The sequence below is a fragment of the Streptopelia decaocto genome (genome assembly GCF_964273445.1).
Source record: "Streptopelia decaocto genome assembly, chromosome: 4".
Lineage (NCBI taxonomy): Eukaryota > Metazoa > Chordata > Aves > Columbiformes > Columbidae > Streptopelia > Streptopelia decaocto.
In genome coordinates, this window is record NC_138658.1 from 13,485,523 (window position 1) to 13,557,611 (window position 72,089).

At 38.4% G+C, this 72,089-nt stretch overlaps 1 protein-coding gene across 1 annotated transcript; it reads right to left on the reverse strand.

Moving 5' to 3' along the window:
* Window positions 1–6,573: 6,573 nt before the first annotated feature.
* ANKRD50 (ankyrin repeat domain containing 50) lies at window positions 6,574–49,541 on the reverse strand. The gene is made up of 5 exons (XM_082051622.1): window positions 49,369–49,541; window positions 46,975–48,232; window positions 23,889–24,118; window positions 11,595–15,142; window positions 6,574–9,572 (listed from the first exon to the last, which is right to left on the reverse strand). Exons 2-4 carry the CDS (start codon window positions 47,451–47,453, stop codon window positions 11,598–11,600), a joined length of 4,254 nt encoding a protein of 1,417 aa, XP_081907748.1. The 5' UTR covers window positions 47,454–48,232; window positions 49,369–49,541; the 3' UTR covers window positions 6,574–9,572; window positions 11,595–11,597.
* Between the last annotated feature and the right edge of the window lie 22,548 nt (window positions 49,542–72,089).

Here is a 72,089-nt window from a genome sequence, read left to right on the forward strand (position 1 = left end):
TTGGTCTGTACCACTGTAGCAACAGTGTGTTGTTCTCTTTGTCCAGCTCCAAGCTCAGCAGCATTTCTGTCCCTAAATAGAATGCCTAAGTGAAGAAGAGAGCAGGTTTAATTGAGAGTGTTTTTGCTGTGCGAGGAATGGTGTCCACACACTAGCGGTCCTGCTGGAGTGGGAAAGCTGGAGAAGCCAGGGAATACTTTGACCATGGTGTTATCCAAGTTGTGGAAACTTTTCTAATTTCTAAAGGAGATTAGGAGTGTGGGGAACATCAACTTTAAACCAGCTTGACAGCACTTGGCAACTTCTAGCCATTGTCCGTGTGATCTATGAAAATCAGAGTAAAGTGAAAACAGATTGAAAAGGCAAACAGTGATTATTTCTGCAGGGTAAGAGCTTGATCCTGGGAATACGGCTTGACAAACTAGGAGCTCAGGAAATACAGGAGGGAGTAAATCTGCTAGATTAAATTTCCTCTTCTCCCAGTTACTATCGTCCTGCATGGCTGCGCTGATGAGAAGCGTGAGGGAAATAGTCTCCTGCACCTGTGTTCCCCACCGTGCACAGAACTCTTATTGTGTCGTGCTGAGAAGAACATGAGAATTTGTGAATCAGTGCTTGAAATTGAGTGCACTCCAGCAGCTTAGCCTGGTGTGAGCTTGGTCAGCTTTGTCCTTCTGCTAGAGCCACAAAGCCTTTGGACTGAGCGTACCAGTAACACTCCCAAGTACATATCGGTAATACTTCCAGATGTATCAGTAATACTGAACTGTAGCTGATTCCTATCATTAAATAAAGGTTTTTGTCCTGTTCTTCAGCTACAAACAGCTCTTACAACAAGGCAAAATTTCAGAATGGGACACCATTTCTTACACAGTGCTATGGACACTTTTTTTTTTTTTCTGTATTTATACTCACACTTTCAATTTTGGAAACACTCATTTTTGAGAGTATGCATTCCTTATTACTGACATTTGATGGCTTTGACTAGTAGTTGAAGAGATGGTGAATGAATATTCAAGTTTGTTCATGCTGTTAACCAGTAACAAGGAAACAATAACTCTGCTGTTTTCACTCTTGGGATTGTCTTGTCTCTAAGCAAAAAGACCTACTAGCTTCCCTACAAGGATCTGGGAGGGTGTTATGTTTTTTCTTACTTGTTGCAAAACAGATTTTCAGCAGATGTGAGGATGTCCTTTTGTCTCAAGTAATATCTTTATTTTCTGCATTGTATAATGACAATATCAAGTGCTCTACTTGATATTGCTTGATATTCCATAACAAGATTTCTTTGACATATAGAGCCCTAGTATAAACTTATTTAGGGATTACAGTTTGTGTTAGGTGCTGATGGCTCAGTGGTCCTACAATGTGCTTTTTCCATCTCAGCCACTCATTCTTGGCTGATTTGATTAATATCAACCAACATATAAAATATTACAGACAAAGACACTGTCTCTAGGTTTGGAAATCCTTGAACCACAAATTGCTGGAGAGCATTCAGAGGAAAAATCGTTAAAAGTTTACCCTGTTCTTATAGTCTTCTCTTCATACCTGATATTGGTCATTACTAATGATAGATTGTCAGGCCAGATACATTTCTGAATGTGTCCTGAAATGGCCGTTCTTAAATTCATCACCTCATCTTGGCAAAGGGGAAAAACTTACCCGTTATAAAAATAGGCTTCATGTAAAGGAGCTGCCCGTGTGAGCCAAAAAGCACTGTAACTATCAATTTATGTGAAGATTTTGCTCCCTTTCCTTCAAATGAAGGGAACTGCACTCTTGAAGCACTCTATGTAAATCAGTGTCTCCGCTCAAGGCGGGGGTCTCTACCCCTTGTAAATAAGAACGCCTTAAAATAATTTTGTTTGTTAATTTCACATGTTAAAGGGTAATTAGCAAAATAATTTCAAAACCAACTTGATCCAGTCCTCTTGTGGGAAATCTCAACAGAAGACAGGTAGACTGAATTAACTACGGTGTTACCAGGGCAAACATTACAACAGAGCCAAAGGCACTTTGCCTTGTCCCTGGTCTGCAATGAACACATCCTGCGGACAAATGAGGACTCTTGCTTTTAATTATGTTCCCAGCAATAACATCATGGTATGCGCTAGCAATAAAGTTTTTTAGATGTGGCAATCAGTAAATAGTGTTCTGAGGACTTCTGAGATGACAAGAACCTTTCGCCTCCCGCCCATGTTTTCTCTCATGCAACCAAATCTTGTATGTCAATGGCTCTTACCCTTTTTGCTCCGGCCTTTCAGAAAAACTTTAACAGGAAAGACTCATAGACAGTTTAGTCCTATTCAGCTTCTGAAAAATGTCTATGCTTTGAACATTGTGCCTGTAGAAGATCTTGTGTCTCACAAGCATTAATACCTTCAAATGAACAGTCTGCAGAAATAGACAGTCGTGTTAGTTTGTCAGAAGACAGAGAGCTAACCAAGGCACAAGGGAGACATTAAATGCTACCAGAGATAGAAACATCCACGTTGCTTTGTCTTCCATTCAATTCCGAGCATTACATCAAGAGAAAACTGGCAGCAGAACATGAAGGCAGTGATGCATGCTCAGTACTGCTTCTCACAAAGTTTTAAAATCTCCGGGGTCCTTCCATATCTGTCAGTCAGGTTATACTGCAAATGCAGAAAAAGCCACGAAAAAAAGCAGGAGAGGAGTTAACGGCAGACAAGGGGTTATTCAAGGTGGCAGAACTGCCTGGTGCTGGGGCAGACCCAGGGGCTTTTCCTGACTTGGTTTCTGGCCTGTTCAGTGACTGAGAGGGCAAAGATCTCCTTATGTCAATGCTCCTCTAGTCTTCTCTGTAGTGTTTTGGGATCTGCTGGTAAAAAGGAACACCTCCTAGAAGAGCGATATAGCGAACAGCAATGTGATTATTACATTACTATTATTAAAGCAATCTCAAGCACTGTACCGTTGCATTTTGTCCAGGTATACTGCTGAATAAGACTGGATTGTTTTCTAATTGGGGAAAATACAACGGTAAACTGAATAGCCAGTATAATGGAAGAAGACAGAATAAATCCAGAAATAAATCCAGAATAAAGACAGAAAAAGGTCCACTCTGTCTTTATCATTTATGGATAAAGCTTTGAATTTTAAACAGTCTCCCTATGAGGTTGCTTAACATTTGCCAAGACATAGCAAGTACACAACAGCTGTACTCACAGCCTTAACTTGTAATGGCAAGAAGATTGTATTACTTACCTGTTGTTGAGTTTTGTGTTTTGTTTAGTTTTGTTTTTTAAATTCTCTTTCCCCCTTGGAGGTGAAGGCTGAAAACAAGTTACATGAAATAAGTTGAATGGAAAAAACAAAACAAAACCCACAAAATGAGCAAACAAACAGAAAACGAAAAACCAAACACCCCTCCCGCCCCCACACCAAACCAAAACACCACAAAAAAGATCCAACATGTTGTTCTGTCTCCCAGACTCTTCTCTCTGCAATCTTGGTATTTTTGAAGTACCAGTGCCACCAAGAAATCCATAATGTCACTGGGAACTGAGAGGTGGTTCTGCTGGCAAGCCCCTTTAATAAAACACCAACCATCTTGCAAAGGATTCTTCACAAACTCCCTGTCCTCTCTAGCAGTTCCAAATAAAATAGGCTGCCTTTCTCAGTACAGACCTGGCGATGTACATGATCACTGACATTCTGGCAACAAAAAAAATGGAAAGTCTTTAACGACATGGTCAAATGAAAATATTATGATACCCTGGTTAAGCCTTGCTATTACACCCCTTACTTGCTAACTTGACCAACACTTTCCTGTATGGTACTTTATTCCCTTTTTGGGAATAGTTTTGCTTGCAGAAAAAAAGAATATGTCAGCCTATGTACAGGTGCTATTTCCCAACAGGAACTGTTTACAATCTGTCCTGGGCCTGCAATGGACAAAAGTGAATTAGAAATACAACTGTATCTTTAAATCAAATCATAATTCAGCTGCCAGGCATTGACTGAAGAAGCTGCAATAGACACCTGGAACAGCAGCTTTCAAACTTTTTACATTATTTTTTGCTCTCAAACCAACTTGTGATTCAAAAATGTCTAGCCTTAAAGCCATTACCTTGTTTAGCTGAAATTTAGAGTTGCGGTTTTCAGGCTTTTTGATTTGCAAATGCTCTCTGAGAGCATTTGGCAAGGAGGGGCAGACACCCTTATGAATTCAAGTCATCTGATAATAGATTTGCTTTTTTTTTTTTTGGCTACCTTTTTATGAAGCCCTTAAAATTCATTCATGAATCATTATGGTTTTGCAGACCACAGCTGGAAAACCACTGTTGAAGTGGCTGCAGCTTGTCTGCATTATGCAAGTCAGACTTCTCATCTTAACTCAGCAAACTATCATTTAAAAAATAAAAATAATGTACAAATAGTAAACATAGTGAGGTGTGGGTTTCTGGAACTTGGTTTGTTTAGCACAGGGCAGCAGCAAGTAAAACAGAAGACCCTCTGTAGCAGACTAATGCAATAAGAACAACTCTGAACACCGTTGTGGAATTGAAAGACAAATATTTTAGTCCCCACAAACAGGATAGGCAGACAAGCTATGTACCGTTTCTTTATAAAACCATTTTCTTCAAAAAGTTTCTCACGAAGAAGAATATATTTTCTCCTCTGAAAAAGCTGACTGTGTTCTGAATAAATGTGGTCCTTCAGCAAAGATGGACTCTTACCTGACATGCACATCTGCCTGACAGGCTGAGTAGTGCTGGGCTGCCCACCCTCTGGCTACAGACCCAACGCACCAACGCCCCCCTGCCAGGGATCCTGCAGGGATTCGGACATAAGCCTGAAACTGTGCTTCAACTGAAAGAAAGTGTTAAACCAGAGATAAAAGCCTGAAACCTTCCAGATTCAAAGAAGCAGCAATTATCTTTCTGATTAGCTCTGTTTGGCATAGCCATTTCCTCCATCAGCCTTCCCATCTCCCAGTTTTTCAAGGGTACACAAGAGCGATGGCTGAAAACTGCTGCAGCACCAGCAGTCCCCTGTGCAAACACTGCAACAAGCCACAAAAAGGAACCTACAGAACACACTGGGGAGTTCAAGGTGAACTAATGAGGCACAGAGATGAAAAAAACATCCCAAAACAAACCACGAAATCATCTACCGTGTTCTTAAACTCGTAAGAAATAGTTCCAAAAGGATGCACAACAAATTCCTGAAGACTCAAGATTTTATCACTGGTGTCCATTAGAAGTTAATTTTTTCTAGTTTAAAACCTACCTGTAATTGCAGTTCTGTGACTTGGCCAGTCTAATTCAAACTTGCAAGAACAGAAGTGAGAACAGTAGGTCTCTCCAGGACACCAGCAAATTAGAGTTTTATTCTAAAGGTCAATTTGTTTGTATTATCTACATATAAATTTGGCAACTTATTTAATAAAATGATTTGCCAAGTAGCTTTCTCAGTTCCATACCCTGTTTCTGTGACTCTGTGCCATATAAAATAAGCATTTAGATCACTGCCAAATTTTCATTGCTGTCTCTCAAAGGGCCTCCAACTGAAAAGCTTTAGCTGACTGTGCCAACCAGTCACAGTCACATGCATCTGATACACGAGTCAAATAGTAGTAAAGATCTCACAGGTTTGAAGCATTATCAAGTGTGACTGTTTATATTTCATATAATAAGAGATTAAAAACAGGTGTTGAATAATTTTATTTAACTATTATTGCACTGATTATCTGAAGAAAATGTGTTTCTCTGGAACATAATAAAACTTCTCAAAGATTAATTCAGTAAAAATACTTCTCTGCCACAATGAAAAATAGCTGCTGAACCAACGCATTTTATACTTTTGTTATTTCAGACAAAGAACCTCACAAAACAGGGTCAATAGTTATTCTGAGAAACCAGAGAAATACGGAGAACACAAGTCATCAGTTAGCAACAATTTTGTTCTTAATTCTTGTAATATGTCACCAGCTGACCCCTGAGCACCCACAGCTGGAATCAGCCTGAACCAGAACATGTGGAGCTAAACCTGACCCAGCTCTTGCAGAAGGCACAGCCAACCTCCTCCCCCACTCTCAGTAAGCGTCTGCAGAGAGACTGAGATTGGTATATAATACCTAAAGCAGAGTGAGAAAAGATCACAGGGGAAAATGGGGTAATTGCTATGACTGGAAAACTTCACTCTCCTGCCTTTCAAGAAAAATGAAAATACTACAGATAAAGGCTGATCACAGAGATAATTAATCAATACCATTTGAAGTGGTAAAGAACTTAAAGCAACTGAAATATGTATTTGCCCTCCTGGTATATACAGTATATAATGGTCATTTTAAACAAAAGAACATGCAGTGATCTTTCTCCTGCAAATGCTCTGGGTTAACTTAGAATAATGTGAAAAAGGTCAGCTGACTGATAAGCAGAGTCATAGGAATTAATGTTGACAGTCTGAGTTTTGCTAGCCCAAAGTACCCACTGCATCTATACATTGTGTTTCATTAAGTACTACACAAATGTTAATCAAGTGTAACAACCTTCTCCTGAGATGTCCCAGGAAATAAGGCAGTAAAATTAAAACAGTTAGATGTCTGCTGAAAAGCAAATATATTTATTATGCACTTTCATATACACAGGGATTTTTGCTTAATATAATACAAGGAATAAAATAAAAATTTTACAATGTGAAATTCATTCAATGTACATTAAAGGCTATTTACAACCTACTCCAGGAAAAACAGTCTATCTGCAAACCAAGTTAACTGAGGAGTTCAGATGGGGAATATTAAGCATAACAGACATTTGCATAGCAGAGTAACTGATGAGGGAAAATACCTTTTTATTTTTAAATAAATGGTAATGTTTTCAATACTGATCACAGAGAAGACAAAAATGTATCAATTGTGCCTCTATATGTCTTAATGCATTTCTCTTTTGAAGAGTTTTTCCACATGCATACAGTAATGATATCAGTGTCCACAAAAGAGCCTTTTCTCTAGCTCTCCCATCAAGAATTTTAGGTGTCTTGTGGAGATGACCTTGGAAGGACCAGTGAAATGGGATGAAGAAAAACAGGATTCATGTTTTATTCAGGAATTTTAGGTTTTGAGAACTGCTATATTGCCAGAAGAAACTGTGCTGAGTCACAGTGATGCAACTCCATTCACCGCTACTTGATTGTACAGACGTGAAAGAGCAAACAACAGGGGGAACAGCAATTTTCTTTGTATGCAAAACCCTCACAAATGATGGTATATAAAAACCACACATAACAGCAACATGGAATTACACAGACCTTCTGAGAAAGCAGATGTTTTAGAGCAATCCATGCTCTGTTCCAAGTTGATATTCAAAATCTGTAAGAATTGTGATTCTGAAAACATTTTCAGCAGGTCTACTTCTGCTGATTTGGACACAAGGTTTCCCCACCAACCATTTCAAATGTAAATATTATTCACACAAAAACCATCAGGCTACCTATAAGTTGTGGCCCCTTGTGAAACTGGCCATATTCTTATGTCCTCTGTCCACAAGGTGCAATTAATAACACCACAATAAAATTAAATAAATATAATCCCAATGACAGTCAAGGTCAGTAGAAAAATGTCAGCATTCAGGGATCCCTTTCTAGAGAACAAAACATACATCTAATAACTAAGAAAAGCTGTACTCTTGCACAGTATTGCAAGTGTACTGTACTTGAGGTTCGGAACAAGTTTGCTGAGAACATTTTGGTACTCTCTCTTCACTGAGCCACTAACTCTTAAGGCCATTCTGCCAGACTCCTGTTACGTTTATTTTATAATTGTCCCACAGGGACAAGAAATTCAATACATGAAACATTCAGAATAATCAATATTGCCATGTGTCAACTTTTAACATCTAATTTTACTACATGCTGAATGCCTGACTATAAAAGATTATTTTTACATTTAGTAACAAGTGAATAAGAATGAAGGTGTGAGATATTAAAAAAAAAAAAAAGAATCTAACTTGAAAAATGCTCTGATGACTGTTAATCATAATAACAAGACACTGAGCCCTTTAGTGCCTCAGAATATGCACTACATATACATCCAGGGGCCATTTATCAAAGTTGAAAGATAGCCATACATCTAATTAATCCTCTATTAAAAATAACCTCAGCTTTCTATCATCTTATTTGTGGAATGATCAGAGTTAGAGTATGAAAAAGATGAATCCCAAGCCTTTAGAAGAAATACATACAAAAATAGGCTTATTTTCTAAAGAGCAAGGCTGTGTAATGGTGAATAGTAGAATATAGCTTGCATTCTTAGGAGAAAATAACCACTTGTTTCATTCTATCCCTCATAGACCTGTGCAAGTAAGATGTGCCCATTTAAAGGAAAAATTCGTACTGTTCACTTTCATGACAATGGCCTTGATTTTGCTCTCCTTTATATAAGCTGCAGAGTGGGGAGCCCGCTTTCAATTATCTGTAGATGCACTATCCAAGGCTGCTGATTAACCATGCTCCAGGTACAGAGAGACTCATGCTGGCTCTACCTAATCCATCTGAAGCAGTCACCACACCCATACAAGTTTGTGCTTTAAAGAGTTATTGTCTCAGGACAGGACTAACCCAGTAATCTTTGTACTTCCCAGACAATGGTATTACTAACTATTTGCTTTTGCATTGTACTCTCACTGTATATTCCCTCAGCCTAATTAACAGAGTGTCTGTATTTTCTGTGGTTTGTTTTACCGACATTCTCAATACAGTCCTTTACCTTAGAAAAAAGAAAGAGCTGTTTCTAACATATAAAGATATACATGAAAGCAGGATCAGACCTTTTACTTTAGCACCTCAAAGATACCCATATTCATTTACCTCATTACCATAACAATAACAGAGGCTATTTAAGAACAGGTGTCCAAGACCTATTGCTATCAGTGGTCACAGTCTGCCATCCAGATTTGGTGCTGTAGTAGCAGAGAGTCGATTTTGTCTCTTAAAAATCCCAAAGATACTGCAGAAGGTTGTAGTATGACTCCTTTGCTACCACGGAACAGCTATTACACAGACAGAACACACAAGTGCAGTATTTATAAAATACTGTTACAAGACTTGTATTTCTTGAGAGAATTTTTTGAAGTACACAGGGAACTGACCATACATTACAACAATGCAAAAGTGACAAACCGTTTGCTTATTTTCTTCAGCCACAGGAAAATAAATACAAAAAGCACTGCCTTTCCATACACAGTTCACTGTGGCACATGCACCTCTACCAAGCATTCTGTTATAGGAAATCAGAATTCCTTGTTCTTACGATTTTCAGCTGTTGTCAGGGAAATACAGCATTTATCTTTTTGCAATTAAAAAAAAGTGCTCATTCTGTGTATTAAATACAAAGTACACAAAATAAACTTTTGAAGCACAGAGGGTTATACTGAGAAGGCAGCCTGAAAATGTAGGCACATTACAGTAATTAAGGTAACTGTACTGTAGTAATCACATTCTTGAATTTCTAGGTGGACTAAACAAGCATTGTATGCTTTCATCCCAGCCAGCTGATAAATCATTCGGAGCAGAAGCACTTCTGTTCACAGCATCATGGAATTGGCCTAAAAGTACAAAATAAAAACATTAAGTTTTGAAATATTCCGCAATACGTACAGTGTTGTCAGAAAGAGACCTATATAAATTCTAATTAAAAGCACACAACAACATAGCAATGACAGAAGTTATTTCTTGCCTAACTCAAATGCCATGATTAGATTCCCTGTGCTCTCTACCGTCCACAGCAGGTACAAGGTCCCCACAGCAGGACAGCTTTCTGAACAGAGCTCAGAAGCAGCAGCTGGGGAAGGAAAACCATTGCTCAGGTGCTCCACTGGAGTATTTCTGATGTGATTCTCCACAGGTGACTAACTTATTCACTGGTCAGGGAAATTACTGTTTTTGTGCTTGAGACCTGGCACAAAAGGAGGTAAATTATAGCCTGCGCCAAGCAATTCATAATCCACACGAAATTGTTTGAAACTTCCATATTTATAATGAAGCTACAAAAAAATAATTGTAGAAAAAGCTAAAGGAACCATTCAGTTATCCATCACCTCATGTGTTTAGCCATTTGCATAAACAAGTACTCCACAGAGGAAACCCCTGAATTTTCAATAAAGCACTATTTATTCCAGATAAAGCAAAGCCCAATTAGAATTTTAAAATTATATGAGAAATGTTAACTTTTTTTTTTTCGTTTTATACACACTTTCTTTGTATTTTAAAACCAACAAAGAGGGAAAGGTCATCAAAATTAGTCTTTTGATGACAAGTCAGGTCAAATCAATGCATCCTAGGTTGGAATCACACAATTTATTTACAGTAACATGTAACATGAAAGCAAGCACTGAACATCAAGTGCAGGTAGAGAAGAGTTAGGGAAGAAAATTATTAATTATACATTTTAATCCATTTTACAGAGGCAGGAAAAAAGATTACAGACATTTAAATCCTCTCTTGGACATGATGTAGAACCCAAGGAAACATCTTGGAGTCCTGCACAACACCTTAATTCACAACAGACCTCAGCTACATCCAGAGAGAGATGCATTACATTAAAGTGAAATCCATTTCCAGGTTATTTCAGGAAAAAAATCTTGTCTATGTGTTTTTGACAGCTGAAAATCTCCCGTTTGTGGATTCTGCACCACCTGCAATTGTCCTAGAAACCTGCAGTCTTTGATGACTTGCAGCAGAACTGAGTCAGCTAGTAAGAACATTCTTGTTCTCAGGAGCAGCAGTCTGGTCTGTCAAAAAATGCATCATTTACACAAACAAAAAATATGGTTTCAGAAATAAGTAAATAAGCAATAAGAGATATGCATACATTTCATAAAGATGCTGCTTCTTTGAAATTCAAATATAAAACATTAATTATTAACACATTCCCAATATCCTAAAAAAGATAGACCTCATCAAGAAGAGGGAGAAAAAGAAGGCTGTTTTAGCTGACTCACTGACAATTTAAGTCTGAAAAAGCTACATAAAACTGCTTTTTCAGCTTAAATTCAATATGGGAGAGAAAGGGAGAAAACTAAAAGAACTCCACTTATTAAGAACTAGAGAACGGTCAGAAAATTGGTACCATAACATGGACTGTAATTGTGCTCTGAGGAATGCTCTCTCTTTTATAAGAGGGTTACCTTCACAGTAACAGAATATAAATTTAAGGCTTTAGTGTAGTATTTTACCTTTTACATTTGTAGATAAATATGCCAAAAGCATATTTGTAAAAAATGAAATAATTACGGCATCTGAAAGTATCACACATTAAAATTCAAGTTGTCCTTACATTCGAAAGGAAAATTCAAAATCAATGCTATATGAAACTTGTAGTTACATATCAAAGACAGTGGGATAAAATTTGAGCAATCAGGATTCAACAGAAAATATGACAGTGATCCAATTTCTCTAAGATTGATGCTTTTTAAGCAACATCAAAAATATCTGCCATTCATGACATTCATGATTTGCGTTAAGAAAACAATTCCAATGATAAACTAAAATGAAGCGTATTTTTAGTGTACATAAAATACACATGATGAAATACATGCATCTGCTTCATTTGTGACTGGATAGGTTACCTTTTATAACGGTGTTTCCTTCTTGTAATTGAAACTGGGGTCGCTACCTTCAATCTGAAGTTTTAAGGCTTGCTTAAGGCTGAGTTCTGTCTCTGCGGGAGGATAGCCTTCCAGGACTTCCTGATGCCCTCTGTCCTGCACTGCTCGTGGGACCGAAACCCTGCCGAGAAAAACCTGATTGCTCTGAAGATGGTAGTTTGGATTTGTCATAATTCCATTTCTCTTCTTCTGTTCTCCACTCTGTTGGTGAATTAGGAACTGTTGCTGAGATCGACCAACTTCTTGCTGAGCTGGTGGGACCAAAATCTTGCACTGTGGCTCTGCCGGCATTGATTTAAGTGGCACATTTGTCCCAGATTTGGCAATAGGTACTCGCTTATCAAACTGAGTCATTTCATACTCTAACACTTTTGGTTGGGAGGAACTACTTTGTTTTATTTTTTTTCCAGCTGACCCAGATTTGCTGGAGTTGTCTGTTTTCCCTCCTTTATGAGCTTTAGTTGATTTCAAACTAGGTTTTACTTGGCTCCATTCAAATTCACTACTTGGTGAGTTATGATTTTGACTTAGGGAATGAGTTGTGGAAGAAGGAGAAATAATAGACTGCCTACTTCTGCTGCGTGGCAGGGAATGCTGCTGTATTTGCTCTGTGAATGACAGGCTGTGGAAACTATCAATGGGCACTGTCTGAGCAGTTGCAGTTGATGACGTGGTGCGGAGAGAAGAATTTTTGGAACTTTTCAGGGAATTATTTGATAAAGATGACTTCTGACGGTCAACTGTAGAATCTGGTGACTCTGAAGGAGAACTGAAGGCATGAGCAGGCCCATTAGATAAGCCACGCATACTAGGCTGCATATCCCCACCAGTACTCCCTGAACTATTTGACTTCATTGTTAACGACTGCATTTTAGAGGAAACTGACTGTAAGGGTTTTTGTTCCATTGTGTGGACTGGAGATGGAGTGCAACCATTCAGAGTAGACGCACCATATTTTTCCAGTAATTTAATAATCTGAGAGTGTCCATTTTTAGCTGCAACACGCATAGCAGTGCGCCCAAACTGGTCGGCATGATTTGGATCAGCACCATGCTCTAGTAATATTTGGACAACGTCAATGTGCCCTTCTTGGGCTGCAATGCAGAGTCCAGTAGCACCTTGATTACATGTGTGGTCAACCAGAGCTCCATGCTCAATTAGAAGCTGCACTACCTTCACATGACCTTGCCATGCAGCAGACTGCAAAGCAGATCTCTTCTCATTATCTGCAGCATTCACATCGGCATGGTATGTAATCAGCACCTGTACCATCTCCAAATGGCCCTGCCAGCAGGAAACATGGAGTGCTGTTCTTCCTTCAGCATCACTTGCTTCTACATTTGCACCATTTTCTAAAAAATACTCAGCCATTGTAAGCTGGTTTTCTAACGCTAAGATATAAAGTGTTGGCCGGCCATCAGCATCTTTGTAATTTACATCTGCTCCATGACTGAGCAGTAGTTCAACTATATCTCTGTGACCTTCTAAAGCAGCAACCCGGAGAGCATTTCTCCCATCATAGCCTCGCTGATCAATGTTGGATTTATTTTCCAGTAATATCTGCACACAATCATAGTGACCTTCTTGTGCAGCTAATATGAAAGGTATACGTCCATCATTATCAATTTCATTTGTTCTAGCACCTTGTTCTATAAGAGCTTCACATATCAACCTGTGACCTTCAAAAGCTGCCATATGCAAAGGTGTCCAGCCTGCATCATCTCTGTGATTTTCATCTAGCCCCCTGTCCAGCAGAGTCCGTACTACTTCGACATTGCCTTGCGCAGAGGCTATGCTCAGAACTGTTCTCCCTTCACTATCAATGCTATCAACAGCTGCGCCCCAAAATAAGAGAGTATTTACAACTGAAGCATGGCCCATGGAGGCTGCTGCCAGAAGTGGTGTACGACCATTGTTGTCTGTGTGATCAACATCAGCTCCTCCTTCTAGAAGTAGATCAACCACATCTACATGTCCTTCATAAGCAGCTACCAGCAGTGGAGTCATGCCATCTTTATCACAATGGTCAACCTCAGCACCACGGTCAATTAGAAGACTAACCACTGAGGCATGTCCCTTACTTGCTGGCACACAAAGTGCAGCGACAGACAGCGCAGTCCTTCCATCCACATCCTCATGGTTTACCTCTGCACCATGGTCCAGCAGGTGCTCTACGATCTCTTTATGCCCCATGTATGCAGCTGCAATCAGAGCTGTTCTGCCCTCATTATCAGCTTTATTAACTTCAGCACCATGTTGAAGTAGATTCAGTACAATATCTTCATGTCCTCCCCAAGCTGCTGCCCTCAGTGCAGTTCGACTGTCAGCATCTGCACAGTCCACTTTGACTCCGGCGTAAAGGAGTGCAGAAACCACCTCTGTGTGCCCACCCCACGCTGCAGATCGTAATGCTGTCCAGCCATCATGATCAGTGTGATTAACATTAGCCCCACATCCAATCAAGCAATTGACAACCTTGGTATGTCCCTGCCGAGCAGCTAAGGTAAGTGCTGTTTGCCCGTGAGTATCTTCTATCTCTAAATCTGCTCCCCTTGAAACCAGTAAATTAACAACATCGAGATTGCCGCTGTATCCTGCGTTGGCCAAGAGCGTTCTCCCATTGGAATCACACTGGTTTACTGATGCTCCGTTGTCTAATAAGGTGCGAATGGAATCTTCTCTCTCCAAAGCCTGTCGAACAATGCAGGATGTGCGGTCATCTTCACTGTTGACGTGAGCACCAGCTTTTACCAGCAGCTGCAATACTTCTTGTTCTTTAGGAATTAAGGTTGTCAGGGAGTCTTTGACAGGTGTGCCATTCCATATCATCCATAAAGCCAGCTCAGAAGTCTCTAACTGTAAATTTGACTTAATTAGATGCAATGCAAACTCTTGAGCTTCTAATGGTGTTAAGTCCTTTGCTCGGCAAGTGTAACTCATTGCCAGCATTCTGTGTCCCTCTGCTGCATTACACAAGTATTTCTGTGTACAGTGCTTTACATCTAGCAACCATTCTGCAAAACTGTAATGAAACAAGATTTTTGTATTTCCAAGTCCATCAATAAGGACTTTTGCCAGGACATCCAATTTGCGTTGAAAGTCTTCCATTGACAGCGTCATATTTTTGGTCCATACTGCATGATACAGTTCCGTTGTGGTTAACGGCCTACAGGCTGCAAGAATTACATTAAGAATAGGCTGGACCTTTGCAAATTGTTTTCTCACAAAAAGTCTCTGGCAGAGCCAAAGGTATAGGCCATTCAATGTTCCCGGAATATCGCGGATCTCCCGTAACATAATAAAATTCTCCACAACTCCATCTAGGACACGTTCCAGATACAAAAAGCAACCGCTGCTTTTGATGTGAAGCTGATTCAGCATTTCTGCAGTTTCTTTTGTAAGATGTTGTCTCAGTGCTTCTTCCTGATCTAAACGATGCAGAATATATTGTTGCACATCTTTCACAATATAAGCCTTCCGTAGATCATCCAGACTTATTTTTCGAAAACCTATCAAAAAGGAAGAAAGTTATTACTATTTCTGATCAAGTCTTGCTTAACTCAATGTTTTTAAAAAAAAAAGAGACAGACATTTCTGGGTAGGGAACACCTGCAATAATATATTTTGTGTATACAAATAATGAATGTAAATTAATAATAATAGTAGAGAACTTTGATAATATACACCTTTTTATCATCATCTACTATAAGAAGAAACAGATGTTAATAACAAAGAAAATTTTTAAAATCCTTTTGAATCAGGCATTGTTTATCTACCTTGGACAACAACTGAGCAAAACCACCCGAGCTGCAACCAAAATAAGATTAAGTATTATTATATTATTAAAGGAATAATCCCTTCTCCAATGTGGTTAAACATGGAATTTCAAATAATTTTCAGCTATTTAGATTAAGACAGCTATTATGTTAATGTCATTACAGAAGAGGTTATTCATGCCTGGTGCATATGCATGATGAAATGTACATAAATCACTTTAACCTGATCACCTTAGTTTCTTTTAAAAGCTGTTATGATACAGAAGAGAGACACTCAAAAATAGGTTTAATTATCTTTCCACTTCTGTTCACTGAAAATTACCTAGTTTTTCAAGTCAGGACTGAGTTTTAGATAAACACTTCAGTTCTTTGGTAGGAGGTTCACTGAACAAGAAAACAGGTTTTCTCAGTCCCATTGTTTTTCCAACCTGTTTACTCTTTAGAGGAAAAAGGGAAATTATTTCATACCTGCATACTCTGTATTTGTGCTCCCTATACATGTACACACGCCCCCCCCCCCCCCCCCCCTAGAGCAAAGAACACTGTTCTTAGCAGCATGTGATTACCAGCCCCTAGGGCAGTGTCAGTAGCCAATAAGACTCTCGGGAATGAGGCAGAATGAACATACAAATGATGCTACAGTTGTGTGGACTACATGGCTATCCTGGTCATCCAAAACATTTGCTGTGGTAGTGCCAAGTTAAGCACTTGATGAACATCCACCTTCTTTGACTAATTGTTTGAACACTACCTTTCCAGAAGCTATGGGAATACCACAGAGGTCACAGATACAGCAGCTTAAGCTACTGTGTTTTAGGCCAGAACTGCACCTCACTTCTCCAAGGACAGACTGTAATCTCTTCCTTCAGTGTAGCAGATTGCACGCATTTCCGTATAGTCAGCTCATCAGTCATAAAAAAAACCCAACTTTGCTTTTCAAACTGCAGCAGTTACTAACCTCCAAACTGTATTGAAAGAAAAGCAATGACAGAGCAACACATTCGGTGCAATTTTGGCCCCATCTCCATGGAACAAATAATTTTAAGTGAGACTCTGAAGAATGTTATTTTCAGATCTATGATTTTATTGCATTTATGTACTCTGTGGGTCAGACTGCTCACTCTGTGAGCTTGTTCTGACTAAAAACTCAGCCTGGTAACAGAGCTGCATTTTTTGTTCTTAAGCATCCTCAGCAGAGGTTCTAAAGTGACATTAAGCTCACTTTGTTAGTCTACATGAGCATTGTACAAACACAACAGATTAGAACTGAGAGGCAAACTATGGCAGCGTTACAAAAATATTTTGCCTCCTATATTAATTATGGTAGCATTACAAATCTAACAGGACTAAATCAAGAGAACATCTAAATCAGAAGCATGCTCCTCCCCAAAATAAAATCACTTTGGCACAGCCACTTCTCAGGCTAAGGCCACACTACTAAGATTGTCTACTTGCAGATTTTTGAATGAGAAGGCAGGGAGTAAGAAAATAATTATTTGGGGGAAATCTTTCTCCATTCCATAGAAACTTTTTTTTTTTCTTTCGAAAGAAACACAGAACCATCTTTATCCACCATAATTTGTCACTACTTCAAGTAATGTCCTAAACTGACCTGCAGCATGGCATAATTAATAAATTCATAACTTAATGTGTATTTGATTAAAATGTTCTTTATGCAACTTTGTAAAGCCCTTAATCCTTGCACATATGCCAAATAAGAAACTTTGCTGAGTAAGAACAGACAGTGCCCTGTGATTCTGCAGATGTCAAGCTTTCATTTCAAGTGAAAGGCTGTTTCTACGTTATGATCCTTCAGAAGCTACAGAAGTGAAAACAAAAGCATTAAAACCAGAGCATTTCTTGGTGCATGCATGCAGTCCTATGCATATGCAGAATTGTCATCAGACACAAGTGCCCCTTTGGTTGTCTCATGTATGCAAGGAACAGCTCTGTTTGGCTCAACGCAGGGCAAATGCAACCACTGCATTCACCCACCTTCCAGTTCTTTGAACTTCTCTGCTTCTCCTAATCAGATATGTACTTGTCACTTGGCTGAATGAGAACAGGCATAGAGCTCTGCAAACTCCTCCTTAATGTGTCTCGTCAGAAATGACTGTCCTCACAACATCCTCAGTCTCTCCCATTAATCCCATGTCCACATCCTTCCTTCCAATATATATCTGCCTACATGAGTTATTTTTGTTTTAAATAAATCGTGTTTTGTTTTTTTTTCCAATTTTCGCAGTAGTTGATTTCATTTTCCCCATCAAGAAAACCTCTGCTTGATTTGCATAACAGCAATCCTGAGATTTCAGCTGAAGTTCAGTGTTGACCAACTAATGACTACACTTCAGCTCCCCTGACTCCCAGCCTTAACATGAAAACTTGCAAAGTGGTAATAACTGTGTAAGCATCTCAGTCCCTGTATGTGTGCTTCAAAAGCAAAAAAACCTCTTGCTTATTTTGCAATGTTCTTTGAATATCAATTTTCATTTTGCTTCCCAAAATGGGAGGGAAAGTGAACAAAACCATTTTGGATATAAATTTAATTAAATAAATAAATATGTATGTGTGTAAACAAAAACAAAAATAAACCCAAACCAACAACAAAACACCACCAACCAACCAACCACAAATAAGCCACCCACACACAAAACAAACAAAAACCTCCAAACCCTCCAAAAAAGTAAACAGGAAGTGTTTGTGGTTTGGCTTCCCCCTCCCCAACCCTTAAAGTACAGCTGTATCATTACCTTGTTCCATATTAGGGTTAAAAATATTGCCCTACTCTGTACTCACCTGAGACATACAAAATTACTAAGTACTTCAGCCAAGTGAATAAATTTCAGAAGACTTAGAGCACTGAATATTCCAGAAGTCAGTAACTGAAACTATTTGGGTGGCTGTATGTTCATGAAAGCTAAAACTGGTTTCTTTTCTTTTGGAATATTTCCAGATATTCCTTCTTAATGAAATCGTATCTGCAGACAAGTTCGTATAGAAACAAGCACACTACAGTCATACAGATCTTCACATATCCCAAGGCAGATCTGCTGTTTAAGGGCTGGGATTAACAAGCTTTCATTGTAACAAACTTTTAAACAGAAATACATTGCTAATTTTAACCACTGCACCATGCCATACTATGATAAGCAAATAATAAAGAAAAGCCTTCTAGAGAGAATCTTTCCAAAAAAAAAAAAAAAAAACCAAAAAAAATCTCAAATTCTTGCTGCTAGCTTGATGGAGTAAAACAAAGACATGTTTTTTTTGCCAAGACATCTATCTGGGCATATAAAATGAGGTCTTTTTACATTTCTAAACAAAGATCCTGCAAACTTGCTTTTCAACTCTACCAGATACAATAAGTCACTTTTATGGAGAAGCAGCATCAAAACATTAAGAGAAAGCTCATTTTGTTTCAGATGCATTCCTATGAACTATTTGTAGCTCAGCAAAACAGGAGTGCAACAGACAGAGCTTGCAGTCCTACGACCCTGCTTTTTGCATTGTTAAAATTTTTCCTACAACATGTAACTTTCAACCCAATGGGAGCTCCAATATGGATTTTCCTGACTTATTAAATTCTTGGCAGTTCTGTAAACAATTCAGTTCCAAATGTACTTCTTGGCAAAATCTGGGGTCATTCAAATAATAAAAGAAGTGTCTTGGCTGCATAAATACTTTTACAGTATGTCAACCTTTTCAAACTTTAAATAATAAAAAATAAGCTATTAACTAGCATGTTCCAGTAAATACTTAAAAAATCCTTCTACTTTCATATCTTTAAATACATTTACATAAGTAAATTACAGAAGTTTTAAATACTTTTTAACATATTTCATTTAACTGAATTGTTAACTTTAAAGGAACCTAAATAATTAAAAGCATGGCAATGTTTTGGCATTAATAATTTAACTGCTGACCCAAGCATATGTTAAACTAGGTATTTCTATGGCCATTTATGCACACCTGCTCAAAAGGAATAACATATCCAGCTGAGTAAAATGCACCTGAAGACTCAAACAGCACACTTAGCTTTTAGTGCATTTGCAGTATACCATGCATTACAAATTTCACTGCACCTGCTACAGATGTTAAGAGACAGTGAGGCTGAAACCTGCTTCTTTCAGTGGTCCAAGTCATTGCACAGAAGTTCATTTAATTAGGCTTACAGGTAACAGCCCATTTAAAATAATTTAGTCTTCTGTCTTTATTTACAAAGCAAGTAAGTTCAAAATGCACACACAACTTTTTGCTAAGAAATATGAAATTCAAAGTGGTAATCAGAAGAAAGTGCTAACGAGTAGAAAGAAAACAGTGATTAAAAACTCCCATTTTATTTCCCAAGCCTTTTAAATACTTTTTTTCCCCCAAACCAATAAACAAACATTTTCAAAGCTTTACTATTATAGAAGTAAATTTTACAACTATATAAATTTATAAATATTATCTTTTATAGTAAAAATCCAGCTCCCACAAAAACTTTAACATGAAACCACCCAAATACAACCTATGATGAAAAATTAGAGGACAAGTTAGATTTTCTTTTTTGAAGCAATCTCTCCTAAAGTGGTGTCACACCATTTATATTCTGGAACGGCAGCTGGTGAGAAAAGGTTTGGTTCCAGATCAGGCAACTGATTTGATTTGAGGATTCAGCAATACAACTACCTGAGTAGATTCAATTACCAAACTGTATCAGCTTTGTGGGTGCAGAGAAGTTGGGTTGTAATTTCTTACTAGACTTCTCTTAAGTTTTTACATTTTTGCTTAGTTTTTAGTTTTAGGAAAGGCTACAAGAAAAACAACCCTCCACATTTATTCAGACCAGAACCAGCAAATAGAAAAATATGAGAAAGGCTTATACTCCCATGATTTCTCATCCAGAATAAATTTGGATAAATATCAGCTCTAAATAATAACTGGCTGTCTGGAGCTGAAAAATACATAAAAGGAAGAGTAAAAAATGAATGACAGATTGTCTGCTTTTGCCTATGGATAAGTGCGTGAACAGAGCTTAAGCTGCCTCTGAGGCTACACTGAACCCTTTCATGTACATTTTTGATTCTTTTGATTGTAGTTTCCAATATCTTTCCAGTATCTAACATTAACTTCATGAAGACTATGGCTCCCTGAGATGTGACATCCGCATGGGTTGCACCATACTGGTGCACTCATGCCTCACACATGAGAAGGAATTCTTTGGATGAACAAAGTGTTTAATTAAGGTCAGTGTTTAATCAAGCCAGATGTCACAGATATTTATGTGTGTAGCAAAAAAAGAAAAAAAATACGTGCCTATTAAAAAGCCTCTTCAAACCAATAAATAGAGCATTTGTACAGAAGCACTTTTGTCTATTTACCTGCATACCGTTAATGAGAAAGTATCTGCTTTTCACTCAAATGTATCTAAATAAAAACGCCTGATTTTAAAAAGCCCAAAGTTTTTAAACTAACAAGATGCATCTTTAAAAAAGGAATTTAGTTTTGTAAGGACAACTGCTATGCTTTCAAGATTTAGCATCATTTTTAAAAGAAGCATCTTTATTAGCTAATTAGCTGAAGCATCAAAAAAAGTGTCTTCAGTGCCACTTTCAGTTTAAAGGACTTTTAAATTATTTAAAAATACAAGGAAACATTTTTTAATACTATAATACAAAGATTGGAGAGACTGTATTTGATGGAGCTGCTTGACTGTCCATACTTGTAGCCAAATGATAGCAAATTATGATGTGGGAGATAATGTGGATAATTATTGGCACAAGAAAGAGAATTGTTAAATTTAGGGAAAAAGTCCATAAGAAAAACAAACAGGTATGATGTGGTAGTTGGTGACAGAGCACATACAAGTGAAGACAGGAGGACATGCATTATCTGTTCCCCTCCTTTTTTATTCAATTGGCTGGCTTTTTTGCTCACTGTGGAGGGTGACCACAGACTCATGCAGGCATCATTTTATGTTTGGTTCATATTTTTGAGGTTGTCTTTGCAGCCACAAGAGGCAAAACCTTTTATTTTTTTTTTTTAATTTTAATTAATGAAAGCTGAGTATCTGAGTAATGGGAAAAATATGGAGCACATTGCGCTACTACAGAATCTGGGAATACACAAGGGCCTGGAACACAAGCTGCAGTAGATGCAGGCACAACTATTCAACTTTCAAAACTAAGTCAGCAACAAAAGTGAAGTAACAGAGGGGACCAAATTGAACACCCCTCCTCCTTTTCTCATTTTTAGAGTGGTAGGGATGATGTATTCACCACTGGCAGTGGCAAAATGACAGTGGGTAAGAAGGACTGGACGCTTTCTTCAATGTCATCGCTATTTCTGGCTAAAAAGACAAAAGACAAACTCTCGTCTGCACTGGACACCCAAAAAAGAGCATCATCAGGATGAGGCCACTGCAGCTATCTGGCTCCAAATCAATAACACTTTCTGAAAAATAGGTTTAGCTCTCATTTCAGGAGATTTCTGGAGAAGTTTTCACTGCATGAAAATTTTAAGTGAAACCTAATACAAACTTATTCTAAGCAAATTAATATTGGCTAGTACATATTTTTTATCATACTCTAAAATTTTTAGCAGAAAAAACCCTACAGATGGGACTCATTTTCCTAAAATAATCCTAAAAGGATTCCAGTGTAACTTACTAAGTTACAGTGAAACCGACTTATTGGTTCCAAATTAAAGAAATACATCTGAAGAAAATGTACAGTGATGATATCATCATTATGGTTGCAAACTATTTGCTGGAAACTAGAAGTATAAGTAATTCTGTATAGCAGTGTCCTAGAATGCAGCATACATTATACACCATTTATTTCTTCAGTCACAAGTGTGAAAAACACTCATCTTTGATCTTGAATTCTGCCTGTCCACCAATTAAATAGCTTTATAAATTGGCTCAGTTAAAAGTAAACATTCAAATACCACAGGGAAGAAGAAGAGTTTGACCCAGTAGCAGTGTTAATGACAGTCTATTCTTTTCAGGTCAGAACCAGGTGGGGTGGGGGGAATGGAATAAAGGATCAACATTATCTTAAGATTTACAACACAAAGTTGCAATGTATCTGAAGTTCAGCCACGCTCCTCACATCGTCACTATACCTCTCACAAACTTGAATATTGGCTGTAAACAGGAAAATCATCCAATGGTGTATTAAGTGGGCAACTGTCACATTTGCTGTAATGTTACAGTTTTCTTTGGTAGTAGAAAAAGCACCACTTCCTCCAAATAGATCCTAAATTTTTGCTCCATTTGTGTTGAACTATTTTGGGATTCATTTTTTCTTTGCTGTACCTTTTCCACAGTGAAGATATGATTATAATATCACAAGGCAACTTCCTTTATGCTATTTATCAAGTCATCCTCTGTGGAAATGAGAAATTAACTCGTTCGAATTAAATTTATTTTAAGGGCATATCCATTAGTTCTGCTGATTTTTCCTGTCAGGAATACCATCTGGAAACATACTTAGAAGACAACAGCAATTTTTTAAGACTAGTCTGAAACATTATAAGATTCAATGGAAAGGAAATAAAACAGCTCTGAAGTTCTGTCTGTTTTTTTGGCAACGACAACGCATCTAATCAGCCAAGCTTTGACAAAACTATTCCCATATGAACATCCAAAGGAGCTCTGTGAAGCTACCCCAAAGTTTCCTCTAGTTCTCACATACTCCAAAATACCAATGTTCACGTTTGCCACTGATTAATACAGTACTTCATTCCAAAATGCAATTATCCCATTGACCTTTTGCCACTGTGGAAACGAACAAGCCTATGGGTCTGTGTTCTACACCGCATTTTTGTCCTAATTGTTGCCTTAATACACACAGGCTTTATACATAGGTCTGGAATCCAGTCTAGATATTGCCCCTTATTAAATTTCAGAGAACGTCCAGTAACAATGTAATTATAGTGAAGAAATGTTCTCATGACACAGTAAAGCCTGGATGAAGAAGCTGTGAAGAATTTTTTTACTGTGCAGCATTTGCCAAAAGTATACTCCAAGAATCCACATCTACATTGTGAAGTTCCACCTTCAAAGGTTATTCCCTGCTTTCTGAAAATAAGGGGAGAGTTTTTAACTGGAGATGAAAAAAAACACCAACAAACAACTTTTGAAGTTGTAAGGAATGAATGCATGCTGCTGACATGCTTATGTACTTACATATCACCTACACTGATGCAAAGCTTTTTAAAACTAGCAAAGCAAGAGAAAAACTCAGAGCAGCCCCATTCTTTGCAGATGTACTGCAAAGGCATAATTTACCAACAACATACTTGGCCAATTTAAGCTTTCTATAGTCCTCAGTAAAGCAAAATGTGTGATTTTTAGAAATACCATTTTTGTGATTGTCATTTTTTAGAACTAAGCATGCTTCAGTGCTTTCAATGATCACCGAGGGTTTTGTAAATGCTATATCCTAGTTACAGACACAGGTAACAAGCACCTCCTATGCTCTGTACTTACCTGTAAACATTTTTGTAACAGCTTTACTCTGCTTGCGGGCAGAACACAGGAGGAGCAGCCAGGGAGGGAAGAACTCAAAATGGCCAGCTAAAAGCTCTGCTATTGTTCCAGATAAACTTGTAGAAGTCTGTTCACCCTCAGAAACATTACAGCCCTCATCAATGGAATCTATGAGCAGGAAGAGGCTCTGCTGAGGGGGCTTCATTCCCAACAGAGGGAGTAGAATGCACCTGTAAGGAACATGAAACCAGGTCAGTATTTTAAATACATTTAACAATACATTGACAATCGCAGTCGTTCAAGTTGAAGCTATGATCAACTTGAATTGCAAAGTTAATTTTTTTAAATAGTTACTACAGAAAATACTGTGGTAGGCTGAATTAACAAAAAGAGTTTGAACATTCACTGATGTAACTCTTGCTTAGGCAATATTACTTTTTAATGAACTTAATATTTATAACATCATTTTAAAAGTATTGTTATGTTGTTCAAAGCTCATTAGAAGACTTGGAAAAATGCAGCTTCACTAAGAAAGCAGCTACCTGGCCTAAAGTTTAAGAACTTCATCACTGTTGTCTCTGCCACAGCTGTTATTATTGCCTACCAGAAACTAAAAGCAAACAATAGTTGGTCATGAAACAAAAGTCTAAATAAAAGACCCATGAAATATCACAGCTCAAATAGTTCATGTCTGAATGAATATCAATTTTGCAAAGAACAGAATTTCCACCGTAACTCCACAAATAAAATGGAAATTAATTTAGAAGCAGACTCAGGCATTTGGTAGTAACTTTGATGTATCAGGTTTTATTCATACTGAAGTTGCCAAGTTACCATTACTACAAAAGGACTATCTGCATCCTCTGTATCAACACATCTGACTGCACAGCTGAAAATCACAAATTTGCATGTACTGCTGCCATCCTTAACAGTACTCGTTCAGAATATATTTAACTCTGCACTTACATGCATCTTTAAATAGAAAGCTTACTGAATAGCTACTACATAACTGTCATGTTTCTATCCAGTATTTCCAGGCTACACTACTGATTTTTGGGAAACTTCACAATGATTTAGGCCTCTTAAGTTTCACTGACTAAATTATCTTTAAATACATTTGGCAAGCAAACTTTGACTTCACAGTAAGAAGATTCAGAAAATGAAAAGAGTTGAGAAAAATACTTATCTAGCAGTTCACTGTCTTTTGTAGGCTTGTTATTTCCATGTGTCCAGAAGGTATGCACAATGTAAGTATTTTTTCTTTTACTCAAGACCATAATAATTTTTTCTCATTTGTTTTACTGAACAAATTTATCTTCAGGAGACTTTAGTCAATACATTATTACCTACCAGGCATTCAAACTCGAATAAAGGCAAATCTTGCCTGTTAAGGGAAGACTACGACCCACTTCAGAAATTATTCGTAAACACTGTTAGTGGAACGTTTCTTATCTTCTGGCTTTCTGCCTGAGAACGACGCAAAATGGAAACAGAGTGGTGCACCTTTCATGTCCAACAGTAACAGTAGAATATAGTGGAGCAGACTAGGTGATCTATTACACTTGGAGAAATTTCCCCAAAGGTATAAAAAGGAAGTACAAAATACTTGTGTTCTAAAAGTACTTTGATGGATTTTAAATCTGCAATACCCTTCAGCCCTCCCATTCTTTTTTTTTTTTTTTTTCCAGATTCACAATACTAGTTAGAATTCTTCGGTACTTTCACAGCTAGTTACTCTTTCAGAAGATGCCTGAAGTACAACTAAAAATCATTGTTCACTAAGCTGGGAAACTAAGCAGCTACCAATTTACAGAACAGGAAATTAAAGTAGCCATAAGGTTAAAATTACTTTCCTAAATCATGCCAATCCCACAATGAAAGGAGGCAGCTGGAAATGGCCACATTTTCCACCCCTTCCTCCCACCAGAATGCTGCCTTGCCCTCTCAGCTATTTATGTCACAGCATTTTCCCCGCAACACTTATTTTTCTATCAACACAAATTTTCTTTAAACGTTGTTCTCTATATTAAATTACTTTTTGAATGTTACTACAAGATATGAAGAAATGGGTAATGGTATCTTAAATTAAAATCTCACTTAAAATCTGAGTGATGCTACCAAAACACTGACAAAATATCTTAGGAGTATCTAACCATGTTCTTGTGTCAGTATTTACTCGCTGAGAATCCCACCTAGAACAGCTAATCATCATGTCTGGGAAGGAGTCTGCTTAATTCCTGCAGGACATAGCAGTTGGCTGTAGTAGGTCAAATCAAAAGGTTCACACTGCCTCCAAACAAGGTTGAAAGCAAATGTGTAAAGAATAAACACAAGCATCGGGCAAGAATTAAACCACATTTCCCCAGAACTCCCAGGGACTGCAGCAAACAGTGCTTCCAGGGACCTTCTGAACATGATAATCAGTCTCTGCATGTAACATGCCTCAAGTGACCATTCTTCCATGGGTTTGTCCAAGTCTTCTACAAACCAATTTAAGCCTCAGGCATCCACAACATCCCACGGCAAGGGCTTTTGCAGCTGAGTTACACACCACATAAAAAAATAACATTAAAAAAATTAAAAAAAAAAAAAAATCACTTTTTTGTAGATCTAAATCCAAAACATCCTTGTTTCATTTGACAGCCTTTTGCTTCTATACTGGAAGGACAGCAAGGAATTATGCCATATTCACCTCCTCCATGCCATCTGTAATCTTCTGACTTTATCACAGCCTCCCTAAGCTGAGGCAGAGGAGTCCTAGCATATTGACTGTGCTTCATAAAAAGCTATTCCACAGACCCTCATCTCCCTGTGCTCTGCTGCACTACACAATACTTTTGTTTCTGAACCTTAACATAACTTAAATTCCACTAGGAGAAATATATGGAGATATCTATATCTATTTATCTATCTATATAGATATATACAAACACACACACATGCAGTCAGGAAACAAGGCAAAGTGATTTCTTCCTAGCTTGCAGAAATATTAACCGTGACACTGACAAGACATTGATAAAAGCCCTTAGAAACTGTTTGATAAACTTCTGTTCCTTCTAGACATTTTATATCTCTTGTTATCAGAGTAGATGCCAAGTAATACAATAGTGAAACTTTTCAGAGATGGTAAGTGCTGTGCTAATTTACCAGAAGTCACGTCATGTTTACCTCCATAATGTGACTTAGTAATTCCACTCCCCTACAATTTCTTGCTTGCATAGGAAAAATACGTACGTCAACACACAACTGACGATGTCTTAAAGTACTTCCATAAAGGGTGATTCATCTACAGATTGGAAATTAAGCAATCTGTTACAACAAAGTGCCACTCAAAAGATCAGAAGTTGAGTTTTTCTTACCTTCTGAAAGGATAACATTATCTTTAGAACTTTTATATTCAATACAGATACAAAAGTGGTTATCATTACAGAAAATTACTGAAATAGTAATCATGATTTAAAACAAAACAAAAAAAAAGAATTAGTAAAAATACCAAATCTCTAGAGAAAACAGCACAATTAGGTATTTGAAATGACGGAATTCATTTTAATGACAATGTAATGTAATGGCTTATTTATGCAGAGCAAAGATGTTTTACATGCTCTCTAGCAAATAAAGAGTCCTCAGAACAATGAACCATCCCACAGAGTTCTTCAGGATTGCTACTGAGTTGACTGAACCCATGCAAACACAATTTTCCACATATGGAAGGAATATTTACAGTCTATGCTGAAGTTCTGCTTATGATTAATGTTGAGATTTTTAGATTGGATCCACAAAAATACTAAGACACAACAGAACAAAGTAGAAAGATAACGGTGTTATCCACAAAGGATGAAAAGAGAGTAACAGTGGAATGCACATACTTTCTCAAAAGGGAAAAAAAAAAAAGCAAACGTCATATAAGCAGTTCTAGGAGCAAAAGAAGTGAGATATCCTAGTTTCTTATGAATGTGTTCTTCATATTTGCTTGTCTCTTGTGTATAGGAAATTCTGTTATGTCCCCACTTTATTTCTTTGATGCTTGTTACAGCATAAACCAAGGTTATCTCTAAAATGGCTCCTTTTTCTCTATCCATCTGCTTGCGTTTGCTACCAAACATATAGAACAATTATATTAAACTCATCTCCTAAGCAAGTCAGAAGAAGCAAAGAAAAAAAGAAAAAACCCACAAAGTATTTGTCATAGTGCTGCTACCTTTAACAAACGCAAAATACTTCAATTTTCATAATGACAGAAATGACTGATTTGGAAATTTTACTCAATGACCACTACAGCTCTTCAGTTTTTTTCTACTTTAGTATGACAATTCTTAAACAAACTGCCTTTTGAGTAACCTTCTCATCAAAAAGTTATTGTCCAGCACATGTACTTCAGTTACAGCCAACGATGACAAGAAGACCTATCCCAGAGGTTTACATTGAAAATTTAAACTTTGGTGTCCTCAAAGAAAGTTTGTGAAAAAGTAAACAATATCATAATCACATACATAGCCTTCTTTCTTCTCCTGCATTTTTGCAAATGGTTCTACAACAGATTCTTTGAGCAAATTCACTAGCTATTTGTCATATTTCTAATCCCTGCATATTAAATTAGCCTCTTCCCCCCCACCCCCAATCCTTCCTAAATTATTGGGGGACTAATTTTTCCTCCTAATTTTAAACTATTAGATGCCTCCAAACATTTTAATTCAGAAGAAACTATTTCTATAAGCTACAGCTAAGGGAGACAGCTTCAGGATTAACTCTGAAAGCAGGTATGCATGCTGCCCTCTCACAAAGGTGGGACAATGTTGGAATCCAAAACTGATTTTGCATCTGCAGACCAAAACCATAACATTTTCACCAGTGTTACAGAGTGAAGCCTACTGTTTTCTCCGAAGCTTTGCTGCTACCTTTGCCAAGCCTTCAGCTTCAGGCTGGCGAGCAAGGACGGACATGGACAACCCCCAAGCACACCAGCAGCACTTACTTTTCAACTAGCAGCTAGCTTATGCTCAGACTTTGCACATGTTCTCCTCTACTCCTGCTCTCCTTGCTTAATTTTTTGCTTATGTATCAAGAGAATAGCGCTGTGCTGTGCTTGTTATGGTTTGGACCATGAGTGACATTATCAGACTGAAGATGTTGTTTTGTCAGGTTAGAAAGAACAATCTTTCATTTGTGGTGATGCAAGTTAAAAAACACCACTATGGGACATGAGCACAAAAGTAGAAGGGAAACTTCCCAAAGTGATTTTTAAAAACTGTTAAAAGCTCCAAGTGATGTTTATGGCGATCTGTCAGGTAAGGTTGCCCTTATGCTCTACTTAAGCTCATCTGTCCTTCTCACTCTGTTTATGGCAGTTCTAGAACTTCAGGAAGTTTGTATTTGCCTGCTTGAGTTCAGCAGCACCTCCCTGCAGAGATCTCCTCAGAACGCCTTTTTTCCTAAAGACTATTTGTGTTTCAAAACAGAAAGCAATATTCATTGCAGTTCATATGTGATATTTACAATTGAGTTAATGCCTCTATTTTGAATCAAAAGAAATGGTAGTGCCAGCAGGCGATCACACAGAACAGAAAATAGCGGCAAACTCCATGAGGATTGTAATTCCTTGAATTGAAGTAATTCCTTGGGAATTGTTAGCATACACTGAAAAAATTGTATTCATAATACCTTGGAAGAATAGGCTCAGGAATTACTAACAACATGATGGAGCTGATCAACTGATGTAAGTAACTGAAGTTACATTGAGTTTTACCTGAATTTATTATCTATTGACAAAAACTTGCCAACAGAACCCCAAAAAACATTAACGTTATGCGAGAGAGACAATGCTGTGCTGTCCTTCACATGGGATCTGAATGCCTTGTAGAGTTTGCAAGGAAATCACTCATTTGTTCATTTGATCTAAAGAATTATTGAAGATTAAAGTAATGGCAGAAAATGCACATATACATATATACACGTATTGATGGATATATTTGTTTATATATATGTACACACAGTTTAACAATGTTTACCAATACCTAGTTTATAACAAAATAGACAATTCTTCAAACACTAGTCTCAATCTTCAGAAAAACAGACAAGCATCTCCCTTCTTATGGGTGGTTTACAACAACAAGATTTATCACAGCAGTTTACCACGTAATTTTTAAGACACTCACATTTATGTTGTATCAGAAAATACAGAAAATGAATTACATAGTGAAACTGCAAATAAGTCAACTCTATTTACATAACATTGTAGTAATTTTTGCCAGTAACATAAGAAGTAGTGGGAATTTTGCCCAAAAATAACACACAGAAACCTAGCAAAAATCCTCACAAGTAAGAGGAAACCTGATGCTGCCTCTACCAGCTCTGGATCAGGTGTACTAGAAGCTCCATGTTCCTGAGCCCACAGCTGGAGGACACACAGGGAAGGAGAAGGCTCTCTAAGGCAATTAACAGCTGGAGGTGCTGCATAACATCAGAAGGGGAAGGAATTGTGTTATACAGACATGACAGAGGGGAGCCCAGGCCATTGCGAGATACTCAAGGACATATGCACCTAAGGGCACAAATCTATACACAATGGGGTTTTCACTACTTTCATGAGCAGACAAACATAAAAGCTTTATAATGTATATAATGTAAATAAGAACAGATGATAAAAATGCAAAACTCCACATTTTTTAGTCATCTGCACTTCAATTCTCATCAGTAACAACAAATATTCCACCTTGCTCCCCACTGCCTCATGAGTTTACAGACACATGTTCATTTGCAGATTACAATAATCCAGTGGTTGGTTAGCTGAGTACAATCCTTTAAAGCTGTGCCACCACAGTTTCAAATTTGCATTTAAAAGAATGAAACCAGTGAAGATAAAACTGTTAAAGATTGTCAGAAGCATCAGCAAAGCCAGACAAATGCCAGTTGCTTAATTTTTCTCTTTTGTTTTCCAAACTGCATATGGGGCATAGGTCATAATAAAACAGGAAAAGGTAAATTTCACTTCTAATAAAATCAGAAGTTTGGGCTGCTCAGTTAATGAAATATTACCCTCTTTCCAAGAAGACTTTCAGCAGATATATTCACACAGGAAGAGAAAACAAGGAATCTTTACACACTACTTGCAGTAATATTTGTAGATAGTGAGTTTTACTTTGTCCTATGACAAGGTATTTATGTCTTACGGATAACTGACAGTAAACAGTTTATTTACCTGCCTCATAATAGATTCTGGCTAATGATTAAAAGGGAAATTCTAATGGTCAAATTCAATAGCTGCTTTCTGTACCATACCACCCCAATTCTTGGCACTCTGTGCATGCATACCATGGGCCACTGCTTCATACTGATTGCCCTGTTGCTCATACTGGTAATAACATCCCGAAAAACATATAACACCCTTAACTGACAGTGGCAATATTAAAGAAATACAAGGGCTGTGAAGCACAGAACACTTCTACACTTCAAAAGTTGCAAAATACAGCATACGGCGAACGTGAAATTACCCAGTTTGACATGGGCACACCTGTGTGCATTGTAACAGATTTGATCAGGTTACTAAGGTAACTGTTCTGTAATTTTTCCAGTGTGATTAAGTGTACTGCAACTGATTATAACTTTCTGACAGAGCGCAATACTGGAATTATACACACTCATGGACTATAGCGTAATAGAAATTATTGTTTCTAACAAATTACTTATTTACAAGCTGCACAGGAAGACAAACTGGCTCTAGCAGTTCTACCCAGCTACATGAAGGAAGTTCTACCCAGTCTTATGAAGGAAGAGGCAGAAAGCAGTGAAAACAAAACAAAACCAAAAAACACCACAAAAAAAAAAAAAAAAACACACACACACACAAAAAAAAAAACAAAACAAACAAAAAAAAAAAAAACACAAAACACAAAAAAACCCAAGCTGAGAATCACCTGTTAGGGAAGCTCTAGGTACAGTACATGGATGCAAATCTAGGGTCTGGTCTTTTCAGAAGTGCTGAATTGGAAATAGCAGGCAAATCCTGTTGTGCAATTCCATACCTGATTTTGCAATGTCTTGTAGCAACCTGAATTTCATATGTAATTGTAAAGCAGACTGCAGTCCCACAAGAAGAGCACAAAAGCTAGCTCCAGGGCATCAGGCCAGACAAAAGCAGAGTTTATGACAGAACCAGCACCATTGGTCACACATAAACAGAGCATGCTGGACCTCCTACTGTTTCATACAAATATATAGGTGATTTTTGTCTATGAAGTATTACCAGCAGATCTCCTGTTGGGTTTACTCAATCTCAAAAAATAGAAACCTTAAGAGCAAATATTTTGGTGCAATAGTTGGACTGCCTCAAACAGTTTGCAAACATCTCAGCTATTATAAAGGACATACAACTGTAGCTGAAAACCATTCACACCTGCTACCATGAGCAGGTTGACTCTCTTTACATAATTTTAAATGGAATATATCTGCCATATGTGCTAACATATACAATATGTTCTAACTACTCAGAGTCTGACATACAAAAACCTGTATTCCTACCAAAGGCAAAGAGAAGACAGAAAACCATGCAAACATTTTCTTGAACATGTAATATAAAGCAGTATTTTATTCTAGACAAATTCTCCCAGTTCTTGTTTTTGGTAATAGAGAGGTCACCAAGTCCAATTCCCTGCCTACACACAGATCAGCTCTAAATCTGTCATCCCTGAGAGATATTAGTCTAAGCTACTCCTAAAGACTTCCAGTGTTCAATGCTCTGGTGTCCCACACAATCTGTTCCAGTGCTTCTGTATTCTTATAATTGTGACGTTTTCTCCCTCTCCCTGTTGTCTAACCTTAACCTGTTTTCCTGCAATTTAAGCTGGGTCTTCTTGCCCTGTTACTTGGGTGCCATGGATAACACAAGAGTCATTAAAGAAGCCAGTAGTATCCAAAATTTATAAACATCTCCTTCTACTCAGTCAACCAGAACCTTAAGAAACACACTGAAAAGAGACAGAGACAGGACAGATCTCTGTGAGACCCAACATGATGTGCTATGTCAGTTTGAAAATGAATGACTGATAATTACTCTTTAGGCATAATTACTCAGGTCTTTTTTGCATGTAGCCAAATGAGTCTCATGTAAGCATCAATGCCTCTCTGAAGTCAAAATTACATTTACGGTTATTCCTTATCCACAAGTTCTACTACTGTCTCTCACAAAAAGATTAGATTTGTTGAAACCAAACCATGTCATGCCATGTTAACTGTTTTTCAACTCTTCCAGCTGCTTGCAAATACTTTATCTGATTATTTGTTCCAACATTTTTTATTTCAACTGACGTGCTTCTAAATCCCCAATGCCTTTTTGTCCCTTGTTAAAGCAAGGCTCTAAATATACATCTTTTTCTTTCAAGTCTGAATGTTCTGCCATCCTGATAAAGATAACCTGTCCTTTGAAGATAATCAGTTAACAGTCCACAGGCTGAACAATTTGTAAATATCTCACCTATTTTATGTGTTTGGGGTTTATTTGCCCAGGCTATGTTTTTTTCTGTAATCTTACTTCTTTGTTGCTAGTTTTAATTATGTTAGCTGTCTGACTGCAAAATGACTGTTTTTAAGAAAGGACAATTTACACAAGCATTGAACATTTCAGCTTTGTCAGAGCTATCAGTTTTTCCGCCCCAGTGAATAGCAGACCAACACTTGGTGGATAACTTCTTTCTGCTAACATATGTACAGAAACACAAACAATGCACCTTGAACTTTCAGTTTTGCCCTCATTTTCACGTTACTCTTTTACTTTCATATTTACTAGCTGATCTACTTTGTAGTCTTCCTTCTAGAGTCTAACGCGTTAATGACAGGGAGCTCAGTTTCACTAAATTGGATATTTAAGATACTGCTTTAAGACCTCAGTGTTCTTTGCAGATAATTCCTTCTTTTCTTTATACTTGTCTTCATGAGATCTTTCCCACAAGTTATCTGAGGTCACCAGCATCTCCAAGTCCACAGTTTTTAGTTTGTCCTTATTTCTGCTCCTCTCCTAAACATCATGCATTTAAGATATTCTCATAGTCACTGTCTCCAAAAGTCTCCTATCATTTTATGAGCTAGTTCTTTCCAATCTGATCAAAGCAAATCTGCGTCTTCCCACTAGATGTTTTCTCTTCTTCGACACTGGAAATATGGTCACCGACAGACCTGTTTATATCATGCTTTCCCAGGTGATACTCATATCAGATTTGTTATATTATTCAAATTTTTAAACTATATAGATATTATTGTCCAAATTTTATGCATTGGATAATTCCATTTGATATCTTAAAGAAACTCAGATAACATGATCTTCCTGGTTTGGTAGAGTAAAACATTCATATTTTAGAAAAGGCATGGTTTAGAGGTGTAGGAATCTCTCTTAGTTATTGATAAGTACTATACGTTTTCAAAGTAGGTAAACTTTTAGATAGGCAAGATGATCTAATAGGGTAGTTTGTAGGTAGTTGTATTTACAGTCCATAAAAGATAACACTTTTACCAAGAAACATTTATGTAGGTAAGATACATGCGAAACTAGCACCATGTGTAGCGTATATCTTTTATTCACAGATTTTTCAGTAGCTTTAACTTCTTTATTCTAGAACTACTAGCAAGCATAGGATGGATATACAAAGCAACTCCTAAACAAGACTTTTTTTTAAACATACCAGTCATAAAAGTTATCCTGACAGATCTTTCAGGGCATTTAAATCAACCTTGACTGTGCACTAGTATTTCCAGTTCTGCTTGTTAGTACTCCATATCTTTTTCCCATTAGTATAAAGACACCTAAGGCATTTGATTAACTACTTCACTTTTCTTCTTCGTCCATCCCATGACCCTATATGAGTAATCCTATTTCCCCTCCTCCTCCACCTCCAGTTTTTGAGCTGTTGTCTAAGTTGCTATTATTTATATTTACCCCTGGGATTTGTCATCCACCAGGTGTTGTTGAAAAGTTCTTTTTTATTGGGGAAGTGGGGGGTGAAATGGCTGCTTTCCTGTGTATTAAGCAATTCTTTGTATTAAACAATTCTTGGGTTTAAATGAGAGAATTACCAGTACTGCACCTTATTTTCCATACCTGTAAAGTTAGGATAAACACTTCTTAAATATTCAGAACTCCGTGGCTGAAATGCAATATGTAAGGGTAGGGTACCACGATGAGAATAACTAACAAGTTTATAAATGCAACAGCAGTATTAAAATTGCAAAGTTAGTTTAAAATCATTTATGAAATCAAAGGCACAACAAAGTTAAATATATAGTCTTTTCAGTTTTCCCTATGAACTAGCTGGTTCCTTAGCCATAAAAGAATTAATATTTATTTGTTAAACAAAAATATATATTCTTCTATGAGTAGTGTTACCTGAACACATTAGTATACAACTGAATCAAAGTTCTTGTAGCTTTACCAACATTTTAAGTTGTTGGTATTATCCTATGTTTTGGACACGGGCAAAATCCATTTCTTTCTTGTGTCTCAATTTATGCAGAGCACAAACACAACTGAAGAAACAGATAGTATTCTCCATATATACGATTGTATTTGTTTGCATGAGAGAAATGTTAGCCACAAAAAAAACCCAAAAACAACAACCCCAAAAAACAGATGAGACAGGTAGAAAACTACACTGAATGCATTCAGTCATGTCACTTTCAGCCTATATTCTAGTTCACTGTCCAGCCAGCCCTACGTTCTATTCTTTCATGACCATGTAAGAAAATACAATAGCGTAATTCACACAACACAAAAACAGTCATAGTTATCACTGCAGTGCAGTCTGACAATACCCTAATTAGATTTTTCCTACACATTTGAATCGAGAAGAAAAAAAAAATACATTACTGATTAGGAAGAGCAAAGAAGAGGTGCTGCAGTGGCTACTCCAGCAGTAAACTGTTCCTTCAGAAAACAAGGTGCTTGAATTGCCTACCCAGAAGAACCAGGCTAGAACAACAATATACATTTTGAAATCTCGATCATTCCCTAATCAAGTTGCTATATACCTGCATTTCTCATTTCTTACACATCATCATAAAGCACCCCACACTTCAACTGTTGAATTGATTGCAGGATTATACTGTCCAACCTCATTTTCAGAAAAATCCTCTGCACAAATACCAGATGAAAAGTTCTTAAGATTTTAGCTTACTAGTCAAGCACCTAAGACAGCTCTCCTCCTATGTTTGTGTTACCACATATCTTTTTCCGTTGTATTTTCTCAATTAAAAGGGACTGTCCTAACATTTGCACTGTCTTAGTTGAAGAGGCAACAGATGGAGCAGCTTTCATGTGCACCATTCAAAGTTATTCTCCTGTACTTCTCAAAGTAGAAACCAAAGCATATGTTTCTCCTGCATCACCCTGAGTCCATATTAGTTACCACCTGGTTTGTTTTTTTCACCTCCTCCAACCCCAAGCAGATATAGTTTCTCTTAATTTGCCTGTAAAACTCCTATTGATTCTAATATCTTCTCTGTAATTTACTTTAAAAAAACATTGTTAGGTTAGCACCATGTGAACCTGATTCCATTATCTTACAGCAGTGATGCATTTAGCTTTGGAACTGATTCTACACCTTTATATTTAGTAAGACCTATTTTTAGCCCTAATTACAATAGAACAAGAGACAGAAACTACATTCTCTTCCCCTCCCTCCCCCCAGCCAATTTATGTGCCAAATATTTACTGTGGATGGCAACTTTATCATAATCTAAAACAGAAGCATCACTCTCCAACACAGAATAAAGCAACCAACATCAAACTGCAAATTGATGCACACAAATCATCAGTAGCGTGCAGTACAAGTTTGGAAATTTTAGTTAAGTGTTTCTAGACTAGTCAAAACTCACATGTGTCAGTACCACTGCCATCACTCACACCAGTGCAACAGTGAGGCAAGTTAACAGAGTTCATAACATTCTTACTTGAATTCTTTGTGTTGTTGACTATTTAAGTTTCCATCTGGTAGAGAACACAGAGTTGATACTGCTTTCATAGTTCAGAACCATATAGGACACAATTTCTCTTACTGTGCATCAACTACACTTTACCTACAGAGTTTTTTTTCCTATGTCCTGTTGAACTCCATGAAAGTGCAGGAAAAGGACGGACAGCTTAGTGATTGTATCATGCTCACCAACACTCCAGGAGAGCTAATGTAGTTAAAGCAAGATTTCTTAATTAACTGCTTTAAGATGGAAATCATGTTGTAATCCCTTTCTTAACAGTTTTTTCCTCAAGAGATTCATTTATATCTGCTCATTACTGTCTATATACTGCTGGTATTTTCTTCTGAACAGTTCTTTCTTCTAGGACGACTCCATAATTCTGCAAATAACCTTAAATAAGATGCTGCCATGCCCCCTTCCTCCTCATCTCTTTCATCTGCTAAGATATCACAGACCTTTAGCACACAAGCTTGCATCTGAGCAGCCACATGCTCATCGTCCCTGCTCCACACACACACACCACTATTACCAACTCTTATTGGTACATGACAAAGAAACAAAAAAACAAGGAAAAGATGTCATTGATGGGCCCTGGACTGAAAGTTCACTCACATATGAGTGAACTCGCATTCTTCTTCCCACTCCTGTCAACTTAGACAGCAGCATCCAGAACAGCCAAAAACTTTGATCACCTTCTATCCATGATAAAGACTTTTTAGTCCTTGCTTTGTGTGAAGGTGTATGCAAACATGCAAGATAAAGAGGAATTTGATTACAATGGTTTTGCCCCTTTCACTCCATCAGCTATGTAGTTTTCCCCATTTGCTTTCTTTTCTTGATCTCATTTTCGGTTTGTCTTTCATGTCATCAATTGTTCCAGCAACCTACCCATCTCTGCTCTTTGCAGCACCTCCTCTACAATACCTTTGAACACCTATCTACAACTCAATCCTTATTTCAACATAGTTTCTTGTTGTTTTTAATCACAGTCACCTTTTTTTCTTAATTATTTATTTTTGAGCAGTAATTCTTCAATCATTAAGTGTTTCTGCATTAACTCTAAAAAACGTTCTCGCTCCTAAGTAAAGATAGATTTCACACCATCCCCAGCGTATTGTACACATCATCATGCAGAAGAAACTGAAACCTCTTCAATGCATTGCTTCACTAACAGTTTCAGGAGGTGATATTTCAATACTATCTTTTCCCAGTATACTAGACACACTAAGTCCATTCTACTTCACAATCCACCAAACCCTTTTCTTTTTTTTTCAGTAAAAAGGCAGGAAAAAAAAAAAAAGAAACTTAAACCCTTGCACAAGCTATGAACATGTGCATAGAAAACTGGAGGGAAGGGAAATAATTAACAAGTGAGAATTGCTGTGAAGGTCCATCTAACTAAACAGCTTATAGGAAAACCTGTAAGGTTTAAGACTGAGCCACATAGATTAAAGGCAAAATGTTAATGCCTATACAAGTAGAAGACAAAAAGGTCTATGTAAGTTCTCATTCTTAAAATGCCTTAGGGAAACTTTCTTATGGTAATTTAAACTGAAAAGGTTAAAACCTTAAATGGTATTATGTTCAGTCTGTATGCTTTGCTTCCATACAATGAAAGAAGAACATACAACTTGCTATGTGACCCGTTAACTCCAAACATTTAAGGGAAAAGCCTAAAGAGAAACATGCCACAAAGTACTTGAGCCTCAGGCAATGCTCAACTTTCTAATAGTCAAGAGAGCAACAGAACACAGCATCTTCTATGAAACCTAGTGTCAGTTATAAGTCTAAAGCATTAGTTTTACATTACATGACATACTAGGAATCAGAAGCTCCATCAGAGTCAAGATGCTCTCACAAGAGTGAGTTTATGAAATACCACTTTATCTTCTGCAACTTCACTTTTATCAAACTGGAAACACAAGCTAAGTTGGCAGATTCTTTTTAACTTCTTGTACATGCTCTTACAAAAACAGTTTCTCATGTCACCCATGACTTGCTATGATTTTCAGTTGGTGTCTGACTATCATTTGAGTATAAAATAAATAATGTTAGTGCAGAATCAAAATGTAGATAAGTGCTGTATTTAGTAGAAGTCCCTATAACATACATGACAAATACGTAAATAATAAATTAAGAGTCATACCACACAAAAGTGAAAGCACAGAAACTGTGTACTTGAACTCTTGTAACTAGTAAGCTACACTGAAATCCAGTAGCATTTTACCTCATTTTTAGCATTAACACACTGTAGTTGTTCACATCTTCACAGTACACTAACACACAGGAGATAGAGTTAAGGTTCAGTGCAAAACTTTTTTTGTAGTGTTTCTTACTTCTTTCATGCAAGCTGTCTTGTTCACCATTTTTCTTCATTAGATCATAAAAGATCTTTTGATCTCGCATATATCAGCTTACATGTAGCTGCTTCCTATATAGAGACTCATAAAAGCTTTGCGCTGTGAAGTTTGTCTACTATTTTTAATATTTTATGTCTCTTGGTACACAATCCCTAAGTGTAAGCCTCCACAGTATGAACATCAATCTATCAAGGAGCTAAAGACTGTAAAACCATCCAGCCTTTCTGATGAAACCCATAGGAGTTGTAATGTTTTAAAAATAATAAAAGAAATCTTGATTAGTAAACTTCTTTTCAAATTAAAAAGTACTTCAGCCACTTGATGTTGAAGGTACATATTTTTGACACAAACTTTCTTCACCAGAAATGAGATACAGAAGCAAACTGTAATTATTACATTATCATTGAGTACATAGTACTACCAGTGACAGAGAAGCATGTGCATCTCATGTTTGGTTATGGCTATATGTTTGACAGTCTTAAGTTTCTTAAAAAGCAGAAACACTTAAATCCTTTTGTGAATCTAGCTTTAAATCACACAGAATGGAGAGCTTGCTTCCAACACCCAGCTTCTGTGGAATTTCAAACTTAAACTAGAAACAGGCAAAACTCTACATGGGAGAGACTGTGGAGAACCTCCCCTGCTAGAGCTCTGCTTGCACTTCTCCGGCATGCTCCAGGTGCTGAGATCTTGAATACCTCATCGATGCACCACAAGAAGTCTACAAAAAGATACCAAACACCAACCAGCTTCATATCTGAGCTTGCTTTTAATTAAAAACAGTTATGGCTCCTAACAAGTTGGAATTATTTAAAGATAAGGTGAGAATAAAGCAGCATTCAAATACGTAAAAGGCTGTCCCAAAAAAAAAAACAAAAAAAAAAACAAAGAATCTATTCTCCAGGTCTCTGGAGAACACTGTAAGTAGTAACAAGCTTAGATTATAGCAAGAAAAAACTCAGGTTAGATGTATGGATATTTTTTTTTTTCTTTCTAATAAGAACTGTGAAGTGTAAGAGCAGATGAAGCAAGCATCTCTCTAACAGACTTGGTTTCTTCTGCCCGGAGAAGATAGATTCTATTTTCTGAGGTCCCCTTCCAAGCCTCTCCCTTGAAATAAAAATCAGTCACTTGCACATTTGAATTTTACATATGGTAAATGAATAAACATAAACACACTGGAAATCTAAAAACTTCCTTCTTTATAGGGTCTTGTAAATTAATTCATTATGCATTCAGATCTTTCTTCACACGAAATGGGATGGTTAGTCCTCGGCTTTGTTTCTACCATTTATAACTCTGTAAAATTAGACAGCCTGACAAGATCTACATTCATACCCTTCTTGTAACCACTGCAAAGCTACAGCTACCAAAACTGTACTGAAGCTGCAGATGTAGAGAGAAAGACTGTGTAGCAGTCCTTACCAGAAGAAAGGAGAGCATTAGAGAAAAAGGCACATACCACTCCCAGTCTTTGAGACTTAGGTGAGAAAAGTAATCTTTTATATAAAAAAGTGATGCCTTTAATACTGAATTACTAATGTCTTACAGAACAAATTGGTAGAAATCCCAGCAGCTTTTGCATTGCCAGTAGCCCAAGTTCAGGTGTCTGTAACTGCGTCCGATGTGCTGCCTCTCAGTGTATCTTTTATTTGAAACCCTACTAAGCTCATGGTAAAACCAGACTTCTAAATCCATTTCATAAAAAAAAAAAGTAAAAGCAAGAGAAGAGTATATCACACACTGCCATCTCACACCCTCCCGAGCAAAATTAATACTGCTATTATAATCTTCACAGCAGTCACTGAACTTTGAGTGCCAGCAAAACAGTCAGAAGTTACATCCTTGTCATGCTTCTGCCAGCTGCAAACAGCAGCAGATGCATGTGCTGCGGTTAATTCACTAGCAAAGACAACTCAAAGTTTGTAGGGTAACATATCAAAGACCAACCCCTTCTGCTTCCATGAAAGTCAGGATACTCTAATTAATCCCTAGCCTCAGCCATTCAAGTGGATTTGAAACTTTGTTAGCTAAAGAAAACGCAAAAGTCAACAGTTAAAAGAGATGGGGGGGGACGGGGAGGGCAGGAAAGAGGGACAGAAAAGGAAAGAATAAAGAAAAGCTGGCCTTCAACTTCTCATATTTACTCCAAAAACCACTTAAGTTTTTTCAATTAAGAATAAGCTACTCCAAAACAGTGAAAAGCTCACTAATTAATTGTTCAGTAAAGCCTACACAATCAATGATTTTAATTATATTACTGGTTTCAAAGATCATACAAGGAGTTCCAAAAAAAACAGCTTCTTCACAGTTCATCTGTTACCATGTACAACTCAATTTCTAAGCCTCTTCCTTAACCTATGTTAAATAAACAGCAAGAAAGATGGCACTTTAGTACTGCAGATGTAGAGTCCCTGGACAACTGTCACAGAACATCTGCTAACAAACCTGTGTTTTTCTACATTGTCAGACAGCTTAAAACTTGAAATCAAACTTGTTTCCTCTTATCATTTAGATAACGGTAAAGGCTCTCTAAACCACCTGCAATTTACAACTTTTTGATAATACAATACTCTTGACTGAAATAGGGAAGAAAAAAGGAAAAAAAAAAAATAGTAGCATGGAAAGCCAATACAGGTGCAGGGCCTGGGAGGAGGAAATGCTTGTTAGCATTGGTTGACAATCCTAGTTTTTTTACTCCGCTGTTTATGAGTTTGCCATCATATTGCCAAATACCAAACATCACAGGCTCAATCCTTTGGAGTTCTCCTCCAAAGAGGTAAAAGTAACTTCACATAGGTAATAGCTATTGGCATAAAATTTGCTGTACTTTAACACTGTCCAAAACAATGACTCATACAAGAAGGCTTTCAATTTTAATCAACACAAATCCCTGCTTCAAACTTGCAGTCAGCATAAAACCTTACATGACCTCTCACACTTTTTACAAACAAGTCTACAGATATTTGCATATGCTAGAGAACTATAAAACTGTTTTACTGTTTAATATCACTTAACATTATTGGGCATGTTCCAAGACAATGCAAATCTGTTGTGCACTCAGACACACAGGAACTATACCACAAATACTTGGTACAGCTTCACAGAGCACTAGGGCGTGTTACACCAACAGAGAGAAACAGCAACATCCAACCATTCTTTATTAGTGTTATTCTAAAGTTCTGGTGTGGATGTCTCTTGTCACCTGTTCAGCTTAGTCAACTCTCTGGGGATTTTCTTTTCAAATATAAGAATCAGAGATCAGGAGTTAGAAACAGAAAAGTTGTGCTTGTCTGGGAAATTGCAAAAGGAACCATGACATTAAATTTAGCACCAGTGTGCATAGGAAAAAAAATAAAACTGGTGTCCGTTCTGAAAAAAAAAAAAGATACTTAAGTTCTGGGGTACAGTTTCCACTATACTCATTTTTGGTAAAGAAGATGTATCTGCCGTGGTTTACTGTTGCCTTGCAATAAACTCTGACACATCAGCTTGATAAAACTTCTATAGTTTTATATAAAACTTGTGAGTTCTTATATAATCACAAATTGTTCAGCAGCTTTTTTTTCCTTTTCCCCTATTAAATTGTTCTTTTCCTGGGTCCCAGCTGATCAGGGACAGCTATTTGCATGGGAATGCAACTTCAGGAATGCAAATAAGTGGAAATCTTAATTCATAGCTTCATCTTTCCCCCAATATAAATCTCTTGGATGTGACCATCTCACATTGAAGTAATATATTAGATACACTTTAGTAATAAACTTTAGGACACTTCACAAGTTAAAAAAACAGAACAAACGAACAGTTGACCCAATTCAGTATGTGAGAAATAAGTACGTGCAAAGTCTCACAAGATGTGAAGTTTCTTGAAAAGACATGTGGAAGACAGCAAGAAACTTCATCTGTGAGTGATAGCAAAGCAGGTCCATCTGCAGCAACATGCTGGGAGATATGGAAATTCACTATTTTTAGGGATTTATTGATTTCAGCAATTCACCCAAGCAAAATTCAGATTTTGCTTTAAGTTTGTACTACACCAACGCACACTAAAGGCGAGTTCAGTGCAAGTTTAACAGCATTATGTTATTTAACAGGCAGCTGTTCCATTTCTAAATTCTCTGAATTCACGAGCTCTGGTCATGGATGTCTTTCAAACTCAAAGCATTGGCTGCAAAATAAATCAACTCTGCAGGGTAAACTAGGTCTACACTTCTAGTACAGACTATTTTCTGTCCTGTGAATTAACCAAGCTCTGCCTTCTGACACTAATCTTAACTGCAGCACATGTGGGAGATACCTGCCTTGCCCTACTGTCTGAAGCAGGATCATAAGGGTACACATCTTTTTACAGACTAGTGTGCACATTCAGCCTTATCCATGGTTTATGTAAGAGTTCCTCTATGTCCTCATGGTCTTGAATAGCTGCCTGTATTCCTACTAATCACTGGAAGTATAAACTTGCTGCAGCAAAACCAAAAACAACTCCTATTGACAACACTAGAGATAGTATGGTAAAATTGGGTTATTCTGATTTCAACTTTTCTGTTTAAATAGAGAAGAATAGCCTAACAGACATTTTTGATTAAATTATTTCAGTTTAAGACATACTGTATTCTCACTTCTAGAGTCTGTAACACTCTTTGCCATTTCCTTTACACTTTCTGCTCCACTTCCACCTAAAATTTGAATGTGAGGCTTCAGCATTCTCTCTTATGTTTAAGACTGCTTTCTGCTCCAGAACTGCATGTGTGGGAAAAGTGCCCCAGAAGCGGTGCTGTAAGTAGTAGTTCTTCCCCTCAGCTATCAGTGCAGTAAGAATTGCTTGTTAAATACATTTGTATGTAGAAGCCCTTTCAGCTTATTCAAATCTGCAAAATCCATCCATGAAAGAATTTGTAGAGCACTTTATGATTATAAATACATGAGAAACTTTTAAGAAAAGACATTCAAACAGAGGTGAAAAGTCTTAACTTTCTAGGTCAACACTTGCATATGTATCATTGTGACCATCAGGGTTGCTGAAAACATATTTTAAAAGTTCTTCAAAAAAGATTCAGTATTTCTACTAAAGAATGTTACATTGTTTATAAACTGGCACATTACAAGGCATCAGAAAATTTTTCTTGCTTACTATTACTAGGACAATTAGCACAAAAATAGAATAGTGTAATCTTGTTTAGCACATATGAAGAGAAGCCTTTCCATTTTAGGCCATGAATACATAGCCAGGTCTGGAGCAGCTGTGCAAAGCAGAGCAAAAGTCTGACAGCGTCTTCAAAGAAAGCTCTTTCTCCTCTTTAAATAAAGAAAATCAAAATAAAGTAAAACCAATGGAACGTTGAGATGAGAGCTTCATGCTTTTTCAGTGCCTTTATACAATGCAAAAGGCAATCAGATGATTGGTAAGTCTTCCTAGAACTCAATTCCACATTACAACTTTCACTTGACAGAAAGCATATATAAACACACCAGACCAGAATACCTAAATGCTCTGTGAAAAGTCTTGGAAAACATGAAAAATGCTAACTTATGCTTTTGTTAAACATTTCTTTCTTCCATGCTTTCCACATTAACAAAAGTTCATTTAACAAGTGATTGAGGTATCCGATGAAGGATAATGGGGTTGCCACGTTCCTTGTATTCGTGGACAGTGTATCATACAGGCAGTAGAACAAGCTTGCAGCACTGCTGTCAACAGCTATCTCCTGGTCCCCTGCCACAGAGCTGAAAATGTATATTCCCAGCACAGCACCTTGTCTCTAACACCTCATCTCCCTTAAATCTGAAATATGAGAATGAAGACTAGCTACCACATCTGCTTTCGAGAGCAGATCAGGGTAGGTGGACAGCAAAGGAATACAGGAAGGAAAAAAAAAAAAAAAAAAAGGAAAAAGAAAGAAGAAAAAAGAAGAAAATCTTGACTGAAGCTGTTGTACTTCAACATAAGTATATTTACTGTAATAATAAGATAATAAGAGTTCATGGTTACTACTACTAGTACCAGATGTTGTGCCATATTTTGTTTTTCCAGTATGAAACCAAGAACCTTGTATACTGACCTAAATACTCAAACTGCCCATCATTAAACCCTGTATTCATAAGAAGCAGCCTTACCTAAAAAGCTGAGTCTGACTCAGAATTATCTTTCATATTTCTATATTGCATTTTTGTCTGAAGACATTCATCTAACTGCTGTTCTTTGGAGTAAGGTAACTACGTCTAAAATAGAAGAAAGATTCAAGCTCTCAGAGAGAGCATGCCTGTACCAAATTAGTAAGATTTCCTTGTAAAAGAGACTTTTAAACATAAACAGGCTCTTACTCACCAGATTAATCCACTTCCATGATTTTAAAAGACTGCCTAAAGCTAGATGGCCAATCTGCTATTCCATTTATAGACACTTAATTTCACCCAATTTTTAGTCATTAGAAATTGAGAGGGCTTAATACTTCTGAAATTAGGACCTTAACAGCTGCTAGAAGTTCATCTTCACTTAGAAACTAGCAAAAAAAAAAAAAAAATCTAGAGTTAGTCTTGGTTTAGACTATTTGTTTTGCTTTAAGACACTACACTGAGAACAATGTAGACATGCATCCTGTTTATTCAGCAGGCAAGGACCTAACAGCCATCAGAGCTGGGAGGCTCTTTTACACCACCATGACAATGAGCAAGCACTACAGTTCAACCTCAACTTGTTTACCCAGTCTTAGCAGTCAGAGATAGAAAAAAAAAAAAAACAAAACCAGGATTTTTTTATACTGCAAACATTGTCCAATAAACCCTTATGTACCACAAAAAGTTATGTCACTACACAGCACTAAAGAACTTCAATTTAACTAATATTCTGGGAAAGTTTTATACTAGCCACAAAATCCACTGAAGGTCTGTTGCTAGAGATAAGCCTTATCCTTTCTGAATTTTCCTTGTCATCCAAAGAAACAAAGACTGATAGATACATGCTTGTGAAGGCTGTGCTCAAGACAGCACTCTTCTAAAACATCTGTGAATATACAGGCTTACATACACATTGGTATCCCTACAGAAACAAAGTTCTCAGTGACATACTGAAGGGACTTTGGTTTGCTGGAGAGCACTAAGTAAATACATATTTTCATACAACTTAGATAGCTGACAAACTTCTGAGGGAGAGGAGGAGACCCCCCCCCCCTTGATAAATTTCTGATCCACTCAACACTTCAGAGTACTTTAAAATAAGTAGCAAGAAAGATTTGACATAATCTGTACATATTGTGAGACGTAACATAAGGAGTTAATCAACATCTTCCTACCACATATTTTTAGACAAACATAAAACTGATGTGCTGGATCAGACCCAGAGATCCATTAGTCCAGTTTCCTTTCAGACAGAGCACAACATTGGAAGCTTCTGCCAGGGTCCTAAAAGGTCTGTTTCAAGCTTGTGAAGGAGAACTGCCCTACCTTTACGTCACATGAAGACCACTGACCACATAATTTCCACTCTGAAGTCAATTACTTTAAAGTCTTTCCAAAACACCAGTTACAACTGAGGGTATTAATATAAATATGTAAATAAATTCACTATGAATAATACATTTTGTTTTAAAAGTAAGCTATAAGGACAAACTTAGATTTTTCCATGGTAAGTCTGCAAGCTCTGATAGAGACAACAAGCCATGAAACAAGCATGTGTTAAACCACCTGCATTGTAGATTCTTTGGAAGGAAGACCTGAACAAAAGCCGGAATTTATTTGGGTTTTATTTCCAGTATTATTTTAAAATTTGTTTTTACCTTTTAAATGCTTCAGCGGGATTCCTCTCACATTCCCCAGGTTGCAAAAGACTTTGAATAGCAGGATCTCTTAGTTTGTCCTCATATCCCTGGATCAGTCCACTGCGGCAGATTTGTGTAACGAAACCTCTAATAAACCCTCCAACACACAGTGTGTCAGAGTCTTGGGCCCTGCAGAAATGGAAGGCTAGAGCTTGACGATGTAAGCCTCGTTGTATATTTGCAGGCGAGCTTGGCCACAGTAACTCAGTACAGAGGGCTGTCTTCCCACTACCAGGCCCTCCTACCAACAGTACACCCCAGGCAGCTCCTTTCCCAGAGACACCACTGATATTATTCCCAGAATTGGCTACAAGAGATGGTTTGTTGGCAACACTATTGCTGCAGTTAGCTTTCTCCTGGAGGCAGTGCTGAAGCTTGTGGAAAACCCACTCCCTACAGTAAAACTGTTTTCCCTGCAGCAAACTGGTTTGAGCCATTTTATAAAGGTTCTTCTCTTGGATTTGTCATAAGCAGCAGTACACCTTCAACATCTCAGAGTCGGAGATACAGGTTCATCTTGCACAGAACTTGACAGACGTTAAGGTAATCAGTTAACCTTCCTTGTAAATCTTAACAGCCTCTTCGCAGGAAGGGTGTCACTCCATTTGTATGCTTTAATACGATTAGCATAACACATCACAGTTCAGCTGACATCATGCAGTAGTGTCTGATACCAACGCTCAATACTTCGCATATGGCTCAAAAGTTCATACAGCTCCATGGCTGCATCTGTAGTTTATGCAGTTGTGTGTGTCCCCAGTATACAGGGGAGACAATACATCTGGAAAAACTGAGGGGAAGCCAACTTTTCAGTGTATGCTAAACGCCTTTCAACTCTAGACATTAATCTGTCTGGGTATACATCCAGAAAAAAAGCTGTCCATAATAAAATGTTCCCTCTGGAAATTTAATAAAGAAAGTGATTTTTCTTCAGAGCACTATATACATACCACAAATGTGGATAAGTACCACTTACTAAGAAATGGTCAGTTTGGACAGCAAGCTTTGCAGACTTCATGCCTCTGGGCAGGTGTCTGAGAAGTGCTTCAGATTATGGTTTCTTATGCAGTATAGATGACAGGAAAAAATATGGTTACAGCTTCTTATTTCAATACATTCGTAAGTGTCTTCTCCAGGAATCTGGATTCTTACTGAACCTGTTCCCAGGTATCTTAATCGCAAGATGTCAGAAGAGACAACATCTTCCCCTAGAGCTCTGAAATAAAGAAGACAGCACTTTTAACCCTAGATGCAAGTCACAATTCAGTCAATTGCAAATGCAGACAACAAAGAGTACAGTCAAGGGCTCTTATTCTCCTTTTTTTTTTTTTGCTTATTCTATTTAATAAAATTAATCTAAAAATCTGTTTTAAAGAAATTTCTTGTTACAAGGTATGATTAGCCACACATAGAAAAGCATAACAAAAAACAATGCACAGATATGACAGTGGCCTCAAAACCACAGGAGCAGTAAGTCTTGCGTTTTTCTCCTAAGGAGAACTGAAGATATCCCTTTACCTCAGAAACATTCTTCCTAACAAGGTTTTATCACCAAATCCTCCCTCCACCCAATTTTTCTACTGCTGGTCATGGTTGTTTTTTTAAGTTTATTTTACATGCGAGAGCTGCCGACGGCTCTGTGCACACTTCTTTGTTCAGGGCTCGCAGGCAGTGGGGCGCCCGGCAGACTCCAGGGTCACGGTTTCACACCCCCACCGCCGACACCTCACGCCCCGTCGCTGCGCTTGTCACCGCTCCATTCCCCACGGCCCGGCCCCGGCCCCGGCATGACACCCCCTCCGAACAAAACCCCTTATCCCGGGCTGCGCTTCAACCCCACGCTCCAGCTTCTTTTCAGCCGAGCCACACACGCACACACACACACGGCTCAAAAGTCACTTCGGCAGCGTCCTGGCAGCCCGGTCATCCCCCTGTGAAAAACCCCGAAGTCAAGTGAGCAGCTGCAAAGCTCCCCCCTCCTCTCCCGCCCTTCATCTGCTTCTTATACCCACGGCGCTGAGCACACCCGCCCTGTCCCCCGCTCCCCTCCCCCAGCGCATACACACACACACCCGGCTCCGCACAAAGATCCCGGGCACGGCACCCCCACTCCGCCGGGGGCCCGGCCCCCGGCGCGGCACCGCTGCCAGCCCGGCGCCCACCACACAGCACCCCCGCCGCTGTCAGCGCCCTGCTCCCCTCAGGCGGCGCGCGGGGCGGCAGGTACAGCCCGCCCCAACCGCCCTGCAACGGCCGCCCCGCCGCCAACCGCCCCAACCGCCGCCCCAACAGGGACGACCCGCCGCCTGCTCCGCAGCCAGGCGAGGGGCCTCCCCAGCGCTGCTCACTCACCTCCGCCGTCGCCCCTGAGCCGGCCGCCGCTTGTGCTCCTCCAAGCTCTCCCCGCGGCAGCACGGCCCTCCTCTTCCTCCAGGCCCCTGGGCTCCCGCCCCCGGGCACCGCCGTGCCAGGGCCGCCGCCCCACCGCCCCGGTCCGCGGCTGCCTCAGCCCGTGTGGTACTCTCCTCGGCGCCTCCTTGACCCCCTCCGCCCGGCCCCGCCTCGCCGCCCGCGGCCCCGCCCCGGCCCGCCCCCTCCGGCGGCTGCTCCGCCCCCTTCCTCTCCAGCGCGTGCGGCGGCGGGGGCGGGGACAGATGCCGCCTGGCATCTGGGGCGAAGTGGTCCTGGGCGCAGGGACACGAGGGGAGCGGCTGCCGCCGAGTAGCGGATCCGTTCACCCCCCCGCCCTCTCTGTTCACCGCCGCCCCGGCTTTTGTCCCGGTCTCGCCGCCGCCAGCCAGCGCCACAGCGCCCCTCGGAAACGCGGCGGCCGTGAGTGCGGCGCCCCTTCGGCCACAGACCGCCCCGCGGGCCGCCCGCCTTCCCGCGGCGGCGGGACCGTCCCGGCGCGGCCCTGCAGGGGGCGGCAGCGCGGCTCCCTGAGCGGGGCGGGGCGGGGCCGCTGAACGCGGTGCCCGCGGCCGGGGCCCTCCAGCGCTGCTCCGGCGGTACCCGCCGGCGGGGTCCTGCCCGGGAGCAGCTCCATGTGAAAAACGAAGAACAAAGGTTCCGTTTGGGGGCAAACCAGCCGTCACACCCGCCCCGGGACGCCTCACTTCCCAGCCCAACGCTGGTGTGAGAGTAGCGTGCACAGTCTCTCCAGTGCAAGATCTTTATTTTTTTTGACCAAGCTCATGCCTAATAACATTTTTTCCCCCTTCTGCCACACCATTGCCTTTTCTCATTTTTCCTGTTTCGGCCAGACTTTCATTATGCCGATGGAGGAAGCGCAGCCTCACAAAACACAAGCAGCAATTCTACCTCCACCCTCTTGCTTCTGGTGATGGGCACAAGTCATGTCTCCCAGGCTGCTGAAGCCAGGGACCAGTCCCAGCCAAGAGGTCAGGGCAGCCTGGCCCTTGTCTTGCACCACCTTAAAATTGTGACTGTCCGCCTTTACAGTTTGTGCATCTCATTGGAAACGTGGGCCTTGATAGGGGTGAAAATAGGGTAGAACTTGTCCTGGCCACTTTCGGGAGGCCCCTGTGAAGCCGCCTCCACCCATGAGAAGAAAAGTAGAGCTTCCCTTTATTTTGGCTGCATGATAGCGGAGAAAAGGTGTACATTAAAATACGCACCTATTGGAGGTGGCTGTGTTATTTATGATTAGGCACCTTTCCATTAACTGCTGGATCAAGGTTTCTATGATTGCTAAATAGTGCCTTCATTTTAGCACAGCTCTGTATGGTTTCATATACCAGGTAATTAAAGTATTGTGGAGTACACACTGAATATATCCATATGCTACAACAGAGTGATTTAGGGCCCTTCAAGGAGTGTCCTAAGATTCTTTGTAGGAGCAAAATGAAAAAATTAAATAAATTCACTTAGTATACTGAAGAGCTTAGAAAAACAAGTCTGCCTGCTTCTGAAAACCAGTAGAACAAGTTTGAAGAACCTTTGGAAGCAGTGAATTACAAATTCGCAAAGCAATTGGGAGTGGGGGAGAAACAGAAATAAGATTAAAAGTAAGAAAACGTTGTGTGGCTGTTTTGTTTTTAAGCTTTCTTACTTGGTTGGATTTTTTAACCATGTACTTTAGGCAAATAGTCTTCTCTGTGGTGTGGGGTTTTTTTCCCAGCTGCACCTCCCATTTTGAAATCTAGTGGAAACTCAAAGACTTCCAAAACTGATGCTAACACAAGTTCCAAGAGACTTTGAACTGTAAAATATTTTATTTTTTCTTCTTTTAACAGTAAAGGATTAGAGGTAGATAGCATTTGGAGTGATGAAATTGCAGGTCTGGACAGCCGAGCTGGCTAGAGACAAGACAGAGGTTGACAAAGGAAAAGAAACTGTAATTAAAGAAACACAGGAAATAATTGCAGATTTGACATCTTAAGAGACAGATATTTGACACAAATATTAGACTGGTAGATGTTCCAGGAAAAAAAAAAATGGACAATGGTAAGACCCAAGGGAAAGCAGAGCTGCTGCTTTTCTGATGGCCAAGGCAAATGAAAACCAGATTCACATGAAAAGGTGCTGTCTGATTTCACAACATCTGATGTGAGTGTACTGCAGCTGGGGTAGTAATAGCATGGTTTGCTAAAATCCGAGATACTTAACTGTAGTCATAATGGAGTTCTAGATAATAATTGTGAAAATACTAACCTTTCCGTACTAATACGTAAATCCTAAAAGCAAGCAGAGGATGGTAATTTGATTTTAGCATGGGACAGAGGACACAAAATAACTACCCACACAAAAGATAACTTGTGGGTAGTGCACTGAGCAAAGCTTCACTTCAGGATATCGCTCCTACAACTAACATGAGGAGCATTAAGTACTTGTGGGAATGTCAAGGAGAAGAAGGAAGGGGGAAGGGAGGGGAGAATAAAATGCAGCAGGCCTACAATATAATTATACCCTTATCACTGGGTGGATTTTTAGTCTTTCTTTCCAAAGAATTCAAAATATTGCAAGATCCAAAGCCTGATCTACACACTTCTTTCCAAAAGGTTGTATGTATGACCTAAAGGTGAAGGCTGGCAGTGGCCATGCATTGAGCCCCTGTATTACTATCAGGAAGCAAAAGCATATAGGCACTTTTGATGTTGTTTTTTTTTTGTTTTTTTTTTTTTTTTAAGTTAAAAAACTACTAAAAAAAGTTTAAAGGGTTAAAAAAGAAGATTGTTATGAAGAGGCTCAGCTGCTTAGGCTAGGATCTTTCATCTGTACACAAAAACTAAGACCTCGAAGTCACCTTTCAAAAGCAAGGCATTTTGTTATCAAGTTTATTTGCATAGTACCTCCTATATATAACATGACAGCTTAGATGACATCATCCTAGTGAATTATTATAGCTGAGAGTCAGATATTACTGATACAATTGTGCAATGTTGTAGTTAATGAGACAGTATCAGGTTAAGAACCAAACCTTATTTTGTGGTTTTGTATAACTCAGTTTGACATAGATGGCAAACCAACCAGGATATAATTGGATGCAGCCTTGCAGGCTACAAGACTGACAGATAAGACCGAAAAGAGACACAAAGAAGATGAAACAGATCAAAATTTCTTATCTTAAGAAAAAAAAAGCAACTCTCTTGTAGCTTCAGTGGTCTGAAGCTGTAGCAACCTTCCTGCCTAACCCAAGCCACATTGCAGGGCCTCTTTTTAAAATACAATGAGAAGTTTCTGTCGTGCAAGGTTTTAGGTATGGTTTTGTACTTATGCTAATTAAATACTAGTTAATGCTGAGAAGAAACTTTTAGTAAAAATATTGCACAAAAAGTAACAACATTACGAAATCTATGACAACACTGGAAAACCTAAAGGGTGCATTAAACCAAAGTCTTTTACACTTTCTAAATGACTTGACAGGATATTAGAATATCCTATTATGTGGTTTTTAAAGTATTTTAACAGTTCCAATGTGATGTTATTTGGATACGAAAGTAGTCAAACCTGATGGGCAAGAGAACGTAATTGATTATGACGAGAAAGGCAGCATGAGGCTGATACTTGAAGTCATCACAATCTGGGCCACCACATTCATATATGAAATTTTGTTTGCTTTGTTTGCCTTAGTTCAGAGCACTATTATCAGTTTGTCCATTTTCTGTTTCATGCATGACTCAGACCCACTGCGTGTCCCATGGTCCGAGTGCCGGCGTGTTACAGCCAGCTCGGAGCCAGCTCTGCACACAAAGAGAGCAGAGCTGCAAATCCTCACAAGCTCGTAATGTCATTGGTAAAGCTTTTGGTAGGCAGTGATTCACATCCAAAAATAAATGTTTCGCAAGGGTGGGCCTGAGGCATGATTATCTGCTTAAAAATGTAGTTGTTATTTTAACTACTTTTCTAACTTTAAGTTACTCATTCTTCCTGCATAATTATGTATTAATTTAGATACTTTCATTCTATGACAGGTAAAATTAGTGAAGCTGATGGTAAATAAAGGTAGTGTAGACTTAGTTTAACATGAGAACATAACATAAAATTTCTATAATTTCCAGGCAAATAGTGAAAGTTTTATCACATGAAATATTTAGACATGGGCATTTCTCCGATACTGATATTTCAGGTCTCAGTCCCAAAGTCTATCTAGGGCTAGATGCACTTTTGTCTTAGGCCTCTCAGTATCATATAAGATGACTTCACAAAAATGATCTGGAAGTCCTGTAGGTGGGGTGTCCCGTTCAGCTTGGACCCACTGCAGTGTTTTTGGGTCCCTTTTGGGCAGGGCAGCTGCTCCACTGTTTGTATCCCAGCCTACAGAGATGCTGGGGCTTGCTCTGTCCCACGCACAGAGCTCTGTACCTCTCTGGATTGAACCTCATGAGGCTGCTGCCAGTCTGGTTTTGAAATTCAACAGGCTCCCTCTGGACTGAAGCTCTGCCATTTGCCAGGCCAGCCACTCCACCAGCATAGCAAAGTGCTCTTCCACGAGTTGATGTGTAATCCTCCAGGCTAATGATGAATATTTGGGAAGACACCAGCTCCTGGCATTGGTCTTGGAGCCCCCTGTGAGTCACTAGCTGCCACACAGACATTGCGTCACCAGTCACCATTTTCTGAACCAAGCAGTACAGCCGGTTTCTAACCCATCTGATGGTCCCTTCCTGCAGGCCATAACTCCTCAGCTCCTAAATGAGAATGCTACAGGGGATGTGTCAAAAGCCTTGATGAGGTCCGGTTAGATCACATTCAGCAGTCAGTTATCACCTGCAGAGCCACTCAGTCAGTTGTGCTGCTAAAGCAGGCTGCCTGGCTACGTTCTTGTCTGTCACGTACCTGGAGATGGACTCTAAGAGGATGTGCTTCGTGTGCGAGACTGACCATCTAGTTCGCTGCATCCTTCTTGCCTTTTTTAAAAGAAGAACATAAAGCCTTTTTTTTTTTGTCTTCTTTTCCTAGTTTTGGGGACTTCCCATCATCGCTGTGATTTTCAATAGATGAAGGCAATAATGTTCTTTTACATAAGAATATAGCTAGGAAATATAATAGTTCTTTTCAACTTCTTCCTCAAGTCTCCCTCATTACCCAGTAATTTGGGTAGGAGTACTATCTATCCTGTCTATTGAAACTGCCTATCTGTGAACAAAGGCCACAAAATGATTGAGCTGAAGCAAAATTAAACAAAAGATCCCGGATAGGATAATGTGGTGGCTGGAACACTTGGCTGGGAGAGGAGGGACCTGTATTCTAATTCCCCCTGAAAAGGAAATTGTTCCCATTTCCAGGCTGACAGCATTAATTTCTGGGTCATTACAGAGCTGCCACCACAACATATTCTAGTTGCACTTTGGTGGAAAAATAGCTACTGTGCTTTGAATCAGAAAAGGCAATTAACTACTCCTTGACAAACAAGGGCCAGGATCTGTGGCCTCCATCAAACACATCTGTCCTGCAGCCACAAAAAAGGGAAAGGAGGAGGCTTACATGCACTTATCATCATCCTTTGTGCAAGTACATATGTGCATCAAATACCCCAGCAGTAGTAGATGGTCATTTTGTAGCTAAAAACAGAACTGAGACAAACTCAAATGACCTGCTGCCCATGCCTGGAAAACACGGTGGGTGGGGAGAGGCACCCACACTGCCTGGCCTGGCAGCTCACCCCGCTGCCCAACACAGGAGCAAAGAGACAGGACAGGCAGCCCTACCTGGACAGGAGCATCAGCAACAATTAATACATCAAAGTATAGCCCAGCTGAGCTGCCAAAACCAGAGCAAAACAGCAGCAGCATTGCAGATACCATAAGGATATTGATGCCTGGTAGCTTGAGTATCTTTTGTATCAATTGACAAGTTATAACTGTGATTATGTCTACTGCCACGGCATACTGTCACCCTAGTACTACAATTGCTCATCACCGCTACGCTGTCAATAAAAATGCTTCTCCAGATGGCTATTCAAAGTAGGAGCTTGGTTTAAATGCTCTGAATTGCTTCTGGAGTAGCCTTTCTCTTCCTCTTTTGACATGAGAGCACCAGCCTCCCAATTTCAGCCCTTGGACTGTGCACTAAATTTAGCCAATGGGCTGTGAGACACTTTTATGCCTCTTGGGCAAAATGCCAGGCATTGTCTTTCAAGATTTGCTGCAGCATCATATGCATATATATATATATATCTCCAAATATATATCTGTATAAAACTAGGAAGAGATGAATCTTCTATTTAATAATTGATACTCAACCTCTGATACTTATTGGGCATGGGTTTAGCTGGATGTCTGGAAAGTGCATTGCAATTGTTAGACAGCTAAACAAAACAACTCCAAAATTAGAGCTTTTCGCATCTAAGAAAAGCGTGTTGATGTAGTGCCTTGGAGTGCTATAGTCTGTCTGGTGTGGGTCATTCTAACCTTGAATATTGCTGTGTACACAGGAACATGAATATAGTCTCTGGTAGGAGAAAGCTGAAGGAACTTGTTACCCAGTATTTGTGCAATATGAATTACTGTATAACATTACCATTCCATTTAATAACAGTTGACAACACACAAGGCCAGTCAAAATTAATAATAAAGTATAATATTCTGGAAAACAGGTGCAGCAGTTGATAAGTAGTTCTGTTGTATGAAAACATATGAGGAACTAGGAAGAATTTAAATGTCATTAAATGATGGCATGAAAATGTCTATCTAGTGGAAAGAAAAAATTTGCAGCAGTAAGCCATAAGAGAAAACTAAATCAAAAAAGTCACCTTTTATGTGAGTTGGACCAGAAATATGTTCAGTGTCATTCTCAGGCTGAGTATGAAGAAGATAACCAGTTGCCCAAGAATATAATACTTACATGAATAACCAGAATTACTACAATAACAGAAGACTTTATGCTGACATAAGATTTAATGAAATCTAACATGTTATTTGATTGATGTGCAAAATGAAGAAACCGTAAGATTTGGGAAATTTTATGTATAAATAGCTTAAGTGCATACTATATATTCCTTGTGCATTCTCACTGTTCCCACAAGTTTGTGTCATAAGCGCTGCTTGCCCTGACCTGCTCTGTGATCTTGAGCAACTCGTGTCACCTTACCTGCTTCTATTTCCCTATCAGTACAATAGAAATAGTAAATCTTTCCTATCTCCTTTCTTATGCCTGGTCAAACTACAAGCTAAAGCAAGATTTGCCAAAATCTTATGTACCACTTCACTAACACATGTAGCCATAAACTTGCTGTAACTGGCTAAGTTTGACTGATGTGTCATTGAATCAGTGTAAACTCTCCAGACTAAACCATAAGTAATAAATAATCAAAATACTTTTTGCTGTGTGTGCTCTTACAAACCTGTGTCCGAAGCCTATAATAGCTCCTAAGCTTTTGTGTGAGAAATCATGCTGATATACCATACAGTCAATGTAACTCATTTTCTCACCATGTAGTTTACCATGTCTCAAGACCATTTCTTGTTATTTATGAATATATGCATTTTAAACACTATTTTGCAAGCCTTCTGCAGGCAAGCTGCCCATTTCACAGAATCCCTCAGGTCAGTAAGTACTTGCTGTTGCACTTCTGCTGTTCCTTTGAATTTGTGGACGCTCTGTAAGTCATCTTTTTAGAAGTGATAAAATTGCAGGATTTAATTTTGCCTGTCCTTTTAAACAAACTCCACCTGACCGGGGAGCAGCCTCCTCCCTCCAAAGCTAGGTAGGCATTCTACCATTCATTGCATTAGCTGCCAGACTACTACAGCTATCAAATGCAAATTTGGCTTTATCTATAAGCTAAGCATCCAGAGTTATCAGCACTTTGGAAAAGAATACGGAATGCGATCGTGCTCATCTTTATTCCTTAACATAAGGCGTGCTTAAAATAGCAAATACTGGATCCTCCTTATTTAGGGGACTCAAGGAGCACAAAGTACATGCAACATTTGAGTGAAACCACGGGAGCAGCCAGGAGTAGGTCCAAGCTGCCTGGTGGCTCTTGATGGCAATATTGCTCACAGGGTCACGGGGCAGCCCTGGCCTGTACCCTGCTCAGGGTGAGGCAGCAAAGAAGCTAAAACTCTATTCTGGCATCTTTCATAGCTGCATTGAGGTCTATTTAAAAAGTCATACACATTGCCTGTAGTATTGTGTTTTACAAAGTTAATAAATAGAAGTAGTCAGCGTAGTTCTAAAACAACCTGTACTATAAATTATATTTTTTACAGTCTGAAGCCACTACAGTGTTATAGACACTCAGAAAATGAAATTATGAATAGCAAATTGTAATCAACAGGGATAATGTTACAAGAGAGATTTATTTTTTTGTCTGTTTTGCTACATCTATGCAATCACTTGATTAGTGCTTTTCTGACACATTTCTAAACACGGAAAGAATACCTCGTGACATGATTGATTTTTAGAGCATGTTTTGGATAATTTTACTTAGATTAATTACAGCCATTATGGATCCAGAAGAGGAAGGTAAAATACATTCCTAGAGATGTCCTATTAGACTTTGAAAATAAAATGGGAAAGACAAATTAATGATGATTGAACAAAAGCATTGGAATTTTGTGTGGAAGTGAATTATTTTGGTCATTAATGTCCTTGATTCACTTCCTCTAAATAAGAAACTCACTCTATCTTCCAGAGTCTCTATTCTAATGGATTTTAAAAATCCAAAGTAATTCCTTTTAAAAAGGGGATAAAAAAGGGAAGAATCAAGTCATGTTTCCTCATGCAAAACTGTAAAATCATTCAGGACTTTATATACATACTGAAAGAGAAGATTCATATCAAAGAAATTAACTTTTCCTCTTGCTGTTTTCCAGTAGGACAAAATTAGTTGTTTATGGGCTGAAATTTAGTTTGGCCCATTGTAATAGTAAAATAAGATTTTCTTCACCTAATAAACACAGAAGTCAGATGTTTTACTTATATTATTAACTTACCAGGTGAAGGTTACTTAGGAGAGATTCAGAAAGTACATAAAGCTTAAGTTAAAAGATTGATTCAGGGTAGATACTAACTTTGGATGTTAAATGGTATTATTTGTAGAAAATCACAAAACCCATTGTTCTCCAACAGGCAATGCAGTGAGAATGCATATAAAACTACAGTAAACACTGCAGTAAGCAGCAGAAAATGCAGACAGCTTTCTTCCATGAAAGCAGCAGTCCGAGAAACATAATATTTTCTGTGCCTGTGAAGTGTGCAGTAAGCCACTGCCACCTAAATAGTACCAGTAATACTGGTAACAGCAATAGCTTCCACAAGTACTTTATTTCACAGTAATTGACAAAAAGTTCCCCTAAATTGACAGGCACAGACAGGGTGGATTTCAATGTCGTTTGTTTTGGACCAGTCTAGTGCACTGAGAACCTGGAAAACAAACGTGATGATGGCCTTGAAGCAGCTCATCAGCATCATTCGGTGGGGTGGTACATTACTGAACATCTTACTGTTCATTGTTAACCATCTCCTACTGTTCAGCTTGCATTACCAAATATCCTTCTTCTTCTTCATTGCATTAGAACTCTGTAGAAATCCAAACTGAAGTAAAAATCCAGGCCACATTGTTAAAGCTCGAAGGGCTTGTGTACAGGTTGTCTCCATGCGTGTCTCATCTTCATACAATCCTGTAAACACTTATGAAGCAGACAATGGAATTTAAACCTGCGAGAGGAGATGAAGATCTGGAAGTGTTCCAGATGAAGATCTTATGCAGCAGATGGCTTATGACAATGTTTTATGACTATGGAATACACTGCCCAAAAGGATTAAAGATATTTAGATGTAGAGCTAGGCTAATATTTTTTATTTTAGCTTTCTCTGAAAAGCAAGTCTCATTAAAAAAATAAGTCTAAAATAATGTAATACAAATGGAGTTGAGGTTAAAGGAGAAAAAAAAAATCATGATACAGTTCCTCTGAAAAAAAATTAATACTGGTCTGCGTTGAAAATAGCATATTAAGCTAAACATTACTAGTCTGACCTGTTCACCTCCTTATAGGTGAATTCCTGTGATCCTGAACCTGCAGGAAGACTGGAAAAAAGCACAAAGTCAATTTTTTTGTATAGTCATGAGAAGCAGACAAAGAGCGAAAGATCATTTGACTTTACTTTGCTATGTCTGCTGAGTCTTAGCAGGAACACTCCACTAACTTTGTGCTGGGTGTACATAGACCCATCAAGAGGCAGCACATAGGACCTGGAAGCTGAGGATTTAGCAGAAGAAAAAAAAATATAATAGAAGAAATTAAATGGATTAAGTGGGTGGTGGGACTCAGGCAGAAGGAAGTGGAGATAACATTAACTATTTAGTAAATGAGAAGAGTGAGAGATGATAAACAGAGTCCTGAAGCCTCCACAGATTAAATTACCTGTGTGGGAGGCAGGTGTGAATTACTGGGGAAGTGCAGGGACTAAAGGGATTTTTGTATTTGCTGGTGTAAGATAAGTTCTCTTCACGTGACACCGTCACAGTAGTGCAACTGCTTGGAGCTGTGTCTACCTGCATATGTATTATATAAGGACTGGGAATACTTCTTAGCATGAGAAGGGAAGGAACCATTAGTATCTCACTAGAGACTCAATTAGATTAAAGAGAAGGGCAGCAGAAAGACCAACTTTAACATACATTGGAAAAAGTCATTAGTCACTGTGGTAAAGACAATATTACTATGATGAAGACAATTGAAGCTAGTCTGAAGAAAACCAAGAGAGCTGGCTATGCAGTGGATAGGCACGCTGCAAATATTGCTAGAAATCAATTAGATGGATTATATCCATATTCATGTCATCAGCAGGTTTTCAATCTTGTTGCTGTGCATCTCATTTTAAAATAATGTTGCAACTGTTTTCAGATCGATCTGTATTTCTCAAGTGGTAAGAATCTCTTTGGCAGCTGTAACTGTTATAATATCACAGTATCACAGTATGTTTGGGACTGGAAGGGACCTCAAAAGATCATCTAGTCCAATGCCATGTTTTGCTATAGTTTTTAGAATGTATTTGTATTCTTCCCTATTGACAGCTAATCAAGAGGGTAATCACCATTGCCCTTCTAGTAAATCAAACTAAACAGATTAAAGCCAGCTTTATCAGAAGTTGTGTCAGGTTTTGACAGAAAAAAAAAAAAAAAAATTAATTTAAAGTGAAAAAAAGTGTCCCTATATTTAGCTGCTATATTAACTTCCTATATTAAGACACTACTTAGTGTCATGCCCATAACAGAGGAAAAAAATAATTGCTTCTCTCCTTTGACAGGTGTTCCAGATTTCAGAAATCAATTGAAAGTCAAGTAGATGTTTTCTTCTTTGCCTTTAAGAAAAGTAAATAGTTAAGTGACTGTTTTCAAGGAATTTTAGACTCATCCATATTTTCTCTTGCACTATACTCACAGCATTAAATTTTGTGGAAGGGGATTAAGTGTTTCACTAGTAATTCAGTGTCTTATTACTGAAGGTAATAGCATTCATGTGTATCAACTGCTCTATAATCCTATTGACATAAACCAAGTCAGATGTGACTAGTATACAAGTGTGCTGACCACAGCAGTTGTTCCAGCCTTATCATCCAGCAAGACTTTCTGCTCTCGGTAAGTTGAAATATTTATCTTCAATAATTTCATACTTAAATTTTCTTCTTGGTTTAAACCTAGCAGCCAAACCACGTGTCTGTCCTTTAGCATTGTGACAGCACTCTCAACAGAGGGTTACCGCCACTAAATCTGCTACTATCTTGTTAAGTAGCTGGCTCAATTTTTCTAAATGCTCCTTGAGATCCACCCACACCATGAAGAGTAATTCCCTCCAAATGAAATCAAATTATATTTAATCGGCAAATTTAATTATGCTATGGCAATAGGTATTTTTTGAATGCCATAGATGAGAAGGTTTAATCAGATGCTCAGGAGGTAGGCGGTTGATATTGAAAAGGCAAAACGTTTGCTGTGTATGTACAGACAGTTCTGAAACTGCCAGCCAAATCAGAAAGGAGGGATTTGCATTTGTACTTCTAAAGAGAAATAGATTAGTAGAAACTCTGCGGTTAAAACAAAACAAAAATAAAACAATCACCATTTTAAGCCAAGCTGAGGAGTGCAAAAGCAGTGTAAGTTAATAAATAACAGCATCACAGGATGCTGACTGACAGCTTCAATATCTCACTTAAAATATGTAATAATTAGTTGGCTAATTCAGCTTTCTAAGGAACATTATTAACTATATTAGAATTACAATCAACTCAGAAAATCACATTCCTAAGTATGCTGAAGTCAATGCCTGTTTTTATACACAGCATCTGGGAGGAAGGAGGGAATAATGAGCACAAGTTGAGTAAGGACAACACAAGACAAGTATTTTAGGATCCTAGACCCAGGTTTTCCTCAGCTTATGTTCGAACTGGAACTGTTTCCAACTCCACAACGGGGCAAGACCCCAGTACCAAAGCAGCCCCCGCCCCAGCTGTGTCTTCCCTGGGAAGCAGCGCGGGACTGGCCCGAGGGGGACAGTGGCAGCAGCATCAGCCCTCCTGGGCGCGGAGTCAGAGAAGCATGTGTGTGTGTGTAAATATATTCATGTTCTGAATATATAGCCAGATGACTCAAACTCATGTTGCTGCTCTTCCTAGGAGCATAGAAAATTTGGACCACACTGGTTGCCATGAAAAAAAGAAAGTCTGTCATCAAACTGGTTTGTAAGCAAGACACATTGTCACCTTTATGAAAATCTGCTTCATTAAGAATAACATCAATGTCATGTTTTCATTTAATCCTAATGGCTATGTAATATTAATTACAGTAGTTACAAAAACAAAACCCCAGAGAAGCTGGAATCTCAGTCACATCATTTTCACAGTTGCCAGGTACTTTCAGATTACTTTGCCCAGGAAAAACAAACAAACAAACAACAAAAAAAACAAACAAAAAACCCAAACATTCAGCTGCTGTTTTTGAGAAACAGTCATCATAAAATTCTGACAGTGAAGATCCTTTATGTCAGGCTTAAGAAAAATAGCATTTCTTTCTAAGAATGACATTACAGCAATTCAGTTCTGTGTGAAGTTGTCAATATATTGAACATACACATCAGATAATATTCTTCAGCACTGGATTAAATCATCCTGAGCTAATAAGCATGGTTCTCAAAGTCAATGAGTTACAAAAAAATACATTTATTGCTGATGGCTCCATGCTAATTTAAATCTGTGTTCTCTTTTAGCTTTTGATACTTCAAATGTTTAATTTAAATTAACGAAATAAACCTATTTTTTGTTGGTTTAATCTGTTCAGATTATTTGAGTTGTGCTCATAGTAGTTAGAAAAGTCTCATTTTAGTAAATTGAGGGAGAAAAATTTTAATTGCCAATGACAGTGTAATTTTTTTATACTTAGTTTTTCAAAATGATAGGATACTTTGAGAGGAAGGCTTCCTCTGCATTTCAGTTTTGCATCTTATTGTTATTTCTTTGTCCTTTTTGCTGCATTAAACAGATTATATGCTTAGAGTAGAAGTTAAAGCAGAGGAGATGGTGTAACTGCAAGTATTTTCTCATACTGCAGTAATGAGCCAGATTAAAGAAGACACAAAGACAGAAGTGGATGATAAACAGAATCAGCCATACTAATCATACCCTGTGTGGTCATCTGAAAAATATGTGAAGTACCACTATAATGCCATTTTCAGAAAGGTTTTACATTAAAATTGGCATTTTAAAACCTCTTAGTGGCTTTAATTTTGAAGTAACCTTCAGCTAACTTTCAAACTTCCACTTCTGTATTTTAGATAGAGCCATGTTTTAGTGGCCTTTTCACTTTAATCCTTATGCCTCACTGTGTGAGTGAGTACTCTCAGAGTCCTGTTGGGCTACCAGTGTTTTTGAAGATGAATATGTGTGTAAGGTTTGGATCTGGCTATGTACCCTAAATAACATATGCCTGTGGAGTAACACCTAGCATTTATGAGTATATATGTGTACTTGTGACAGAGAAAACTCTGTGCAGACAGAAATTTAATGTGTGCTCACCTACCACACAAAAATGCCTGTCTGCCTATGAGAAGCCAAGTTATTCATGAAAGGATACCTGTACTGAAGATACCATGGATAACTGGTTTAGACACCTGTTATAAATTTGATCCTTAAAGCTGAACTATTTTTCTTTTGGTATTTGGTACATTCATAGATTAGTACATATTAAATATATTCATACATAAAATACTATGAATTTTCATTGAAATTTAGAGCTCTTTAAAACTTCTCTTGATATCAGATTTATTCTGTCATGGTCTATTAACAATATGGATACAAAAACTTTACAAACTGTTTGTTAATTAAAAAACATTATTAACCAGCAAATCTTTGCTTAAGAATGAGCAGTCCTTAAGACACCCACATCAACGTTGCAAAAATGAGAAATGTTTATGAACCAGCACTCCGTGAACAACATTCCTTTGGTAAATAGGCGCTGGTAAGAACTAGTATGTCCCTGTGGAAAATGCTAAGGGTACACATTGCAGTAAGGCAAGATACAGCAGTGCAGTTTCAAGAGCAAGAACGCCTTTAAAAAACACAGGACTAGAAAGTCTGTGACTGCTGTTAGGGATCTAGGCAAGCGTTTTGGTGGGGTATAGAGAAGACAAACCCAGGAAAATCTGGAAAGGTGTTTTTTGCGGTCATAAAATGACAAGCAGGATTGCCACATTGTGTCTGGACAAGAGTGGTGGACATGGACTATAGAAATACCAAAGGTGTTTGTAGGCAGAAAATTGAGAGGGGAAGAAAACTTAAGAAACCTTGATAGGGAAATGTGACGTCTGTACTAAAGGTTATTACTTTGCAAAGCTTTGTTCTAAAGGTGAAAAACCATGACTAATAAAAGTAAGAAACAAGATCCTGGAATAGCGGGAATTAATTACAACACCAATTATACACTCTGTAAAGAGTTCTGGGACATGGAAGACAGTGTAGCAAAAAGAAGCACAGAGTAGGCTTTAATTAAACACAGAACATGGAACTAGCCCTCTAAATCAATCACTATTTCTAGGAGGCAAGGAAAAGCACAGAGCTGTGTAAATGCGTGAGCAGAATTTTGGGTAATGGCCCTGCAGATTTCTCCAAGGAAAATACTTTGACAGATGTCTCGTGGGACTGCTTCTCCTTATGCTGATCTCAAGAGCAACAACAACAAAAAATTACTTCATAGTATCCAAGAAAAATCTAAAAAACTTATCTTGATGTACAAGGCTCAGAGTTTATTCTTTCCCTAGGTTTAGAGTGAGGTATTGGAAAGAAAAGTGAGACTAATGGTCTGATCCAGATAGACACTACTTTTGGCAATTCAAGACAGTTTTCTTCCCATGCAAAGACTAATCCTCTTATTCATTACATACTTTAACACAAAGCATCGATCCAACTCTTTGTGCAGTTTAGACTTGTGTCCCTCCATAAACATGAGCAGGGACATGCTTGCTTACATTAGCCAAGGATCTTAGCCCACTGCCCTTGGTGGTAAGTGGTCGTAAGCCACAGTCTGCCAGAACAGAAGTTATGCTCATTATCTTTATGCAAAAATCGTATCTGAACAGAGTTCTGAGCAATAAACCATCACTCAGTCTTTTCAGGTAAACTGACAAAAGCACTTATTTTTAAACTATGAAAGAACAGATTCCTGGTGACGACATTGAAAATGCCCATGGTTTACATGTCTGGAAAGGGAACACGGTGAACATTTGCTATTTGCCAGTCAGTGTTTTGCTTCCTCGTTGTTTTTTTGAGTAGTACTGGAGTCAGTATTTTTCATGAACCTTGTCCTAATATAACGTGGCAGGAACACAGTGAGAAATAGCCAGTGGTCCGTGACTCAAGGACACCAACTATGACAGGAACATACTTTGGAGAGGGAAGCAGATGAGACTAAGACAAGACAAAATAGTTCTGGTGATGACAGCAGATGAGACGGTTCCCTTGAGATACACACATCCCAAGTCTGTCAGAGCTACACAGTTAAGGCTGTAGTAATGAGACACCCACCAAAAGTGTATGCAACAGAACTAGGACAAGAATACGCACAAGATTTTCTCAAGTCCACTGTGACTGGAACATACTGATCTTCATAATTCTTTCTGGGTTTGCTCTGGAGCAAGACATGGTGTCAGTGGTACTTCTTGTTGTGTCAAAAATTCCGGTGAAAGAACAGTTCTACTTCTGAACACACTGAGCATCGTTGTTCTCTGTTGTCTTTACATCTCTAGGATGCAATGAAAGTTGTTTACCACTTTCTAAATAGATTGTAGGAAGTCTGAGAAATAAAACTATTATTTTCCCACATGCACATTTCAGTCTAGAAAGGTTATAAAAATGTGTACGCTTACTACCTTGCTAGCCCTGCACAAATTTATGGTCATTCATGAATATAAATTGTGTTAAGCATGTAAAGTGCTTATCACATTCTTAAAAATTCAGCTTTCTGTAGTTAAACAATCCTTCTATTTCTTACTGGTGTGAGTCCTGTCCCATGCAAGTGGCTGTGTCCAGGAAAAAAAAAAAAGGGCTATTTACATATCTGTAGGTAAGAAGGGACCTATTTTTAAGGTTTTATATGTAGTATCTAACATCAAATAGTGGTATGGAAGTGTTTGCTCACGATTTCTTTGTTGATTCATGTCTGTTTGGCTGCTCAGTGTTGATGTGTTTGTTTAATTCTTGGAAAGAAGGAATGATTTGATTGGACGTAGATTTAAGGTTAGAGGACTCCACATTTTCCAAGCAAACATTCTGTAACCCATTTAATTGCAGAAAAAAAAAAAAAAATCAGGGAACCAGTCAAGTACTTCTAAGGACATGCTAAAGTCTTCTTTTAAACCTCGTTAGTTATTACTGGTTACTGGGGGGACAGGCTTTGAATCAATCATCTGGAAGCAAATCAGTCGCAACATTCCTGCAGCCTTTGAAGCAAAATGCTTAGTCAGAGTGGAAGGCAGGAGAGAAATAAAATCTCAGAGAATGAGTTCCCATCTTCCAGTCATCAAAAACATGTACATTTAATTTGTCCTGGTTGTACTGGTCGGCACAAACAGCGAGAGCAAGCCACCCTGAGTAATGACCCACAACTGACCATTACAGATAACCATAGGTATTACGTCACACATCTTAATCACAGTGATATATCTTTCAGATCTTTATTTGTACTCATCTGATAGCAGAGATGTTCTTGTACTTGCTATCTTCTACAAACATTTTTCCATTCTCTTTGAAAAAGTGCTTGCTTTCAAACCTTTTTCCACCATAGGGGACAGAGCTGGTATGCAAAGCCATCACTGGGGTTCAGAGCAATAGCTGGCGTGCACCAGCTCACTCTGAAGCAGCAGAGAGCTATGTGCTCTAGCAAATGCAGGGCTTAATACTTTAATCAAGTAGCTAAGTGCAAATACGTTAAAGAAACAGAAGGAAAAAACATGGTTTCCTATGGTTTTGCTTTCTAAGGCAGTAATCATAGGTTTCCCCATCAGCTAAACTTTCATATTTCTCCCATGTGAACCATCCAGGGTTCAGTTCACACTACAGCCCTCCCTTCAGCACAGACACTGATGCTTTATTCTGCTGTTTCCACACAACCTGCAAGAACTCCGCATTCTAGGGCTGCTATTCTTTCATCAGATCTGATTTAAAGTGGCAAATGGATTCTCAAGTGATGAACTGGGGACAGGCAGACATACATACATGAAGATTGCCTGATCATGAGACGTGTTTGTTTTAGGAAGCCTCATTCAAAAGAATGTACATGCTTTCAGAAATATAGCTACTCCTTTCAGGGCAGGCAGCAAAATGTGTTTCCCAGTTCCAATATAAACAAAAGATATGAAAATAAGGCTAAATAAACATGTAATTATAGACTATCAAGCAAACATTCAGAGATACTTATTCTTCAGCCATGGATAGAAGACTGATAGAAGCATTCAAAATAACATTAGTTTAAGAATTGCTTGGTTTTCATAATTTGAAAATTTAAATGCAAGATAACCCATTTGCCCCAAAATACTTTTTAAAATTTGACTTACAGGCTTGTCAAGGATTCCTAAGATAAATATTTTTAGAACTTTGCATTTGCAGAATTTGAAGATCATACTCAAATCTTTTGATTACTTTTTCCCCTGAAGAACTGAATCTACTCGTTATTGTGTAGCATGTGAATTAAGCCCCTATTATAACAATTAGATTTCTGACACCATCATTAGACATGCCAGATTTTTTGAAATAGTAACCAAACTTTAATTCTAATAGGCATATCATATAATGACATTATATGAAATGCAATAGTGAAATCAGCTTGCTAAATAATTTTGTTAGTTGTCACAAGTCAGGCTTTACTAGTACGGTTGTATCCAGTGGTTTTTAAGGGGTAGCGGATGGGCAGAGAGTACTTTCTGCCAAGGAAACACTCTTTCTTCCTAAGGAAAAGCCCTGTACAACTAAATAAGTAGGAATTCATAGAAAGAGTTACACTTTTCTGCCTTGACCCTGCGCATAATGTGGGACAAAGTATTTCAGACAGACTATTTTACATGAATTTTGTTACATTTAACTGAATAATTTTTAAAAAAATCATTTATTTTAATGTCTACACTTTTCATTGCTAATAGCCGGGGTTTTATACTTGCAGGAACAGGTGATTTAATGCTATTATATGGTGTAAATCCATTTTCCAGGATGAAAGGAATCCTCAGTGAATAAAAATTTCCTTCCTTCTTTCCATTTGTCCTGTCTTGTTCCTGCAGCAGTATAAAGTTTCACATCTTAAAAGTATGTTTGAGAATACCTATGTTCACATAAGAAATAAATTACAACTACATGCTCATATATGCTTTAGGAATTATGCACTTCCAGTACTTAGATTCTTATATATCTTCTTGGGTGTACTGAAAAGACCACTGGAAAAGTAATCTAGAAAGAAAATGCATTGGGAATATAAAAAAACCCTCATATCAGGGAACATATTTTCTTCCCTATCTACAGAAGCAAGTCTTGAACATGACTAAGGCACTTAAAGCTTGATTTTAATAATCTTTCTGGCAGTAAGTTGCACTATATTCTACAGGTGGTTCCACTGAACTTGACTAAAGTATTATATACTCACAATCCCAAGAGAACAAGCTGTTAGGCCTTACCTCTACCTCAAATTAGAGTAGTTTAAGAAAGAGGATATCAAATATGTTTATGCAAAGGAAGGCTGAAGAGTTGCAAAAGAATGCAAGCTAATCAGTTTGGCTTTTTCACTAAGAGCAGGAAAAATCAGTGTAATAGATTTTCAGATGATGTACCCTTCTGAATGGTTTCCATCTTTAGAGGTTATACTGAACAGCTCATGTGAAAGGATCAAATTAAACATCTCTTACAATATACGTTTCATCTTGGGTCAGTCTATATGTCAAGCAGAATATGGTTCGGGTTTCTAAACCTGGAATTTTAAAAAAGTGGTACTTATGTTACAAGTTGGAATTTTGCCATGGGTAATAAATTAAAAGCCAGGAACTGTTTCAAGCAGCATTGCAGTAATTTGCAGGAGCACATTAAAAGCAATGAAGATACTTGAGTGTTTCTTTTTAAACACCAGTAAAAAGAAGGAAGTTACAAAATGTAGACTAAAATATTTCTAGAAAGATCCAAATTATTTGCTTTTCTACACCCTGTTGAGAAACTGCACAACAAATCACATTCTTGATCCGTTTTCAAATAATTGCTAGAAGGGTTAACTCATGAAAGTCGTATCCTGCATATGATGTAAACCAGATGCAGGTGTATTACTGACTTATTTCAAAAGGAGAATTGGGTTTTTCATATTTTCTAAAGTTTTCTAAAAAATATGTAGAATTTAAAAGGTACAAGTGAATCCAAAGCGGGACTGGTAAAATTTCTTTTGCTTTTAGTTACCTGTTTTCTCTGGGGTTTCTGTGAATGCCATTAGACACTAGTTTAAACTTCTAGGTTCCCAAGTGTTCTTGCAAATATTGTCTTTTATTTTCACAAGTGCATGGCTGAAATATCAATGATTAGGCTCTTTTAAAATGAAGACTTCCTCTTTAAAAAAATTACTGTATTCAGAAGACAGGGAGTATTCCTACCTGTGAAATAACTGCCTTTTGATTCTCAAAAAAATGGTCACATGAATTTTTTCAAAAGTCCTATCTGCCATGTCGAAGAGGCTGGATTTTATGTCATATGGCATTGCTTTTGATTCTCTGGCTGCCTGAAAGTATCCTGTAAAATTAGAAAACTAGCAAGAATTACTCTGGTTCGATCTCAGAGGACAGCAGGAGGTATGACGTGCTCCTTCTCCGATGCTACTTGCAGGGCTGCAGCAGAGATGAAGGGAACATACAAGCAGGAGAGGACACACGCCATCATCAGACCTTGGGAAGGATGAGCCCTTGGGTTGCTGTAACTCTGTCTGCCTAAAGGACAGTCAACTCTTCCCTGGCAGCCGCCAAAAGCATCAAGTCATCTCTTTCCCAATAGAAATATTCTAAGCAGGGAGAGATGTTAGCTGAGGACAGGCTGGTTTGGTAGGTCCTCTGGGTGCGGACAGCAGAGATAAGCATCTCAGTGCTCATTCCTCACTCTCCTGCTGTAACTTCCCCCAGCCTGTGGTTCTGCCTCGCAGCATTTTTTCGGTGGTGTGATGGCTGGTGCCCTTCCAGGCCTGCTGCCAAGGGGTGGCACTCAGCAGTGCCGGGGTGGCTGGGTGCTGGTGGGAGGCACAGCCGACTCTGTATAGGCACCTGCATCGTGGGACTCACCAGACAAAACACTGTCAGCTTCCAGCTTCCTTCGTTTGATTTGGTTACCTCCAGTTCAAATTAGAAGCAGCTTTCCATACGCTGACATACCATGCAGGGAGTGAGGTCTCCCGGGGAAGGACTGGTGGCACAGACAAAGTGCAATCATACTATTTGAAACATGTGAGGAATGAAGAAATATGGGCTCTTCCTCCCACCCCTCACAGGCTTTCATCAGAACTGCGGCCAGCTGATGGCACTGATCTCAGGCTGCAGTCTTCTTGGAAGGTAGTCCAAAGAGATGGGAATTCATTTATGGAAGAATTAAAGCCTGTTTCAAATCTCAGCACTCTCCAGTCTAAGCGCCTTTTGCCTTTTTTTTTGGCAGGCTTTTCTTCCTAGAGCTACACAACCAAAACAAGCTCAAAGATTTTCCCCTGAGGAATGCAGAGTGAGACACTCATTACAGATGGTATCATATAGTTTTACCTTCTATTGAAATACAATAATTTACCACAGGTATGGGTGTACAAGAAAGTGAATAAAATCGGCATCCACTGTTTAGCCTAATGAATGAGAAAAGGGCCAAGCCACAACTGAAGTGCTATGTCAGGAATGCACTGTTTGCCCTTCCACTTCTAGAAAATTCAGGTCAATGACAAACGATCATTTGGTACCCTGCTTTACCATTTACAGAACTGAATACAATAGCCTTCAAAATCATATTGTAAGTACTGAGCATCCCCTATGTGGCTCTTAGTCCATCTGACATGATGTCTGACAACTACTTTTCCTTTATCTGCTTTTAACAGGACAAACATTTAAACAGGATACATTCAGGCAAATAAGTGTAACACCTCAAAAAAGCAGAATATACAGCAACAAGACTCCTGGAGCGGTAAATATGCAGCATACCTACCAAGGCTCCAAAGCTCTTTTGATCACAGCCCCCCCCTCTTCCTCTTACTCATATACACCACTGAGCCAGCTACACTGCATGAAAGAGTTCATCCACTATTTACAGAAACAGCATCCTAAAATGTTATGGGTTCCAGATTTAACACTTATGTTTTAAAAAACACAAAATATTTTCAGTTCTAAGTCTACATGGCTCCTTTTCAGAAAGTGTTTCTGACGACGTCCCATTGATAGTGTTTTGTGTTAGGAACACCTTGAAAGAAAACAATATTTGCAATACACTTTCTACATGCTTTTGTCTTTGTACTAATAAACCATCTGCACTCACAATCTAGATATTTTCCCTCTCAAATACTTTTAGCATATTTTATGGTTTATTGAGATAAGCACATGATGACATTGACCCCTGAATCTTGGTTCTTTTCTGCGATACCAAGCAAAGAATGATTCCTACATAAGGTTTTAAATAGTTCTTAGTATGATTCATCAGCTAATGACATCCATAGATCATTACTTAGTAAAGAAATTTATGACAATAAGATGATTTTGTTCTCCATTAGCAAATGCAAATCAAAGGAAAGCAGAACAAAAAAAAAATCTCACAGAATTAAAAAGATCTTAAAGCTACATATCCTACATATTTTCCAGACAGAAGATTGGAAGATCTCCAGTGGAATTTTGATTTAATTCTACTACTGAAGACTGCACAACTTGGGTTGCTTTTTCTCTCTTTCCTACAAAGCAAAACCTTCAGACTGACCTTGGGGGGAAAAAAAAAATCTAAGAAGGCTTTTGTCCTTTAAAATACCAATAAACAGCATTTTGTAAGCTATGGGTATTTTTTTCACTAGTCAATCTTGCATTTAAAAATAATGAAAGCCATAACTTTTCCTTTGATGCTTTTGGAATGAGAAGGGTGATGTTATCAAC

Excerpts from the sequence above, each read along its gene's own strand:
- ANKRD50 (XM_082051622.1), bottom strand. The coding sequence starts at position 47,453 with ATGGCTCAAACCAGTTTGCTGCAGGGAAAACAGTTTTACTGTAGGGAG. Across the intron at positions 24,119-46,974 it reads CCCGCTGAAGCATTTAAAAG|GTGCATTCTACTCCCTCTGT; the intron begins GTAAAAACAAAT and ends TGTTCCTTACAG. Across the intron at positions 15,143-23,888 it reads TGTTACAAAAATGTTTACAG|GTTTTCGAAAAATAAGTCTG; the intron begins GTAAGTACAGAG and ends CCTTTTTGATAG.